The following is a 72,089-nucleotide window of genomic DNA, read 5'->3' as shown; positions in this document are numbered from 1 at the left end:
TTTTTTTTTTTTTGCATTTTTCTGAAGCTGGAAACAGGGAGAGACAGTCAGACAGACTCCCGCATGCGCCCAACCGGGATCCACCCGGCACGCCCACCATGGGGCGACGCTCTGTCCACCAGGGGGCGATGCTCTGCCCATCCTGGGTGTCGCCATGTTGCGACCCTCCTGGGTGTCGCCATGTTGCGACCAGAGCCACTCTAGCGCCTGGGGCAGAGGCCACAGAGCCATCCCCAGCGCCCGGGCCATCTTTGCTCCAATGGAGCCTTGGCTGCGGGAGGGGAAGAGAGAGACAGAGAGGAAGGCGCGGCGGAGGGGTGGAGAAGCAAATGGGCGCTTCTCCTATGTGCCCTGGCCGGGAATCGAACCCGGGTCCTCCGCACGCTAGGCCGACGCTCTACCGCTGAGCCAACCGGCCAGGGCAACAACTCAAAATTTATGGGACACAGCGAAAGCAGTACTGAGAGGAAAGTTCATAGCACTACAGGCACACGTTCAGAAGCTAGAAAAAGCTCAAATAAATAACTTAACCCTACATCTAAAAGAACTAGAAAAAGAACAGCAAGTAAAGCCTAAATGTAGTAGAAGGAAGGAAATAATAAAGATCAGAGAAGAAATAAATGACATAGAGACTAACGAAACAATACAGAGGATCAATGAAACTAGGGGCTGGTTCTTTGAAAAGGTAAACAAGATTGATGAACCTTTAACTAGACTCACCAAGAAAAAAAGAGAGAGGACTCAAATAAATAAAATTAGAAATGAGCAGGGAGAAATAACAACTGACACAACAGAAATACAAAATATTGTAAGAAAATACTATGAAGAACTGTATGCCAAAAACTAGATAACCTAGATGAAATGGACAAATTCCTTGAAACATACAATCTTCCAAAAATCAATCTGGAAGAATCAGAAAACCTAAACAGACCGATTACACCAAATGAGATAGAAAAAGTTATCAAAAACTCCCAACAAAGAAAAGTCCTGGGCCCAATGGCTTCACAATGGAATTCTACCAAATATTCAAAGAAGAACTAACTCCTATCCTTTTCAAGCTATTTCAAAAAATTCAAGAGGAAGGAAGACTTCCAAGCTCCTTTTATGAGGCGAGCATAATTCTGATTCCAAAACCAGGCAAAGACAACACAAAGAAAAAAAATTATAGGCCAATATCTCTGATGAATATAGATGCTAAAATCCTCAACAAAATACTAGCAAACTGGATCCAACAATATATGGAAAAAAATCATACACCATGATCAAGTGGGATTTATTCTGGGGAGGCAAGGCTGGTACAATATTTGCAAATCAATCAATGTGATTCATCACATAAACAAAAAGAAGGAGAAAAACCACATGATAATTTCTTTTTTTTTGTCTATATTTTTATTAGTCAGGACTCTTTCAGCTGAAAGAGATAACTTCAATCGAACTTAGGCAAAGCAAACAAACAAACAAAAAATGACATTATGACTTGATGGCTCGGAAGAGACGAATGGGCAGGATTTCTGGTACGGCTGGATCCAGGGCCTCAAACAATGTAATTGCAACTGAATCTCTCTTTCAGGAGGCAATAGGAGCAGGGAGGACTGGCTTACCTGGACCAAATAGCTTGTGATTGGGAGCATGGTGGTGTTTATAAAAACAAAGAAACAAACAAACGGAATAAATGCTTGGCAGAAGAGATCAGATGTCTCTTACATATTTGGAAACCATATTTATTTCAGTTTTTGTATTTTTGTCTGATTTTCCTTATGAGATTTCAAGTTCTTTGCATTGTCAGAAGAGATCAGATGTCTCTTACATATTTGGAAACCATATTTATTTCAGTTTTTGTATTTTTGTCTGATTTTCCTCATGAGATTTCAAGTTCTTTGCATTGTCACCCGTTAGATGAACCACATTTCACATAATGATGCTCAGGAAGTCCTGAATCAAATGTAATCGACTCAAATAGAGATTCAGTCTCTTAGAAACCATCCTCTGGCAACAAATCTCTCTCCCCCTTTGAGTTACAGTGGAAGTGACTGTTCTCAAGCTGGTAGCATAAATAATATCACCAACCTGACGTTGGATGCCTTTGTTTTTCTCACTGCTGCCCCTCAATTCAAAGTCATTTGTCCCTTTGCAGGTGCCAAGCAGCTAGGAAAGTGGGCCCAGCATGAGGCAATTTCAAACTGTGAGGCATCTTATTATGCAAAGGTAACAGGGTTTTTTTCACTGTGATTCCCTCCCCAGCCCCCCACCCCTGCCATTGGTTGCTGTCTGTGATTATTGCCTTAGCCATGGAGGAAAACAAAAGCTTTCAAAAGTATGTGTCAATCAAGGGGAGCTACTCACTCCCTAGTTTGTTAGGGGACAAATTCTTTAGAGACACAAAACTATAATTGCCAGAAGTTAATAGTGAGTCTTCAAGAAACAAAAACAAAAAAACCCCACTGAAAACAAAAAAAACCCCAAACCCTAAAACGAAACAAAACAAATCCTAACATCAAACAAACAAACAAAACAACCAAACCAAAACAACAAAAATTAGAATACAGAGAAATCTGGAAAGATCTACAGAAGTCCGTTGTAGGTAGAATGTCTAGAACTGGGTTTCTGTTCTTTTCATTCAACCTGAATGGGAGAGAGAGGAGTATAAACACAGTCTGAGAGGAGCTAAAAAATATGTATCTTCTATAAATCCCATCATTAGGAATTTTGATAGGTTCAGTAAGCTCTTATTTAAAAAAATAAAAAAGCAAACATATCAGCCACTCACATTTTAGTCAGAACTAGACACTTCTTGACAGCCAGGAGTTGCAAACTCAATTGCTTACAGCATCCAGACATGAAATATCAACAAGTAAAGCAGACTGAGCCAGGACAACAGAAGAATTGTGGGGACAAGGTGAGCTGGAAAACACATGCTCCTTCAAGGAGCAGCTGCAACCCTGCTCTAGACAGTCATTATTACAAGAAATTATAGGCTCAGTGTTACTGTGTTTTGGGGGGCCAAAGTTGAAAATCTTTTTTTTAACACAAAATCTTCCAATTAAAGATTTTTAAAAAATGTTTACTGGTTCCTAACCTTTCTTCACAGCTTCCTTTGATAATTTGACAAAATCCATAGAGCCTGGAAAATTCACACATACTAAACTTTGTGTAGAGGGCTTCCTTGAAGACCACTGTGTATCTCAAGATGAGAACTGACTCCTGCACTCATAGTTATATTGAACAAGAGAGGGTCTGACTGGCTGGATTTGCCATCATGAAATATATAGCACTCCTATTGGGCAGTTTCATTCATAGTCTTTCCCTCATGTTGTGATTGGCTACCTTTAGTTTGGTACTGATTCTGGGTCCAATCAGGTGTCGCTGTGGCTGCAGGGGTGGGTGCACCCAACCTACAGGTTCAAGCCACCATACTTTCAAAACAAAGTATCTCAGGGGTTACTTTTCTCGGAATTAGACTGTGAACACCCAGATCCTTTGAAGTTTATGGATTGCCCCCCACGATGTCTTCTCACTGACATTTCCCCTTGATTTTTTTCCATTTGGAAAACTCCTTCTCTCTCTCCCTTTCATTTATCTTCTTATATTAAAAAAATCTGGCAAAGTAGTTACTTTTAATTTTTACAATCTAATTGTATTGAAGTAATACAAGCACATAGTTTAAAAGTCAGATGATTAACATATTTATAATAAAGTATTATTTTTTGCTTCTCTCCTTCTCCATCCCAACAGATGACTTTCAACTCCCTTAGCTATTTCTTAAGGCATTTCCTTATCTTGAATTTCTAATCTTGATTCTGACATATACTTTTTAGTTATTTTATTTGCCCTCTCACTCATTAATTCATTGATGAATTAAACACATATACAATAAAAACACCTACTATGGTCCAGGGGCTCCCCAAGGTGCCATGAATGCAGTGATGAGCAAAAACAAAGCAGTCTCTCTCCTTATGAAACTCTTCAGTCGATAATTTCAATAGATGCAGAAAAAGCATTTGATAAAATCCAGTACCCATTCATGATCAAAACTCTCAGCAAAGCGGGAATACAGGGAACATACCTCAACATGATAAAGGTCATCTATGACAAACCCACAGCCAACATCATACTCAATGGGCAAAAATTAAAAGAAATCCCCCTAAGATCAGGAACAAGGCAGGGTTGCCCCCTTTCACCACTCTTATTCAACATAGTCCTGAAAGTCCTAGCCACAGCAATCAGACAAGAAGAAGAAATAAAAGCCATTCAAGTTGGAAAAGAAGAAGTAAAACTATCATTATTTGCTGATGATATGATATTATATATAGAAAACCCTAAAGTCTCAGTCAAAAAACTACTGGACCTGATAAATGAATTCAAAGTGGCAGGATATAAAATTAATATTCAGAAATTATAGGCATTTTTATACACCAACAGTGAACAGTCAGAAAGAGAAATTAAGGAAAAAATTCCCTTCACTATTTTTTTTTTTAAACAGGGACAGAGAGAGGTATAGACAGGGACAGACAGACAGGAACGGAGAGAGATGAGAAGCATCAATCATTAGTTTTTCATTGCGCATTGTGACACCTTAGTTCATTGATTGCTTTCTCATATATGCCTTGACCCCAGGCCTTCAGCAGACCGAGTAACCCTTTGCTCGAGCCAGCGACCTTGGGTTCAAGCTGGTGAGCTTTTTGTTCAAACCAGATGAGCCCGCGCTCAAGCTGGCAACCTCGGGGTCTCGAACCTGGGTCCTCTGCATCCCAGTCCGACGCTCTATCCACTGCGCCACCACCTGGTCAGGCTCCTTCACTATTATAGCCAAAAAAATAAAGTACCTAGGAGTACATTTAACCAAGGAGACTAAAGACTTGTACTCAGAAAATAATAAAACATTGATAAAAGAAATCAAGGAAGATACAAACAAGTGGAAGCATATACCGTGCTCATGGTTAGGAAGAATAAACATCATTAAAATGTCTATATTACCCAAAGCAATCTATAAATACAACGCAATACCAATTAAAATACCAATGACATACTTTAAAGATATAGATCACATATTCCAAAAATTTATACAGAACCAAAAGAGAACACGAATAGCCTCAGCAATCTTAAAAAAGAAGAATAAAGTGGGAGGTATCACACTTCCTGATATCAAGTTATACTACAAGGCTATTGTACTTAAAACAACCTGGTACTGGCATAAGAACAGGCATATAGATCAATGGAACAGAATGGAGAACCCAGAAATAAACCCACAGCTCTATGGACAACTGATATTTGACAAAGGAGGTAAGGGCATACAATGGAGTAAAGACAGCCTCTTCAACAAATGGTGTTGGGAAAATTGGACAGCAACCTGCAAAAAAATGAAACTAGATCACCAACTTATACCATTCACAAAAATAAACTCAAAATGGATAAAAGACTTAAATGTAAGACGTGAAACCATAAGCATCTTAGAAGAAAACAGGCAGTAAGCTCTCCGACATCTCTTGCAGCGATATATTTGCTGATTTACCTCTACAGGCAAGTGAAATAAAAGAAAGGATAAACAAATGGGACTATATCAAACTAAAAAGCTTTTGCACAGCCAAAGACAATAAGAACAGAATAAAAGACAAATTACACAATGGGAGAACATATTTGACAGTACGTCTGATAAGGGGTTAATAACCAAAATTTATAAAGAACTTGTAAATCTTAACACCAGAAAGACAAACAATCCAATAAAAAAAATGGGCAAAAGAGCCTGACCTGTGGTGGCGTAGTGGATAAAGCGTCAACCTGGAATGCTGAGGTTGCTGGTTCAAAACCCTGGGCTTGCCTAGTCTAGGCACATATGGGAATTGATTCTTCCTGCTCCTCCCCCTGTTCTCTCTATCTCTTTCCTCTCTCTCTCTCTCTGTCTCCCCCTCCAATAAAAATGGATAAATAAAATCTTAAAAAAAAAGGGCAAAAGAAATGAATAGACCCTTCTCCAAAGAGGACATACAGATGGCCAATAGACATATGAAAAATGCTCAACATCACTAATCATTAGAGAATTGCAGATTAAAACCACAATGAGATATCACCTCACACCGGCCAGAATGGTGCTCATCAACAAAACAACACAGAATAAGTGCTGGTGAGGATGTGGAGAAAAGGGAACCCTCCCACACTGCTGGTGGGAATGTAGTCTGGTGCAGCCTCTGTGGAAAACTGTATGGAGATTCCTCAAAAAATTGAAAATCGAACTGCCTTTTGACCCAGCTATCCCACTTTTAAGAATATACTCCAATAGCTTAGAGAGATTATGTCAGAGTAATGGCAGGGTAGGAAGCGATACCGATAAATCTCCCCCAAAACTCAACAAGATCTTCAACCAGAAACAGAAAAACCTATCCTTGGAGCCTCCAGATGTTTCGCAATACACCCGAAGGTATGGTCGAGTGAAAAATTGGCTAAATACATAATCAAACCCCAAAGGAAATAGGGAGTAAGAAATGCTCCACCTTCCTCACTAACCTAAACAGGGCGGCTTTCACTTGGGAACTGAGAATATAGAAACTAAGGTGGGCAAAGGGGGTGAATAGATCCAGGCCGCGGCACAAACGGCCGAACCAGGCTGTAGCACGGAGATCCAAGCTGAGGAAAAACTGTTCCTGTGACAACCCGGGCAATACAGCTAACACTCATGCCAAACCCAGACAAAGAAAGACAAGTGGGGCAGCCATTTTACCCGATCTCCTGGTCGGCGCGCGCAGATAGTGGGCGAAAGATTCCTTCCAAAGCCCTAGGAGTGTGCGCCCGTGTTGTCCCACAGAGAGGCAGAGTCAGAGGCCTTTGTGTGGGCTGAAAGTGGAATCTCTGGACCACCCCAGCGCCCTGGGAAAGCCGCGCACGGGGAGGGAGTGAGAACTAATTCCAATGCTGGAACTTTTCCGTGCGGGAGGGGGTTTCACTCAGAGGGTGAGGCCGCTGGTCTGATATCCTGGTCTGGGCACACAGATAGTGAGTGAGAGTTTCCTCCAAGCGCCCCGGGAGTGGGTGCCTGCCCGTGTTACTGGGCAGAGTGGCAGAGCCAGAGGTCTTTGAGTGGGCGGAAGACCCGGCTGATTATGCTAGCAGCTCTGACTGACTGAGCCTTACCCAGAGCCCTGTGCTGAGTGGGAATAGAGTGGGGAGTTGCCAGCTCTTTGAGCCTCTTACTATCCAGGCAGAGGCAGCAGCAACCCCATAGCTGGATTATCAGGCTACCAATTGAGGAAGGAAAGACTAGGAGAGAGGCTCCAGGAACACAGACTCTCTCACTGTCGGAACCTATAAATGCTAATGAGCCTCGACTGCCAACGTGACTAAACACAATACATAACATTGCCATAAAGACTTATCAACTGCAAACCTCTACCTGAGCATGCCAAAGGGGCAGAACCTGGGGTACAGAGTCACCGACCAGGAAGAGGGAGAGAAAAGAAAAAGCAAGAAGATAACCTCTCAAAATCAAGAATAATCCGCAGACTTTATAACCTATCCCATTTTATTATATTTGTTTGTTTGTTTCTCTTATCTTCATCCTTGATTTTTTTTTCCCCCTCCTCCAATTTGGTCATTTAACTCTCTGCTGGTCTTACTGTCTCCTCTCCTTGAACCACACTACCCATAAGTGTTACATCTCCCATTATCTTTTCTTTCCTCTTCCTTTCTCTCTATGAGGGTTGCACTCCAAAACCCTTAACTCTCTCTCTCTCTCCTCTTTTTTCTTTTTTCTTCTTTTAGTGGTTCCCTCTTTTTTTCTCTCTCTCTCTCTTTCTTTTCTCCTTCTATATTAGTTTCTTCCTTTTTCCTTTACGTCTCCTCTCATTCAAACCTCAATAACGAACAAATTATCTTATCTGGGACTCAAACTTATGTTTGTGGCATTTTGGGGGTTTTTTACTTCACCCTTTTAACTCACTAGCAGTGCTCCCATCCCTGGCTCTCCATTTTTATCTAGCTCTTGTTCCACTAAATACAATAGTAATTTTTTAATTTGTTCCCCCATTTTCCTGTTTCCCTCTTATTCCTCTCATCATAACTCTTAGTCAACCAATACCTAAACGCAAATCATTTTATTCTTGATCCAAATTTTTTCCTTATTTGCTTTTTTTGGGTCCATACCCCCCCTTTTTTTTGCCCCTTTATTACTTTTCCCCAATTCAGGCCCTCCATTACAGGCATTGTTTGTTCTATTTAATACAATATAATTCACAGTTCACCACAAGATTTTCTCAAGAAAGAGGGGAGAGGAGAGGAGAGGAAAAAAGGAGGGGGGGAATAATTTCTTTTTTTAAAATTTTTATTTTATTTTATTTTTCTTTATTTCATTATTAATTTTTAAAAAAAACACAACTTTTTTTTATTTTTTATTTTTTTAACTTTTAATTTTTATTAAATCTCATTAATACTATCAACAAAACCATCCTCAGATGCCATTAAGGAAGAGAAAATCGAATATCATGGATACAAAAGAAAGAGAGGTAACACAGATAGATGAGGAAAAATCTATGGAGAAAAAAATTTAATATATTGGAAACCTTGGAGCTAAATGACAGAGAATTCAAGATAGAATTTCTAAAAATACTCAGAGATATACAAGAAAACACAGAAAGGCAATTTAGGGAGCTCAGAAAACAACTCAACGAACACAAAGAATATATTTCCAAGGAAATTGAAACTATAAAAACAAATCAAACAAAAATGAAAAACTCAATTCATGAGCTGAAAAATGAGGTAACAAGCTTAGCTAATAGAACAGGCCAGATAGAAGAGAGGATTAGTGAAATAGAAGACAAGCAACTTGAGGCACAACAGAGAGAAGAAGAAAGAGACTCAAAAATGAAAAAAAATGAGATAGCCCTACAGGAATTATCTGACTCCATCAGAAAAAATAACATAAGAATAATAGGTATATCAGAGGGAGAAGAGAGAGAAAATGGAATGGAGAACATACTCAAACAAATAATAGATGAGAACTTCCCAAGCCTGTGGAAAGAACTAAAGCCTCAAATTCAAGAAGCAAACAGAACACCGAGTTTTCTTAACCCTAACAAACCTACTCCAAGGCACATCATAATGAAATTGGCACAAATCAACGGCAAAGAAAAAATTCTCAAGGCAGCCAGGGAAAAGAAGAATACAACATATAAAGGAAGGCCCATTTGATTATCATCAGATTTCTCAGCAGAAACTCTACAAGCTAGAAGAGAGTGGACCCCAATATTTAAAGTCCTGAAAGAGAGGAACTTTCAGCCACGAATACTATACCCATCAAAGCTATCCTTCAAATATGAAGGAGAAATAAAAACATTCACAGATACAGAAAAGATGAGGGATTTTATCATCAGAAAACCCCCACTCCAGGAATTACTAAAGGGGGTTCTCCAATCAGATACAAAGAACAAAAAAAAAAAAAAGCCACAAGTAAAAGCTCCAAGAACACAATAAAACCAAATTTAAACTGTGACAACAACAAAAAGAAAGGGGGGGAGAGGATGGAGATTAACAGTAGCAAAGGACGATGGAGTGCAAAAGTACTCACAAAATAGTGTACTACAATGAACAGGGTAGGAACCCTTTTCATTACTTAAAGGTAACCACCATTGAAAAAACCACCACAGAAGCACATGAGATAAAAAAGATAGCAAAAGAGGAAAGATGTATGGAATACAACCAAATAAAAACAAAAGATAGAAAAACGAAAGAGAAGGATCAAACAAGACACAAAACTAATAGAAAGCAATCTATAAAATGGCAATAGGGAACTCACAAGTGTCAATAATTACACTAAATGTAAACAGATTAAATGTAGCAGAATGGATTAAAAAAGAAAATCCAACTGTATGCTGCCTACAGGAAACTCATCTAAGTAACAAGGATAAAAACAAATTCAAAGTGAAAGGCTGGAAAACAATGCTCCAAGCAAATAACATCCAAAAAAAAGCAGGCGTAGCAATACTTATATCTGATAATGCTGACTACAAGACAACAAAAGTACTCAGAGACAAAAATGGTCATTTTATAATAGCTAAGGGGACACTGAATCAAGAAGACATAACAATTCTCAATATATATGCATCAAACCAAGGAACACAAAAATATATAAGACAGCTACTTATTGACCTTAAAACAAAAACTGACAAAAATACAATCATACTTGGAGACCTCAATATACCGCTGACGGCTCTAGATCGGTCATCCAAACAGAGAATCAACAAAGATATAGTGGCCTTAAACAAAACACTAGAGCACCTGGATATGATAGACATCTACAGGCCATTTCATCCCAAAGTGACTGAGTATACATTTTTCTCCAGTGTACATGGATCATTCTCGAGAATTGACCATATGTTGGGCCACAAAAACAACATCAGCAAATTCAGAAAAATTGAAGTTGTACCAAGCATATTTTCTTATCATAAAGCCTTGAAACTAGAATTCAACTGCAAAAAAGAGGAAAAAAATCCCACAAAAATGTGGAAACTAAACAACATACTTTTAAAAAATGAATGGGTCAAAGAAGAAATAAGTGCAGAGATCAAAAGATATATACAGACAAATGAAAATGACAATACGACATATCAGAATCTATGGGATGCAGCAAAAGCAGTGATAAGAGGGAAGTTCATATCACTTCAGGCATATATGAACAAACAAGAGAGAGCCCAAGTGAACCACTTAACTTCACACCTTAAGGAACTAGAAAAAGAAGAACAAAGACAACCCACAACCAGCCGAAAAAGGAGATAATAAAAATCAGAGCAGAAATAAATGAAATAGAGAACAGTAAAACTATAGAAAAAATTAATAGAACGAAGAGCTGGTTCTTTGAAAAGATCAACAAAATTGACAAACCCTTGGCAAGACTTACCAAGGAAAAAAGAGAAAGAACTCATATAAACAAAATCCAAAATGAAAGAGGAGAAATCACCACAGACACCGTAGATATACAAATAATTATTGTAGAATACTATGAAAAACTTTATGCCACTAAATTCAACAACCTAGAAGAAATGGATAAATTCCTAGAACAATACAACCTTCCTAGACTGAGTCAAGAAGAAGCAGAAAGCCTAAACAGACCTATTAGTAGAGAAGAAATAGAAAAAAACCATTAAAAACCTCCCCAAAAATAAAAGTCCAGGCCCTGACGGCTATACCAGCAAATTTTATCAAACATTCAAAGAAGACTTGGTTCCTATTCTACTCAAAGTCTTCCAAAAAATTGAAGAAGAAGCAATACTTCCAAACACATTTTATGAGGCCAACAAAACCCTCATAGCAAAACCAGGCAAGGATGGCACAAAAAAAGAAAACTACAGACCAATATCTCTAATGAATACAGATGCTAAAATACTTAACAAAATACTAGCAAATCGAATACAACAACATATTAAAAAAATAATACATCATGATCAAGTGGGATTCATCCCAGAATCTCAAGGATGGTTCAACATACGTAAAATGGTTAACGTAATACACCATATCAACAAAACAAAGAACAAAAACCACATGATCTTATCAATAGACGCAGAAAAGGCTTTTGATAAAATACAACACAATTTTATGTTTAAGACTCTCAACAAAATGTGTATAGAAGGAAAATATCTCAACATGATAAAGGCCATGTATGATAAACCATCAGCTAACATCATATTAAATGGCACTAAACTGAAGGCTTTCCCCCTTAAATCAGGAACAAGACAGGGTTGTCCACTCTCTCCACTCTTATTTAATGTGGTACTAGAGGTTCTAGCCAGAGCAATCAGACAAGACAAAGAAATAAAAGGCATCCATATCGGAAAAGAAGAAGTAAAGATATCACTTTTTGCAGATGATATGATCCTATACATCGAAAACCCCAAAGAATCCACAAAAAGACTACTAGAAACAATAAGCCAATACAGTAAGGTCGCAGGATACAAAATTAACATACGGAAGTCAATAGCCTTTCTATATGACAACAATGAAACAACTGAGAATGAACTCAAAAGAATAATCCCCTTCAAAATTGCAACAACAAAAAAATAAAATACTTAGGAATAAACATAACAAAGAATTTAAAGGACTTATATAATGAAAACTATAAACCATTGTTAAGAGAAATCGAAAAAGATATAATGAGATGGAAGAATATTCCTTGTTCTTGGTTAGGAAAATAAATATAATCAAGATGGCCATATTACCCAAAGCAATATACAAATTTAATGCAATTCCCATCAAAATTCCAATGACATTTTTTAAAGAAATAGAGCAAAAAATCATCAGATTTATATGGAAATATAAAAAACCCCGAATAGCCAAAGCAATCCTAAAGAAAAAGAATGAAGCTGGGGGCATTACAATACCTGACTTCAAACTATATTATAGGGCCACGACAATCAAAACAGCATGGTATTGGCAGAAAAGTAGACACTCAGACCAATGGAACAGAATAGAAAGTCCAGAAATAAAACCACATATATATAGTCAAATAATTTTTGATAAAGGGACCAAGATCACACAATGGAGAAAAGAAAGCCTCTTCAATAAATGGTACTGGGAAAACTGGAAAGCCACATGCAAAAGAATGAAACTAGACTACAGTTTGTCCCCCTGTACTAAAATTAACTCAAAATGGATCAAAGATCTAAACATAAGACCTGAAACAATAAAGTACATAGAAGAAGACATAGATACTAAACTCATGGACCTGGGTTTAAAGAGCATTTTATGAATTTGACTCCAATGGCAAGAGAAATGAAGGCAAAAATTAATGAATGGGACTACATCAGACTAAGAAGTTTTTGCTGCCTGACCTGTGGTGGCACAGTGGATAAAGCATCGACCTGGAAATGCTGAGGTTGCTGGTTCGAAACCCTGGGCTTGCCTGGTCAAGGCACATATGGGAGTTGATGTTTCCAGCTCCTCCCTCCCCTTTTGTCTCTCTGTCTCTCTCTCTCCTCTCTCTAAAAAAAAAAAAAAAAAAAAAAAAAAAAAGAAGAAGAAGAAGAAGTTTTTGCTCAGCAAGAGAAACTGATAACAAAATAAACAGAAAGCCAACTAAATGGGAAATGATATTTTCAAACAACAGCTGAGATAAGGGCCTAATATCCAAAATATACAAAGAACTCATAAAACTCAACAACAAACGAACAAACAATCCAATAAAAAAATGGGAAGAGGACATGAACAGACACTTCTCCCAGGAGGAAGTACAAATGGCCAACAGATATATGAAAAGATGCTCATCTTCTTTAGTTATTAGAGAAATGCAAATCAAAACTGCAATGAGATACCACCTCACACCTGTTAGATTAGCTATTATTAACAATTCAGGTAATAGCAAATGTTGGAGAGGCTGTGGAGAAAAAGGAACCCTCATCCACTCTTGGTGGGAATGTAAAGTAGTACAACCATTATGGAAGAAAGTATGGTGATTCCTGAAAAAACTGAAAATAGAACTACCTTATGACCCAGCAATCCCTCTACTGGGTATATACCCCCAAAACTCAGAAACATTGATATGTAAAGACACATGCAGCCCCATGTTTATTGCAGCATTGTTCACAGTGGCCAGGACATGGAAACAACCAAAAAGCCCGTCAATAGATGAATGGATAAAGAAGATGTGGCACATATACACTATGGGATACTATTCAGCCATAAGAAATGATGACATCGGATCATTTACAGCAAAATGGTGAGATCTTGATAACATTATATGAAGTGAAATAAGTAAATCAGAAAAAACCAGGAACTGCATTATTCCATATGTAGGTGGGACATAAAAGTGAAACTAAGAGATATTGATAAGAGTGTGGTGGTTACGGGGGGAGGGGGGAAAGGGAGAGGAAAAGGTGGAGGGGGAGGGGCACAAAGAAAACTAGATAGAAGATGACAGAGGACAATCTGACTTTGGGTGACGGGTATGCAACATAATTGAAAGACAAGATAACCTGGACTTGTTATCTTTGAATATATGTATCCTGATTTATTGATGTCGCCCCATTAAAAAAATAAAATTATAAAAAAAAAAGAATATACCCCAAGAACACCATAGAACTGCTCCAAAAGGAGAAATGCACCCCCATGTTTATGGCATCATTGTTCACAATAGTGAAGATCTGGAAACAGCCCAAGTGTCCGTCAGAGGACGAGTGGATTAAAAAGCTTTGGTACATATATACTCAGCCATAAGAAATGATGACATCGGATCATTTACAATAACGTGGATGGACCTTGATAACATTATACTGAGCGAAATAAGTAAATCAGAAAAAACTAAGAACTATATGAACTCATACATAGATGGGACATAAAAATGAGACTCAGAGACATGGATAAGAATGTGATAGTAACAGGGAGTGGGGTGGAGGGGTGGGGGGGGCGAGGAAGGAGAGGGAGGGGGTAGGGGAAGGGGAGGGGCACAAAGAAAACCAGATAGAAGGTGACAGGAGACAATTTGACTTTGGATGAGGGGTATGCAGCATAATCAAATGTTAAAATAATTTGGAGATGTTTTCTCGGAACGTATGTACCCTGATTTATCAATGTCACTGCATTAAAATTAATAAAAATAAGATTAAAAAAACCCCAATGCACCCTAGATCCCTGGTCAGCAGCAAACCACGGCTCGTGAGCCACATGCGGCTCTCTGGCCCCTTGAGTGTGGCTCTTCCACAAAATACCACATGCGGGCGCTACCTCGATAAGAAATATACCTACCTATATAGTTTAAGTTTAAAAAATTTGGCTCTCAAAAGAAATTTCCATCATTGTACTGTTGATATTTGGCTCTCTTGACTAATAAGTTTGTCGACCACTACCCTAGAGCAAACTCTCAACTCCAGGTACCAATTATCATTTTTCCTTTCTCTGCAAATTGTGCATTTGTCAGTAGCTCTGCAAGAAGTCAGATACAATATATGTTGTGGAATTGTTTGTGACAACTTTCTGATCCCTGGATCGTACCTATGGTGCTATGTTCTCAAAGTCAGTATCCCATAGGCTGGAGCTCCCTTGGTGGATTAGTATGGTAGTGTTCTAGGAGTCATTTTTTTCCCAACAGTTTTTAATTTAATTTAATTTTTTTAGTGAGAGAGGGAGAGAGAGAGAGAAAGCATGAGAAAGGGACAGACAGGGACAGACGGACAGGATGGGAGAGAGATAAGAAGCATCAACTCATAGTGGTGGGCATCTTAGTTGTTCATTGCTTGCTTTCTCATATGTGCCTTGACTGGGGGGATCCAACAGAGCCAGTGACCCCTTGTCCAAGCCTTGGGCTTCAAGCCAGAAAGCTTTGAGCTCAAGCCAGTGACCATGGAGGTCACGTTTATGATTCCACAGTCAAGCTGGCAACCCCTTGCTCAAGCTAGTGAGCCCATGCTCAAGCCAGATGAGCCCACACTCAAGCTGGTGACCTCGGGGTTTTGAACCTGGGTCCTCAGTGTTCCAGGTCAATGCTCTATCCACTATGCCACCTCTTGGTCAGGCATTAGTTTAAAATATTTTTTTTGTATTTTTCTGAAGTTGGAAACGGGGAGGCAGTCAGACTCCCGCATGCGCCCAACTGGGATCCACCCGGCATGCCCACCAGGGGGTGATGCTCTGCCCATCTGGGGCATTGCTATGCCACAATCAGAGCCATTCTAGCACCTGAGGCAGAGGCCACAGAGCCATCCTCAGCGCCCTGGCCAACTTTGCTCCAATGGAGCCTTGGCTGTGGGAAGGGAAGAGAGAGACAGAGAGGAAGTAGAGGGGGAGGGGTGGAGAAGCAGATGGGCGCTTCTCCTGTGTGCCTTGGCTGGGAATTGAACCTGGGACTCCCGCATGCCAGGCCGATGCTCTACCACTGAGCCAACCTGCCACGGCTAAAAATTTTTTTAAAGATTTTATTTATTGATTTTTTTAGAGAGAGGAAAGAGAGAAAGAGAGAGAGAGAGAGAGAGAAAAGAGCAGAAAAGCAGGAAGCATCAACTTATAGTAGTTTGTTCTCATATGAGCCATGACCAGGCAAGCCTGGGGCTTTGAACCAGTAACCTCAGCATTCCAGGTTAACACCTTATCCACTGTGCCACCACATGTCAGGCAGGAGTCATTCTTATATAGTCTGCTTCTCCAAGTATTCAAATGATATTGTAAGCACTTAATAATTGTCTTAAATTTCCTTTCTGCTGAAAAATATTGAGAGTAGTTTTCCTTCCTTCCTTCCTTCCTCCCTTCCTTTCTTTTATTAAGTGAGAGGCAGGGAGGCAAACAGACAGACTCCCCATACTCCCAGATAGGGATCCACCTGACAAGCCCCATACCAGGCAATGCTCTGCCCATCTGGGGCTGCTTCTCCATTGCTCATCAATTGAGCTATTTTAGCACCTGAGGCGAGGCCATGGAACTATCCTCAGTACCCGGGGTCAACTTGCTCGAACCAATCCAAGCCATGGCTATGGGGGGTGGAGAGAGAGAAGGGGAGGGGGAGGTGTGGAGATGTAGATGGTCACTTCTCCTGTGTGCCTTGACCGGGAATCGAACCTAAGACTTCCACATGCCGGGCTGATGTTCTGCCACTAAGCCAACCAGCCAGGACCTAGTTTCTGTTTCCTACTCTAAGACGTGCTGCAGGCATTTAGAAAATAATTACAATACAACTCATAAACAGTTCTGGTCAAGATGGTGGAGGTGGGTGCTGCACTTACATCCTCCCATGACTACATCAAAATTATAACTAAATTATGGAACACTCGCCTGACCAGGCAGTGGCACAGTGGATAGAGCGTCGGACTGGAATGTGGAAGACCCAGGTTCGAGACCCCAAGGTCACCAGCTTGAGCGCGGGCTCATCTGGTTTGAGCAAAAAAAGCTCACCAGCTTGGACCCAAAGTCGCTGGCTTGAGCAAGGCATTACTTGGTCTGCTGAAGGCCCGCGGTCAAGGCACATATGAGAAAGTAATCAATGAACAACTAAGGTGTCACAAAGTACAACGAAAAACTAATGATTGATGCTTCTCATTTCTCTCCATTCCTGTATGTCTGTCCCGGTCTATCCCTCTCTCTGACTCTCTCTCTGTCTCTGTTAAAAAACAAAACAAACAAACAAACAAACAAAAAACCAAAGGCTATAATAAGAGACAAAAGAGAACATTACATAATGGTAAAGGAATTAATCCAACAAGAGGATATAACCCTTGTAAACATTTATACACCCAACATAGGAGAATCTAAACGTATAAAGGAAATACTGATGGACATAAAAGGAGCCATCAAGGGTAATACAGTCATAGTAGGGAATTTAACACCCTTTGACAACAATGGAGAGATCTTTCAGACAGAAAAATCAACAAGGAAACAGCAGTCTTAAATGACACATTAGAATAATTGATATTTTCAGAATATTTTACCCCAAAGCAGCAGCATACATATTCTTCTCAAGTGCACATGGAACGTTTTCCAGGATAGATGACATGGTAGGCCACACAACAAATCTCGATAAGTTTAAGAAGACTGAAATCATATCAAGCATCTTCTCTGACCACAGTGGTATTAAACTAGAAATCAATTATAAGGAAAAAAATCAAAATACACACAAATACATGGAAGCTAAATAACATGTTACTAAACAATGAATAGGTTAACAATAAGATCAAGGAAGAAATAAAAAGCTACCTTGAGCCTGACCAGGCAGTGGCACAGTGATAGAGTGTCAGCCTGGGATGCTGAGAATCCAGGTTTGCAACCCTGAGGTCACTGGCTTGAGCATGGGCTCATCCGGTTTGAGTGTGGACTCACCAGCTTGAATGCAGGGTTGCTGGCTTGAGTGTGGGATCATAGACATAATCCCATGGTCACTGGCTTGAGTCCAAGGTGTCTGGCTTGAGCCCAAGGTCACTGGCTTGAGCAAGGGGTCTCTGGCTCACCTGTAGCTCCTGGTCACAGCACATATGAGAAAGCAATCAATGAACAACTAAAGTTCCACAACAAAGAATTGATGTTTCTCATCTCTTTCCCTTCTTGTCTTTCTGTCCCTGTCTGCTCCACCCCCATTGTTAAAAAAAAGTTATCTTGAGACAAATGAAAATGAAAACACAAAAACTTAGAATCTATGGACACTGAAAACAGTTCGAAGAGAGAAATTCACAGCAGCATAAACATACCTCAAGAAACAAGAAAAATTTCAAAGAAAAAAAATCTAAATTTACACCTAAAGGAACTAGAAAAGGAACAATAAACAAAGTCTAAAATGAGTTGAAGGAAAGAAGTAGTAAAGATCAGGGAGGAAATAAACAAAATAGAGTCTAAAAAAAAACAGTACAAGAACTGCATGGGAAATACAGTCAATGATATTGTGGTGACTATGTATGGTGCCAGGTGGGTGCTTGAGATAACAGAGGGAAGCATTTTGTAAGGTATATGATTGTCTAACCACTAAGCTATACACCTGAAACTCATACAGAATAGTATTGAATATAAACTGTACTTAAAAAAAATTAAAAGAAAAAATTAATACAAACGATCAATATACCAAGAGCTGGTTCTTTTTTTTTTTTTTTTTCTTGTATTTTTCTGAAGTTGGAAACAGGGAGGCAGTCAGACAGACTCCCGCATGTGCCCAACCGGGATCCACCCGGCATGCCCACCAGGGGGCGATGCTCTGCCCATCTGGGGCATCGCTCTGTTGCAACCAGAGCCATTCTAGCACCTGAGGCAGAGGCCACAGAGCCATCCTCAGCGCTCAGGCCAACTTTGATCTGATGGAGCCTTGGCTGAGGGAGAGGGGGAGTGGTGGAGAAGCAAATGGGCACTTCTCCTGTGTGCCCTGGCCGGGAATTGAACCCGGGACTCTTGCATGCCAGGCCAACACTCTACCACTGAGCCAACCGGCCAGGGCAAGAGCTGGTTCTTTAAAGAGATAAACAATGTTTATAAACTGTTAACAAGAAAAAAAGAGAATGGACCCAAATAAGTAAAATCAGAAATGAAAGAGAAGTGACAACTGACAGCATAGAAATACAAAGGATTATAAGAAAATAATATGAATAATTACATGCTAATAAATTGGACAATCTGGAAGAAATGGTTAGATTCTTAGGAACATACAATCATCCAAGACTAAATCAACAAGAAACAGAAAATTTTAACAGACAGATTACTACCAATGAAATCAAATCAGTACTCAAAAAACTCTCAAAAAACAGAAGTCCTGGACCAGATGGCTTCACAGGTGAATTTTACCAAACATTCAAAGAACAATTAACACCTACCCTTCTCAAGCTATTCTAAAAAATTCAAGAGGTGGGAAGGCTGCCAACTTTATTTTACACAGCCAGCATTATACTGATTTCAAAACCAGGCAAAAATAATTCAAAAAGAAAAAAGAAAATTACAGGTCAATATCTCTGATGAACATAAATGCAAAAATCCTCAGATATAAGCAAACCAAATTCAGTAATACATTTAAAAGATCATACAACATGATCAAGTTGGATTTATTCCTGGTGTGCAAAGTTAGTATAATATTTGCAAATTAATAAACATGATATATCACATAAAAAATGATGGATAGAAATAACATAATCATGTCAAAAGATGCAGGAAAAGAATTTTATAGAATCCAGCATCCATTTATGATAAAAATTCAGCAAAGTGGAAATAAAAAGATTATACCTTAACATATTAAAGGCCATATATGACAAACCCACAGCTAACACTGAACTCAAAAGAAAAGCTAAAACTATTTTCCTTAAGGAACAATTACTTTTGCAACAGGTTTGTCATGAAAACCACCACTAAATCTAAGCCAAAATGGAAATGAAAAGACTGATACCAACCTCTCAAAAAAGAAGAACAAAGTTGGAGGTATCATTCTACCTGATATCAAACTATACTACAAAGCTATCATTATCAAAACAGCATGGTTCTGGCATAAAACAGACACATAGAATGAATGCAATAGAATAAAGAGCTCAGAAATAAACGCACAAAGGAGACAAGAACATACAATGAGGCAAAGACAATCTATTTGATAAATGATGTTGGAAAAATTAGACAGATACATGCAAACCTCCCACCCCAAAATAATGAAACTAGACCATCTTCTTACACCAAATACAAGGATAAACTAAAACTGGATGAAAGACTTAAATGTAAGACTTGAAATCATAAAAGTTGTAGAAGAAAACATAGGTACTAAACTCTGACATTTCTTTTAGTAATATTTTTTTCTGATATATCTCCTTAGTCAAGGGAAACAAAATAAAAATAAACAAATAAGACTAGATCAAACTGAAAAGTTTTTGCATAACAAAGGAAACCATTAAAAAAATGAAAAGACTACCTATTGAATGGGAGAAGATATTTGCCAATGATATACTCAATAAGGGGTTAATATCCAAAATTTATAAAGAATTTATATAACTAAACACTAAAAACTCCCCAAACAATCCAATTAAAAAATGGGCAGAGGACCCGAATAGACACTTCTGCAAAGAGGCCAATATACATACAAAAAGATGCTCAATGTCACAAATCATCAGAGAAATGCAAATTAAAATTGCAATGAGATATGACCTCACACCTGTCAGAATGGTTATTATCAATATCAACAGAAAATGAGAATTGTTGAGGATATGGATAAAAGGGAACCTTTGTGCACTATTGGTGGAAAGGCAAATTAGTTCAGTCACAATGAAAAACATTATGGAAGTTCCTCAAAAACTTAAAAATAGAACTATCTTATGATCCAGCAATTCTACTTCTAGGTATATATCTGAAGAAATCCAAAACACTAATTTGAAAAGATATATACACCTTTACATTCACTGCAGTATTATTTACACAGCTAAGATAATAAAAGCAATCCAACTGCCCATCAACAGACAATTGGATAAAGGAGAGGGGGTACAAAAATAAAGTGAAATATTACTCTGCCATAGAAAAGAATAAAAATCTTACCATTTGTGACAATGTGGATGGACCTAGAGGATACTGGGCTAAGTGAAATAAGTTAGATAGAAGAAGACAAATACAATATGATTTCACTTATATGTGGAATCTAATGAACAAAATAAACAAACAAACAAACAGAAACCAATTCATAGATACAGAGAATAAACTGATAGTTGCCAGATTGGATGGGTTGGAGGACTGGACAACAAAAAGGAAAGGATTAAGAAGTACAAATTGGTAGCTACAAAATAGTCATGGGGAGGTAAAGTACAGCCTAGAAAATATTAGCAATAATATTGTAATAACTATGTATGGTGCTAAATGGGTACTAGAATTATCTGGGGGATTACTTGTAAATTATAAAAGTATCTAAGCACTATGCTGTACCCCTGAAACTAATATAAAACAACATTGAATGTCAACTATAATTGAAAATAAAGCCCTGGCTGGGTAGTTCAATTGGTTAGAGCATCATCCCAATATGCCAAGGTTACAAGTTTGATCCCTGTCAGGGCACATACAAGAATCAACCAATGAATGCATAAATAGGTGGAACAATAAACTGATGTTTCTCTCTCTAAAATCAATAAACATTAAAAAATAATACTCTAAAAAATAGTGTAACAGAGAACAGTATGAGCCTAGACCAGGGAGCTTGATAAAGTTACCCAATGAGGTAACATTTGATTTGGAACTTGAAGGGGGAATACACTAAGCAGAGAAGCATTGGGAAGGAAGGAACACATACATTTTGGGAAAAAAGATGTGCCATGATGAGATCATTAAAGAGTACAATGTGTTAGAGAGACGGTGAGATCACTGAGGTTAGACAAAGGCTAGACTATGAACAAGGTGGGTAGAGATGAAGTTGGAGCAATTATAAAATGTAGGGAGAATAATAACACTGTGTCTGGGGCAGATGACCTGACTGCAATTTTGGTTTCTTCACATAGTAACTAAGTAACTCTCATCAAACCTTGTAGAGTCTATAAACCTCAGTTTCCTTATCTACCAAATGGAGACCTAATAATATCTACTTCATGGAGTGAAGTGGCCGCCACCGTGGTGGCCATGCAGGCTATCATTGGATTCGGGCAGACAATAAAGGAAGTGTGGAACCAAAGAATGGTGAGCCATTCTGTTTGTTAAAGTCTCTTACCAGCAGATGAGCAAACAGGCAGGGAAGACCGCTGACGCACTCTCTGGTTCCACAACCCAGAAAATCTTCTCCGGTTCGTCCTGGAATCAAAGGCCCCCATCAGCCTCAGTGGAGCTCCCAAAGCCCCTCAGCTCTGGTTCCACATCTGCACTTCTCTCTCCCAGCAAAACCCAGGCTGGGGAAAAAAATCCCTTCTCCAGCAAACATTAGCAATACAATGTCCCTCCCAAGCAGGAAGGTAATCAGCAGTTTGATCTGCAGCCTTGAAGACAAGCACTTCTGCAGCCTTTCACAGACTACATACACATAACGTTGCCCAGGCCAATGCAAAATATAAACTAGCAAACCTAAAAAACACATTTTACAAACTTATTTGCCCAACATGAGTTACGTGGAGTTAGATTGACAATGCATATAAAGTACTTTGGACAGTGTATGGCAAGTGGTCACGCTGTCGTGGCCATGCAGATGCAGGTTCACTTTGGATTCGAGCAGATGGTAAAGAAACAGTGGAGCCAAAAAATGATGGGTCATTCCTTTATTAAAATCTCGCACCGGTTGGTGAGCAAACACACAGGGCTCCTGTAAGGTCGGTGGATAATGGGGAAAGCTCAGGCCCGGGAACTTTGGCTAGGACCGCCCACAACCAAGCGCCCCAAAAGAAACTTCCCAAGAGCCCTTTGTAAAAAAGCGACTGTCTGCCAGCCAGTGAGATTTCACCATGTCATATTAGCTTGACCACCCTAGGGACCCTTTAAGTATCTCCCACACGGGTCACCCCTTGCGACTTCCCTGGCCTCCATCTTTCCTTGGGGCCAGGGAACCTCGTTGGGCGGGATGCCTCTGTACTCAATAAAGCCTTTTGTTATTCCACACTTTGTGGCTCTGGCCCCTTCCTTCCTTCTTGGCGGGGAAAAATACCTTACAGCTCCCAAAGCCACTGACACGTTTTCCAGTTCCACAACCAGGAGAATCTTCTCCGGTTTCTCCTAGAATCAAAGGTCCCACTCAGTGGAGCTCGCAAAGCCCCTCAGCTCTGGTTCCCCATCTGCACACCTTCTCTCTCTCTGCACAAACTGGCTTCTTCTTCAGCACTCTGCATTCACTCTGCTCTCCTACTCTGCAAACATGGCTTCTTTCTCCTCTAGGAAACATTAGCAAGACAACAGCCCTTCCCAAGCAGGAAGCTAATTTGCAGTTTCACAGACCACATACCTGGCACTGCCCAGCAGCCATTTTTTTTAAACACTAAAAGTGAGCAAACTAAAAAAAAATACTAATTTTACAAACTCATTTGCCCAACATACAGTTTTTGGCACATACCAAGTGCTCAAAAAGCCTTTGCTATTATTATGATGTAAACTGGGAACAGATTACTAACGTCTGAATGCTATACTAAGGCATGTGGAGGATAAACTGAAATGGGGAAAACCGAATGGCTCTTTAAGAGGCTGTTTTAACAATTCAGGCAGTGATGATCTGAAATAAGGTAGGGACAATGGAGACACAAAGAACTAGTTGATTTCAGAAGTCACCTCTGATATTAAAATGCCAAGATTTGGTGGCTGACTGAGGGGTGAACAGTAACATTATGACAAAGAGCAGTTCTAGGTGGTAGCTGAAGCTAAAGGCTTAATTTAAGTGCCTCCAACTCCAAGGCCTATTTGAGGAAAGTGGCCTTAAGTAATCTTTTGTGCATAACATTGATATGGCTCCTCCCACAAGCATTATAAGAAACACCCTGCTGCTTTTTGAATGCTTCAGGGAGTAGGACTAAAATAGACCACTGGTCTTGCAGATTAGGAAGTTGAGTGGAGACAGTGAAAACAGAGTAGGCAGATTGCAATGGATTGAAGAGTAAGCAGGAACTGGAAATCAAGTACAGTCAATTCTTTCAGGAAATGCCAGCACTGAAGGGAAGAAGCAAGCAAGCAATAGCTCAGGAGGAAGTGTAGAGGGTTCTGTGTATTGTTGACTGAACACGAGCTCTTCTAGTATACAGAAGCTGGAAAGCTAATGACTACATTTCTCACATTTCGTTGTAGCTGAGGTTCAGATGTGATTTAAGCTTTACCAATCAGATGCAGTCACTTGGATTCTGAAGTCAGCAGGGGTTAAGACAGAGTGCAGGGCACCCATACAGGGCAGTTGACAGCAGCAGAGAGGTCGTGCTTCTTGAACTGGCAGCTGCAGTGGCAGCTTCCTAATGTAGAAGAAGTAACGGCTCCTTGAGAAGTCTTTGGGGGTTATTTTTGGAAATTCAGTCTAGAATTTGTTTCTTCAAGACTTCCCAACAATTCTGTGACCCAATTTAATGCCCTGTAACACTTTCCTTCCTGTTGAGACAAGCTCAAATGGACTGTTTTCTGCAACTAAACCCTGATTGATACAGGGGACAGGGTATATGTTTCTTTAAAGAATGAATGTAGGCCTGACCTGTGGTGGCGCGGTGGATAAAGCGTCAACCTGGAAATGCTGAGGTCGCCGGTTCGAAACCCTGCGCTTGCCTGGTCAAGGCACATATGGGAGTTGATGCTTCCAGCTCCTCCCCCCTGTCTCTCTCTCTCCTCTCTCTCTCTCTCTCTCCTCTCTAAAATGAATAAATAAAATTAAAAAAAAAAAAAAATAAAGAATGAATGTAACCATAGCATTTTTGTAGCTTAGTTAAACATTAGAGAAGATAACCTATTTATTAATGAAAAATATAACACACATAAAGAAAAAAGAGAAATAGAATAAGGTAAAGAGAAAAGAGGGAATAACTTATGAAAGATACTGGAGGGTAGGAGAGGTTGGGTGTAACCCACCATGATTTTTGCCTCCTGATAGTCACACTCCTGTAAAGTCTCCTCCCACAGTGAAAAGGCTCACCAGTGTAACAAAAAGCATATTGTGGAAATGATGGAGTGTGACTTCTGAAATTAGGTCATAGAATTTACATCTCCTATCTTGCTAACTTAATCCTTCTGGGGGGAAGGCAAGTTGACATGTTGTGAGGGACAGACAAGCTGTGGAGAGTCCCAGTAGGAATTGAAGCCAACAACCAACACTGACTTGCTAAACATGTAGGTGAGACACCTTCGAAGCAAGTCCTTCAGCCTCAGTCTTCAGAAAACTGCAGCCTGGGCTGACATCTTGACTGCAACCAGGTGAAAGACCCCAAGCCAGGACTACTCAGCCAGGCTGCTCCTAAATACTCCAAGAAACTATGAGGGTAACAGGTGTTTGCTTTTTAGTCCATTATGCTTTGGGAAATTTGTTATGTATCAATCGATAGCTAATATACTGGAATATAGTACAGGTAGAAGGTGAGTTATCTTTGGAGTAGTATTCCTCTGAGATAAAGGAAAAGATGAATGCTTGTTGGTCAAATAAGTTTGTAAAATGTGATTTTTAGGTTTGCTTGCTTATAGTTTGCATTAGAAGCTGGGCAGTGCCAGGTATATGTCTGTGAGATTGCAGATTACCTTCCTGCTGGGGAAGGGTCATTGTTTTGCTAATGTTTGCTGGAGGAGAGGTATTTGTGCCAGAAAGTTTTGCAGAGAGAGAAGAGGCAGAGAGAAGCCATGTTTGCAGAGTGAGAGCAGTGAGAGATGCAGAGTGCTGAAGGAGAAGTCAGTTTGTGCAGAGAAGGTGTGCAGATGGGGAACCAGAGCTGAGGGGCTTTGGGAGCCCTACTGAGGTTTGTAGGGGCCTTTGATTCTAGGAGAAACCAGAGAAGATTCTCCTGGTTGTGGAACTGGAGAATGTGTCAGGGCTTTGGAAGCTCTGAATGAATGAAAAGGAAAGTGTTTTCTCTGTGTTGCTTGTCAGCTGGTGAGAGTATTGAATAAAGGAATGGCCCACCTTTTTTTTTGGCTCCACTGTTTCTTTACCGTCTTCCCGAATCCAATGTGAACCTGTATGTGCATGGTCGCAATGGCTGTGACTACTGGCCTTACAGATATGATAGGTAAATATCAGCATTACATGCCTAGTGGGACCAATCCATGCTTCTTTTTCAAGGGTTTTGTAAAGTTATAACACCAACTCTTCCATTGAAATCTCCAATTCAACAAAAGTATATCTCAGTGGAGCTTCTAATCTCAAGATCAAGATTTCCCATCACTTTCAATTAGCAACTCTGTTATGAAGTTCTACTCTAACCAGCACCAGGCCCTAAATAATTCTGACCCTGTCCAATGAAAACCTGAACCCAAAGCCCGAGGAAATAAAACCAAAACAGACAAACTGGGAAAGCATACTTTATTCCATTAACAATTATTTTTAATAAAAATTAAGAAGCATAATTAGATTCACACACAGCTTTTCAAATAACCTGGCCTTATTTCCTAATATATATATCCATATATATATTAGGAAATAAGTACACTGTGTGTCCATAAAGTCATGGTGCACTTTTGACCAGTCACAGGAAAGCAACAAAAGACAATAGAAATGTGAAATCTGCACCAAATAAAAGGGAAACTCTCCCAGTTTCATACCTATTCAGTGCAGTTCGATGTGGGTTCACGCACAGATTTTTTAGGGCTCCTTAGGTAGCTATCCCGTAGAGCCTCTACAGACTTGTCACTGACTGATGGCCTACCAGAACGGGGTTTTCTCCACCAAACTGCCGGTTTCCTTCAACTGCTTATCCTACCGAGTAATGTTATTCCTATGTGGTGGCGCTTCGTTATAAATGCGCTGATATTCACGTTGCACTTTGGTCATGGATTCGAATTTAGTGAGCCACAGAACACACTGAACTTTCCTCTGTACCATCCAATCTCGACTGGCATGGCCATGGGCTGCTCCACTGTATACACGGTGTTATGTCATCATCTGCGCAGGTATCATCTGAAAAAGAGGGTCTCAAAGATAAGTTTCTCCTCCCAACCTGACAGTTTAAATAGTGACTTATTTGTTCTTGTTTTTGGGAATCTCTAAAAATCTCCAGCAAACAAAGTCCAGGCTAGCGAATCCCAGGCCCAGTAAAAATCTCAAGCAGTCTTTGAAAGCCCCTGGATCAGATAAATTGGTTGCTTTGATTTACCACCAAAGAAGCAGTATTGTCTATTTTGTGAGCTAACACAGGCAGCCACCCTCCTATGTAAATGTTACACTCCAAAAGGTCACATGTATTGTGATTAAGTTCTAGTTGTCATGAGCAAAGAGGTATCCTGCTAAAATAACAGGATCAGGGTTTTCATTTGTTTTTCATAAATGATAGATGTTAACTAATCTCACCTCTTTAGATATTTATTTATTCATTTTTTTAGAGGAGAGAGAGAGAGAGAGAAGGGGGAGGAGCTGGAAGCTTCAACTCCCGTATGTGCCTTGACCAAGCAAGCCCAGGGTTTTGAACTGGCGACCTCAGTGTTCCAGGTCAACGCTTTATCCACTGCGCCACCACAGGTCAGGCCACCTCTTTAGATATTTAAAAACACAAAGTATTTTCTGTTTAATTCCTTTGTTGAGTTGTAGTCAAGCAGCTAATTCTTGCAATAAAGACTCATACCCCTGTTTGATTTTCCTAAACTAGGCAGATGGTAGTTTTTGTTATCACCCAAACTAATGAAATCAAAAGGGTTTTGTATTTTCTAGTAATAAAACTCTATTTAAAGTATGTGTAAGGTGTTGATTGATACAGATATAAGTGACCAGATTTAGGAGCATAAAGGGTGTTTTTCTCCCTCTTCAATATATTCACAAACCTCTCCAGAAGAAATAGCCTATTCAATAAGATCACACAGCTAAGAAGCAGAAATACTATTACTGGACTGGGGCTTATCTTGAGCCTGTTTTTAGAGTTTGAAACAAAACAAACAGATAGCTCTGCTTTATCAAGGAAGAATCATCTTTTGTGTAAAACTTGTGGAAGGAGGCTGTGGACGAACAAGTGGCCACATGTTGAATCTGACAAGCTCAGGGAAAGCCTGCATGGTGGTTTACAGACTGGGGGACCTAAAGTAACCACAGGATGGTCTGAAATGGAAACTTTTTAACTAAAAGTGGCTTATGGTGGGTACTCATGTCCTAGGGAGTTATTCTCTATCTGAAGGAAGGTCAAGGTTTGCTTTGAAGCCTATTGCCTTTTACATCTGCAATAATGTACCTGATAACATGCCTTTGAAATGCAGGGGTGATCTTTTTCTGCCCCCTCAGGGCAGGCATCCCACCAGAGCAGGCACTAACAAACCCCTTCATTGTTGTTATAATTAACTTACCTATCTTATGCCTCCCTATGTAAAAAAAAAGTATATACACTTCATACACTTTTACTTTTTACCCAGTCTCAGAGATACCTCCCCTCTTTTGCTTTCTCCTGCCTTCCTAATCTATCACCAATTAATTTTTTTTTTAAGTTAGAGGTGGGGAGGCAGAGAGTCAGACTCTTGCATGCACCAGGACCTGGGATCTGCTTGGCAAGCCCCCTACTGGGGGATGCTCTGCTGCTTGGCAAATATTTTAGCCCCTGAGGTGAAGCTATGAGCCATCCTCAGCATCCAGGGCCACCTTGATCAAATGAGCCATGGCTACAGAAGGGGGAGGGGAAGGGATGGAGAAGCCAGTGATTGCTTCTCCTGTGTACCCTGACTGGGAACTGAACCCGGGACTTCCACATGCTGGGCTGATGCTCTACCACTGAGTCAACCAGCCAGGGCCTATCACCAATCAATTTCATGTAATCTCCTTACACTTCCCCTTTGATTCTGAAGTATAAAATAAGTGGTAAAACCCATTTTCTGGAGCACTTTTTCAATCTGTTGAGATTCCACTTCCTGGCAATTGTCGACAGTTTGGCCCCCCAAAACACACAAAAATCCTTACAGGTTTGGAAGTTTTTATTTTACGTTGACAAAGCGTTCCACAAGAACCTACTTCCCCATCTGTCACTGCTAGAGAAATCCTTTTTGGAATTGTCAGTATGTTTCATCCAAGTTCCTATCTAAAACAGATCACAAATCCTTCCTCATGCCAGACAGTTTTAAAACCCAACCCAACCAAAATTGCGAACCATCACACAAAAACTATCCAAACAATTTCTGGGGAGATTATGAAGTCTCTTTGCAAGGGCCAACAAGATGATAGCCAGAACTTTGGATGTGTCAAAATCTAACTTATTATAGATACATCACAGTGTAGTCAGCACGGCCCTCACACATTGAAACTCTGGGGCTTAATGAAATATTAGACACAGGTAAAAAGCCTATCTCTTACCTCCATGTACACTTATCCCCCCTCCAAGCCAGTCTTCACTCCTACATGACCCATACCTAGTTGACAGCTAGAACAATGTCAAGTGTGGGAGAGAAAGTAAATAAAAGACACCTATCCTTGGTTGGAAATATTTAGAGAGAAAGATATCATAAAAATTCTAAACAAGAATAGGGTATTTTGCTCTATAAGTGTTATACCCCTGGAGACTCAGTCTAGATCAACCGATGCACTGATCAAATGGGTCCATTCTTACTAATGCTAAAAAGAATTTGGTTGCTGTGTTTCAGAGAACACAAATACGCAATTACTTTTTCCAACCCAAGTTTCCTGCCTGTTTTCACTGGATTCCTTTTTTTTTTTTTTTTTTTTTTTTGTATTTTTCTGAAGCTGGAAACGGGGAGAGACAGTCAGACAGACTCCCGCATGCGCCCGACCGGGATCTACCCGGCACGCCCACCAGGGGCGATGCTCTGCCCACCAGGGGGCGATGCTCTGCCCTTCCGAGGCGTTGCTCTGCCGCAACCAGAGCCACTCTAGAGCCTGGGGCAGAGGCCAAGGAGCCATCCCCAGCACCCAGGCCATCCCTGCTCCAATGGAGCCTTGGCTGCGGGAGGGGAAGAGAGAGACAGAGAGGAAGGGGGGGTGGAGAAGCAAATGGGCACCTCTCCCATGTGCCCTGGCCGGGAATCGAACCCAGGTCCCCCGCACGCCAGGCCGACGCTCTACCGCTGAGCCAACCGTCCAGGGCCTTCACTGAATTCTTTAAGATTACTTTAATTATGTTTCATTAATGTGGAATGGGATGTGATTTCTGATCTTGGGACTGCAGGTACTTAACCCAACTATCAAGCTATCTACATCAACGGCTTATTTGAAACAGGTGTGCTAAGTATGAGGGTTCTTTCTTGCTTCTAATGAGTGAGAGCTCAGAAGGCGGGGGAGAAATAAAGGCACGTGTCAGTTTGAAAGTCACAGATAGTTTATCTTTCTATAATAAGATTAGGAGAAAAAAGAAGCAAGAGTCTTCTAAGTTCAGCCATCTGTAAGAAAATGAAAAAAACAATTTAGTTCTTTTCAATGACAAAGGCACCAACTATATATGACAATGGGGCACACAACTACAACACAATTAAAATCTTTGGTCGCTGGAGGAATCTGCTGTTGTTAATCACAGAATACCAAGTACCTTTTGACCCTGAACTTTTTAGTACCACTAAGCACACAGAAACTTGTTAATTGAATTAAAAAAATTCGACGTAGAGATCAATGTGCACTCCTTGTGTCAACAGTTTCATGACTGAGGAGAAAATCAGAACTGACTATCCCCTCAACTGACTCCTGCAGAGTTCTGGCTTAGTTCCAATTAACTTATATTGATCTTTTTTGTTTCACTCTACTACTTTTAAATATATATATATATATATATATATATATATATATATATATATATATATATTTGTGTGTGTGTGTGTGTGTGTGTGTGTGTTTTTCTGAAGCTGGAAACGGGGAGAGACAGTCAGACAGACTCCCGCATGCGCCCGACCGGGATCCACCCGGCACGCCCACCAGGGGCGATGCTCTGCCCCTCCGAGGCATTGCTCTGCCGCAACCAGAGCCACTCTAGCGCCTGGGGCAGAGGCCAAGGAGCCATCCCCAGCACCCGGGCCATCTTTGCTCCAATGGAGCCTTGGCTGCGGGAGGGGAAGAGAGAGACAGAGAGGAAGGAGGGGGGTGTGTGGAGAAGCAAATGGGAGCTTCTCCTATGTGCCCTGGCCGGGAATCAAACCCGGGTCCCCCGCATGCCAGGCCGATGCTCTACCGCTGAGCCAACCGGCCAGGGCCAACAATATTTTTTTGAGCTATTACAATGTACATTAGGAGAACACAAATTAACATTACCTGATTTTGAGGCACTATCTAGTAAAAAGTGGAACTGTTGATAAAACACAAATGGCTTAAAGCATACTGAGTATAAGGTGAACAAACCCTTTTTATATATGAGCATTCAAAAAACATTCCCCCCTAAGTTCCTTAAAGGAGTAAAAAGTCATGTCTTTTTTCTGTATCCTTCCAAATAAGCTAGAGAATTCTGCAACAACATGCATTAAAAAAAAATGGTGCTTTACTTTTATTAAGAGGATAGAAGGTCTGTTGCTGTTTAAGGATTCTGACCTAATCTAGGATAATTTTCTTTTTCTGATTCCTTAGGGGTTACACAGAAAAATAAATTTCAGCATCTAAGGAGTTAAAGGCAAAGAGCTAAGTTCCAAAGAAGAAGTGTATCTTTTCTTAAGTGATAGAAGTTTCTTCTAGGCTTTCACCTTAAGAGCAGCCATTTTTACTAGGTAACTATCCATGCTGTAAAAGCACCAAGCATTTTGCACAGTATGTTAAGAGGATTCGAAATTCATGATTTTTCCAGATCTGTGTGCTTTCCTGACACACCCTAGTGCTATTGTGTCTCCTTCCCTTCTGGGGCCAAATGTAATTTTATGCCTTCCTGATGTATTTAACAATTTGACATCAGAAGCTACTAAGAAAAATGGCTGGTACTTGGAAGCAACTAATAGTTATCACTGTCCACAGTTGAGAGGTGTTTGCTTTTAGAATCTCTTTCTACTTCTCACCAGAAGAAACATCAGTTTTGGTACAAAATGAACCCTAACTCATAGAAGATCCATCTGATTCACTGTCCAGAGGAAGTGAATAAATGTAAAGGCAACATTCCAATTACTCATTTATTCACTAAATACTCACTTAGGGGCTTACTATCTACAAGACTGTGGGGGATATAATCTCATCCGTAGCCTTTATGACACTCCTACTGCCAGGAGCAATGTGTCTGGGCAACCTCTGCCAAGACAGCATTTGAAGCATCAAACTTGGCTCTGTTTATGGGTACAGAGGGTAACCTCGAGGAAAGGCTTTGTCTGTGAAAAGTAAAAGATTTTTGCTCTCTCCATATAGATTTTGTAAGGTTCTGTTCAATCAAATATTCAGATAAAATCAACAATGCAGGACCTTTAGAGACCCCAAACTTGTAAGTGCTCATTAAAAAGAGTATCCATTTATTTATTTGTTTGTTTTTACAGAAACAGAGAGAGAGTCAGAGAGAGGGATAGACAGGGACAAACAGGAACAGAGAGATGAGAAGCATCAATCATTAGTTTTTCATTGCATGTTGCAACACCTTAATTGTTCATTGATTGCTTTCTCATATGTGCCTTGACTGCAGGCCTTCAGCAGACCGAGTAACCCCTTGCTCGAGCCAGCGACCTTGGGCTCAAGTTGGTGAGCTTTTGCTCAAACCAGATGAGCCCGTGCTCAAGCTGGTGACCTTGGGGTCTCGAACCTGGGTCTTCCACATCCCAGTCCGATGCTCTATCCACTGCGCCACCACCCGGTCAGGCCATTTTTTAATGTATTAAACTATACTGCACAGGCAAAGAACTGCACAGCACAAAGCACAGCTGTCTGGTTAATCTCAGTCCATTAAAGAGACATGATAGATCTAGAATGCAACTTTGATGAAAGGATGGAAGGAAGGAAGGGAGGACAAGGAAAAAAGCAATGTGAACTAACTATAGGGAAAGTAACTTGAATGTCAACTGAATTCTAATTTTTTTTTTTTTTTTTGGTATTTTTCTGAAGCTGGAAATGGGGAAGCAGTCAGACAGACTCCCGCATGCGCCCGACTGGGATCCACCCGGCATGCCCACCAGGGGGCGATGCTCTGCCCATCCAGGGCGTTGCTCTGTGGCGACCAGAGCCACTCTAGCGCCTGGGGCAGAGGCCAAGGAGCCATCCCCAGTGCCTGGACCATCTTTTGCTCCAATAGAGCCTCGGCTGCAGGACGGGAAGAGAGAGATAGAGAGGAAGGAGGGGGGGAAGGGTGGAGAAGCAGATGGGCACCTCTCCTGTGTGCCCTAGCTAGGAATTGAACCCGGGACTTCTGCACGCCAGGCCGACGCTCTACCACTGAGCCAACCAGCCAGGGCTGAATTCTAATTTAACCAGTAAATGCCTATTCATTAGCGTGTAAAGCCATAACAGAAGGTATACACTTAAAAAACATACACACAAAGTTTTGGTACCATAATCTAAAAGAAAATTAAACCCAAACTACTTTATGTTCAATTAAATCTTGCTACCATCTGAAGAGAGTGAAATAAAACTGAAACACTTACTTGATGAGATATTCAGTTACTGTGCATTTCCATCTACAGAATAGAAATATTTCAAAATAAATACACCATATCAACTGAAATGCACTCCATCTTCTATTCTTACTAAACAAAAATGACTTATTCTGAGGTATAATGAATTACAATATAAATAAGTAGAAGAATTTAAAAAGTAATTGGAATCTACTTAAAAGCATGAAAAAAGAAAATAGTCCTTTACCTATCAAGATTTTCAGCAAATGATTTGGTGATTTCATTTTTTGGATAAGTATCCAAAGGGAGAAATTTTTAAAGAAAATCCTCTAGCTACCTGGAAATTAACTCAAACAGTAGCAAAGACTGAAACCAAAAGAATCTGAGTTTGAGGACAACATTCGGAAAAGAAAGTCCATATTAAATATGACAGTATCGCCTGAGCAGGCGGTGGTGCAGTGGATAGAGCGTTGGTCTGGGATGCGGAGGACTCAGGTTCGAGACCCCGAGGTCGCCAGCTTAAGCGTGGGTTCATCTGGTTTGAGCAAAAAGCTCACTAGCTTGGACCCAAGGTCGCTGGCTCGACCAAGGGGTCACTCGGTCTGCTGAAGGCCCGCGGTCAAAGCACACATGAGAAAGCAATCAATGAACAGCTAAGGTGTCGCAATGAAAAATTAATGATTGATGCTTCTCATCTCTCTCTGTTCCTGTCTGTCTATCCCTCTCTCTGACTCTCCGTCTCTGTAAAAAAAAAAGTAAATATGATGGTATCTTGGATGTTCCCTATATGGGTGGTATGACACAAATTTATTATCTGTTTGCTCAGTATGGCCTCTGACATATAGGGAAGACATTTAAATACTATTTTGATGCCAGTTCTTCAATTTTTTAAAAGATTTTCATTTATTTATTTAAATTTTTTTTAATTTTTAAAAAATATTTTATTTATTGCCTGACCAGGCGGTGGCGCTGTGGATAGACTGGGATGTGGAAGACCCAGGTTCGAGACCCTGAGGTCACCAGCTTGAGTGGGGGCTCATCTGGTTTGAGCAAAAAGCTCACAAGCTTGAGCCCAAGGTCGCTGGCTCAAGCAAGGGGTTACTCGGTCTGCTGAACGCTCACAGTCAGGGCATGTATGAGAAAGCAATCAATGAACAATTAAGGTGTTGCAACGTGCAACGAAAAACTAATGGTTGATGCTTCTCGTCTCTCTCTGTTCCTGTCTATCCTTCTTTCTGACTCTCTGTCTCTGTAAAAAAAAAAAGAAAAGAAAAAAAATATATTTTATTTATTGATTTTTAGAGAGAGGGGGGAGATAGAGAGAAGGGGGAGGAGCATGAAGCATCAACTCCCATATGTGCCTTGACCAGGCAAGCCCAAGGTTTCGAACCGGCAACCTCAGTATTGCAGGTCAACGCTTTATCCCACTGTGCCACCACAGGTCAGGCCAGATTTTTATTTATTGATTAATTTTTAGAGAGAGAGAGAGAGAGAGAGGGAGAGAAAGAGAGAGAAAAGGGGGGAGAAGTTATGTGCCTTGAGTGGGCAAGTCTGGAGTTTTGAACTAGCAACCTCAGCATTCCAGGTCGATGCTTTCTTCACTGTCCCACCACAGGCCAGGTTTAAGTTGGTTCATATGACTCATAACTTTCATGTTCTTTCTATATATTTCCTTTTAGGCTCCTGAAATCCATTTTTTTATCCCAATTCCCTATTGTTCTTATGCCTTAAAACTCAGGAATGACTCCCTCTTAGCCAAAGTCTATAGTTTTTTTATTGGTCCTCAAATTTACTCATGGTATTTGATGTGAGTGGTCATCCCATCTTGAAAATATTCTTTTGGTTCCTGTACTTTCCTGTTCAGAATTTCCTGTTACTAATGAGGGCCAGAACCAGTGTGAAGTGAGAGGTGCTTAGGGCGTAAAATTTGAGGAAATACTCATTTTCAGGCTTATGGGAGCCTAAGGTATTCAGATTAAACATGTCTCTGAATATCAAGACTAACTGTATTTATTAGCACAAAGAAAAGGAGAAAAGCATTTTGCCTCCTTGCACTTACTCTTTTTCCATGGCAGAACATACGGCAGAGACTTGGGAACGCGAATACCTGAAGCTAGGTTATTCTTATGTTCCGTAACTATGTTGCTTGCAGGGCTGCAAAAGAAGAAAGATAAATTTGACTATACCAGCATATCTGTATACCTCAGGTGGGCACACATCAAAATGTGTTCTGTAATTTGGGGGACAACCACCTATATTATAAAATATAAACACATTGCCATCAAAACACTTGCAATTAGAATGATTATCATTTCTCTGGAAAGCTCACTGTTCTGTACAAATATTAACATGAGGCTAAGCATTCTCATTTTCCAGAAATTGAGATATACAGCAATGCCATCTACTGTTCAGTTGTATGACAGGCTCATCAACTCACTCAATAAACATGAAATAATATAAAATGCCAAGACAATTAAAACCCAAGGCAACAAATCTCACAGAACTGAGACAAAATTAAAATTGTACAAATGAAATTCATATTTAAGTTTTTCTATCTTAGTACACACACAAAATAAGTACACTCACAATTACTAACTGACCTCATCAGGAGCTAAGAAATAAAAATTGATTAAGTATTTTATTTAGGGGAAAAAATCCAGAAAGATTCTCATTTAGATCTGAAATTTGATCTTCTAAGGTTTATAACAATGAGAAATCTTATAGATGTAAAAATTATATGCAAAAATTAGTGGGAAGAAGAGATGCATTTTTTTGCTATTCAATAGGTACTCTGGATTCCCCAATCTCAAATAAAAAACTTTTAAAGATTATTTTTTCCTTAGACAGTTAACCAGGAGTAAAAATGATCCATGTGGGATACCTGGAGAATGTTCTGAAAGCATTAAAATAATAAAAACCTAGCAAAAACCCAAGTAAGAAATTAGACTGTCTGGCATCACCGTCTCCTTTGCTAGACTATAAGCTAGTATTTCTGTGTTCCCACAGCAATTAACACAAAGCATGTTTATTTTTTATGAATCAAGGAAGAAATAAGGAAGAAATCCACCAAAACAATTATTTAGACTAAGTTATTACCAAGTAACATCATCAAGGAAAGAGGTCAATTCATGCATTGGTGGCTTTTTTTTTTTTGTAAAAAAGGACTCTGCTTTTGGGAGGCAGTGCTGGGAGTGAGAACATCTCATTTACCTGTTCTTTCCAGAGAAGTTGCCTGTGCCCCAGACAAATGGGGTGCTGGTCTGTTCCAACAAATCTGCCAAAGGAAGAAAACATGCTAGTTTGTGGTATAACATACCAGTTCATGCTAGTTGAATTTGTAAGGTCAGAAATAATATACTTAAGTTTAGAGAAGGAAGTAAAAATTGATCAAGTACCCTGCATAAGTGACACAGCAGCAGAATTTAAATGAAGGATATAAATACAAACAACATAAATAATAATAAACGTGCCTACTAACAGCCAAACACAGATGGCATAATACAATTTATGGAAAAAAACAGATGTAAAGAAGTGCTTTTTCCAATTAAGGCAGGCTATTCTACATGTCTGTACAGCGATATAAATGTGCTCACTTTGGGGCCCAATAAAAATAATAAAGCATTCTGAACAACATGGTATGTTCATAAAAAGGAAAATCTTCCTCTTGTCTAAAGCAAGTGACTTGAGATTTAGATATTGTAAAGAAAAAGACGCAGGAGCACTTACCCTTTTCCCAGTCTTCATCACAAGGAGGGCACTGCCATGTGCTCTCAGCCAGAGTCTCTTGTCCAAGGTTCCTGGTTTGGCTAACTGCAAGACAACAGAGATTCTGCCATAAGAACAGGACATTGCTAAGTTATGTTTAAAGGGGTTAGTGCAGGGGTCAGGAACCTTTTTGGCTGAGAGAGCCATGAATGCCACATATTTTAAAATGTAATTCCATGAGAGCCATACAACAACCTGTGTACATTACGTATTATCCAATAAAAATTTGGTGTTGTCCCGGAGGACAGCTGTGATTGGCTCCAGCCACCTGCAACCATGAACATGAGCGGTAGGAAATGAATGGATTGTAATACATGAGAATGTTTTATATTTTAATGTTATTATTTTTTTAATTAAAGATTTGTCTGCGAGCCAGATGCAGCCATCAGAAGAGCTACATCTGGCTCGCGAGCCATAGGTTCCCGACCCCTGAGTTAGTGGCTAAAGAGTTTGTAGGGTAGCCTAATGGGTCATTGTTCCTGAAAAGTGAGTGGCATTAAAGATAAACACAGCGGTCTTATCGCCTTGCTGACAGAGGACATGAAAGAGAAGCAGAAACAAAGATGTTTACCATATTTACAGCAATAAAAGGATTTTTTAGTTAGATGAATTATTAGTAAAATGAATCAGGTTGTTTAGAAGAGAAAGCATTCTGATAATCTTTTCCTGCTAAAAGTATTATTCTTAAATGATGAAAGCCAAAAATCAAGGTGACAATGTAGCATAATACAAATTTAAAGGGGCTGCTCAGATAGCTTGGTTGGTAGAGCATCATCCCGAAGCACGGAGGTGGCCAGTTCAATCCCTGGTCAGGGAACATAGAGGAATAGGTCAATGTTCTTGTCTCTCTCTCTCTCTCCCTCTCCCTCCCTTCCTTTCTTGCTAAAATCAAGAAATTAAAAAAAAAAAAAGTTAAAGGGGCTAACCTCTAGCATCGAAACATTTTAGCTAGTCACCTTACCAATGTCTTGCTCTATACAACATTTGTCATCACAACTTGAGATATGATGACGCATTTCAGTTCGAGGAACTAGATGGCGAGCATTGAAGGGACAAGATGCCAGTTTGTTTGCGACATCAGGATGATTCTGTGGAACAAAAATGAAGACTTATCTTTTGTAGACTTATCTATAAACTGTTTTATCAATTCTATCGATCTCTTAAAAGTCCAAGGGGACCTGACCAGGTGGTGGTACAGTGGATAAGAGTGTTGGCCTGGGATGTACAGGACCCAGGTTCAAAACCCCAAGGTTGCCAGTTTGAGTGTGGGGTCACTAGCTTGAGCATGGAATCATAGACAAGTCCCCATGGTTGCTGGCTTAAAGCCCAAAGGTCGCTGGCTTTAAGCAAGGGGTCACTGGCTTGGCTGCAGGCCCCCCAGTCAAGGCACATATGAGAAAGCAATCAATGAACAACTAAGGTGTTGCAATGAAAAACTGATAATTGATGCTTCTCATCTCTCTCCCTTCCTGTCTGTCTGTCTCTATCTGTTCTATCTGTACCTCTCTCTGTTTCTCTTGTTAAAAGAAAACAACAACAACAAAAGTCCAAGAGGGAAAGGCCCTGACCAAGTAGTTCAGGTGTTAGATACATCAACGTTGCCAGTTCAATCCCTGGTCAGGCACACACCAGAATCAACTAATGAATGCATAAATAAGTGGAACAACAAACTGGTGTTTCTCTTCCTTTCTCTCTTTAAAATCAATAAATAGCCTGACCAGGCGGTGGTGCAGTGGATAAAACGTCAGACTGGGATGTGGAGGACCCAGGTTCAAGACCTCGAGGTTGTCAGCTTGAGTGCAGGCTCATCTGGTTTGAGCAAGGCTCACCAGCTTGAGTCCAAGGTCACTGGCTCGAGTGAGGGGTCACTCGCTCTGCTGTAGTCCCCTTGTCAAGGCACATATGAGAAATCAATCAATGAACAACTAAGGTGTCACAACGAAGAATTGATGTTTCTCATCTCCCTTCCTTCCTGTCTGTCTGTCCCTATCTGTCCCTCTCTCTGACTCTGCCACAAAAAAAATAATAAATAAAAGTTTTAAAAAATCAATAAATAAAAATTAAAAATAATTTCAAGGGGAAAAAAGTAAGAGAGAAAAACTTAAATGGTTCCCCTAAAATCTTTCAATAAACTTGTGGCTTAGCTATGCTAGTTAAACTCAAAGTAGAAAATCAGGTGAACATTATCACTTATATAGACCATATAGTACCTCAAACCCACCCAAATGTTAGCCTCTTTGTTATGAGTACAGAGACTGATAACACAGATATTGGTGTTAAAGTGGCTTATATGGAGGTAAACAGAAAATTCAGAATTTGGTATCTGAACCCATCTTCTCCCTCTGTTCTTCAGAGTCACAAGATTCAAATGGCACAGCATGTAATGGTAGAGCTCTCCGGATATCTCTGCAAGCTGATAATCAGGATGAATAGTAATACTAAAACATATTCTTAGTCTGCACTGCAGTAGTGCCCCCACTATTGCAATAAAATAGGGCCGGAAAATATTTGGAAGGGAGCTGCAGAAGCAGCAAAATCAATGATTTTTCAGATTAACATGGGAACATTTAAAGTAATGATGCCTGAAATGAGGCTCTAAACAATTTGACCTTTATTTCAGTTATTTTATTAAGGAAACACCAAATGATAGAGTCTACTCTGCTGATCAACTTCTGTATTTTAAAACAAAACAAAGTGTTTAATGTCACGGAAATCTTATGCTAAATATATCAGTAATTAGGAAATTTATTTAATAGGAGAAGCAAAGGATATATCACAAACAATATGCAAAATAGTAAAAATAATGTGAAGAGGGGAGAAGGCTAGAAAAAAATAGAGGATGGAGAAAAGTGTGAGGGTATTTATCCCCATGATTTTCATAAGGGATATCATGCATTCCAATGCAAAAGTTTTATGGCCAAAGACTAAGAGCATTAGAACAGGGAAATTATGCCAATGTCTTTACACTGCTTGGCTCCCCTTCCCAACCTTTATCCTTGACACGTTTGAGAGCCTAGGGGCAGAAACTGTGGTGGTTTCAACTTTAAGACATCTTTGGTCAAAAGATTAAAAGGAGCTGGAGAAATAATAAAGAATGGCATTATAATTCTATATCTAGGACTGCAAGATGAACACCCTTTAAAGGATGTTAATGCATATATAAATTGTATGCAGTTTGGATTAAATACCAAAATTGTTTTCCAAGCATAAATTCTGGCAGAATTTTGGCATCTGCATTTGATATCTGCACTCTAACAGCCTTTTAAAAGTGCCTCAGTTAATATACCAGTATTAAAACAGTTTATAGATAAGTCTACAAAAGAATGACAGGAGAAGACACTTTAATAAGTTGTTTTTTCCCCCTCAAAGATATTTACTGTAGAAATTTGGAAAAACAGTTATTTTTAAAGGAATAATCTTTTCTTGGGCTAATGCTCTGTTTCAACCTCTTTAAAATTGATAACCAAAAATATCAGAAATCAATGTAAAATAGACTCAATCTTTTTTTTTTATTTTTTTTATTTTTAAATAGTGACTTGTGCCTTCTTTTATTTATTTATTTATTTATTACAGAGCCAGAGAGTGAGTCAGAGACAGGGACAGACAGACAGGAATGGAGAGAGATTAGAAGCATCAATCATTAGGTTTTTTTTTTCATTGTGCGTTGCAACACCTTAGTTGTTCATTGATTGCTTTCTCATACGTGCCTTGACCGTGGGCCTTCAGTAGACCGAGTAACCCCTTGCTGGAGCCAGGGACCTTGGGTTCAAGCTGATGGGCTTTTGCTCAAGCCAGATGAGCCCACGCTCAAGCTGGCGACCTCAGGGTCTCGAACCTGGGTCCTCTGCATCCCAGTCCGATGCTCTATCCACTGTGCCACCGCCTGGTCAGGCTAGACTCAATCTTTATCAGGACAATGAACACCTCAAATTCACAAGGCAAGGGGGATTTTCTCACTGCTAGAAAAAATTAGTGTTTCCTTTGTTTTACAAAGGGTGAAAAGACTCCAGAGAAGTTGTCTATAAATGCTTGTCACTATTTGAGGGGAAATAAAGCAAAACAGGAAAGAGCTTATGTACCCAAGACAAACTCCTTTCTATAAATATTGGTATTTAATATAAAGGTAGATTTCTAAAACAATACTGGCATTCAATTGAAACATTTATGCTAAAATTATTTGCCATTTACAAAATTCAGCTTTTAAAAATATCTCAAAAGGGTATTACAGGGCAAATTATGAAAATAATACTTTACCTTTCTGCATTTAATAAGATGATAAGGAAACCTGCAGGCCCTGATCTGGTGTTTTTTATCATAGGGACACTGTAACAGCTTTTCACGGTCCAGGGGATCAACTGAAAGAGAGAGAAATAGGTAAGGATAAAGCTTAATAGGTCTCTGGAAAACTATGGCATTCCAGGCACACTGTATTTTCCAACAAAATCAGTAACAATGGAATAAGACAGTGTGACAAAAACTTGGAATTTTAAAAAAAGGGTGACTTAAACATTTGAAAATGAAAATGTAACCCTGCAAAGATAAAATTGTATTATCAGCCTGACCAAGTGGTGGCGCAGTGGATAGAGTGTTGATCTGGGATGCTGAGGACCCAGGTTCAAAACCCCAAAGTCACTGGCTTGAGCACGGGCTCACTAGCTTGAGTGTGCAACCATAGACATGATCCATGGTTGCTTAGTTGACCCCAAAAATGTTGCTGGCTTGAAGCCCAAAGTCACTGGCTTGGCTGGAGACCCTCCCCCAAGCCCCCTCCCCGTCACGGCACATATGAGAAGCAATGAACAACTAAAGTGCTGCACCATGACTTGATGCTTCTCACCCCTCTCCTTTCCTGTCTCTATTTCTCTCTTGCACACACACACACACACACACAAAATAAAGTAAAATAAAAATTTGTGTTATCACCAAATCTTAGTAAGTCTAGCAAAACCAGTAATCATGGGATGAGGTCTATAGTTCATATTTGGTTATACTTAAATACTGCTGTTTTTTTTTTAAGGGATGTTTGTTTATTTATTTAATTTTTTTCAGGGACAGAGAGACAGAGAGAGGGATAGATAGGGAGAGACAGGAACGGAGAGAGATGAGAAGCATCAATCATCAGTTTTTTTGTTGCGACACCTTAGTTGTTCACTGATTGCTTTCTCATATGTGCCTTGACCACAGGCCTTCAGCAGACTGAGTAACCCCTTGCTCGAGCCAGCGACCTGGGGTCCAAGCTGGTGAGCTTTTTGCTCAAGTTGGCAACCTTGGGGTCTCGAACCTGGGTCCTCGGCATCCCAGTCCGACACTCTATTTATTTTTACTGAACTTATTAGGATGACACTGGTTAACAAAATTATACAGGTAAATCAGGTGCACAATTTCCTAAGACATCACCTGTACACTGTGTTGTGTGTTCACCACTCCAAGTCAAATCTCCTTCCGTCAACATTTATCCCCCTCCACCTTTCACTCCCACCCCCACCAGCAATCACCACATATATCGTATTTCCATAGCCTGGAACAAGGGAAATTTTTCTGAACGTTTCTTTCAGAGAAGTTTCTCTGAATGTGTAAAACTACCCTTAGGCTTTACAAGATGCTCAGGGCCAAGGCCCAAATCTTAACAAACCTGGTAAAGGAAGGGAAATTAAATGGTTGAGTACATTCCCAGTATATTATGAGGACAAGAGCAACCTAATAAAATGCTTCTGCTCCCACTGAATGTAATGATAAAAATGAAATAAGATAAACAACTCACATTTGATAAGAAGATTATAAACCAGGAGACTGCTATGAAAATCAGAAGCCAGTGGGGAACTGAAACAGACAGTTTCACTGAAGTGTGGTAAACATGGAATAAATTGCTAACCATGGTTGGGATGCAAATAAGCCAGAAAAGTGACTTGAAGGACAGAATGAATAGGGAGGAAAAAAATCTTAGAGGACAGGCAAGCTTATTACGCCAACCAGGCACATGCTGACCAGCAATCTTTTCCTATTTCTGAAGCGTTAGGCCACCCACGGCGAGTTTACAGATGAAATTCTTATGAGTTTCCTCTCATTTAATCCACTCCTTCACTAGCAAACGTTAGGCCATGTCAGCAGCTGACAGACTGGACGTACCTTATGATTCATACACTCTGTACTGCCCATACAGTGGCATATGTCAGAGTGGATAATGAGTTTCCTGCCACAATGCTTTACATTTTAGTGTCTAGTTATTTAGGTCAATTCTAACCTGTCTTTTCAGATTAAATTTTTTTATTTTCTTTTTAATTAAGAATTTTTTTATTTTTTATTTTTGTAAAGACTGCTTTATTGATGGCAGTTAGTACATGTCAATAAATATTGATCCCCAAAGAAGAACTCAGTTATTTATCAGCTTACTGGTTCATAGAGAGTTGAATGAAATTGAACCAACTGATTACTGGGAGAATAAACTGAAGTCAGTCCTGCTTCTTAGGAAATGAAGCCATGGCCAGCTGATATATGGCATATGCTGTTCCACCCACTGTAAGAATCATGGTAGCTCTATACAGAAGGGCATCAGCTACTCCACCCTTTAGATGCACTGGAATTCCATTATCCTCCTGAAATAGCTTTTGCTTCTTTGGAACTTTATTTTCAATCTGCCTGCGTGAAGCAGTACTTATGGTCCTCTGGGCAATCTGACGAAGAGCCAGCACGTTATGCAGCATGTTGGCTCAGTTAATGCCCACCAACCAACTAGGACAACAGGGAGAAGAAAAAATCTTAATTAAGAAAATTTTAATGGTGGTATATATATATATACAACAAAAAATTTATCATCCATGTCTGACTGGTAGTGGCACAGTGGATAGAGTGTTGACCTGGTACGCTGAGGTCCCAGGTTCAAAACCCCAGGTTGTTGGCTTGAGCGTGGGCTCACCTGGCTTGAGCATAGGCTCACCAGCTTGAGCACAGGGTTGCTGGCTTGAGCCCAAAGGTTGCTGGCTTGAAGCCCAAGATCTCTGGCTTGAGCAAGCGGTCAATGGCTTGGCTGGAGCCCCCCAGTCAAGGTCTGTATGAGAAGCAATCAATGAACAAGTAAAAGTGCCACAATTACAAGTTGATGCTTCTCGTCTCTCTCTCTCTCTCAAAAAAATTCCAACTTAACCGTTTTTTAAAAATGTTTATTTTGATTTTAGATAGAGGAAAGGAGGGAGAGAGACAGACAGAGACGACAGGAACATTGATCTGTTCCTGTATGTGCCCTGATCAGGGATTGAACTGACAACCTCTATGCTTCAGCATGATGCTAGCCAACCGAGGTATCTGGTCAGGGCCTATCTTAACCATTTTTTTTTATAAATAAATTTTTATTTTAATGGGGTGACATCAATAAATCAGGGTACATATATTCAAAGAAAACATTTCCAGGTTATCTTGTCATTTAGTTCTGTTGCATACCCATCACCCAAAGAGAGATCGTCCTCTGTCACCCTCTATCCAGCTTTGTACCCCTCCCCCTCCCCCTTCCCCTCTCCCTCCTTCCCTCCCCCCCATAACCACCCCACTCCTGTCCATGTCTCTTAGTTTCGTTTTTATGTCCCACCAATGTATGGAATCCTGCAGTTCTTGTTTTTTTCTGATTCACTTATTTCACTCCGCATAATGTTATCAAGATTCCACCATTCTGCTGTAAGTGATCCGATGTCATCATTTCTTCTAGCTGAATAGTATACCATGGTGTATATGTGCCCCATCTTCTTTATCCAGTCTTCTATTTTTTTTTTTTTTTCATTTTTCTGAAGCTGGAAACGGGGAGAGACAGTCAAGACAGACTCCCGCATGTGCCCGACCGGGATTCACCCGGCACGCCCATCAGGGGGCGATGCTCTGCCCATCCTGGGCGTCACCATGTTGCGACCAGAGCCACTCTAGCGCCTGAGGTAGAGGCCACAGAGCCATCCCCAGCGCCCGGGCCATCTTTGCTCCAATGGAGCCTTGGCTGCGGGAGGGGAAGAGAGAGACAGAGAGGAAAGCGCGGCGGAGGGGTGGAGAAGCAAATGGGCGCTTCTCCTGTGTGCCCTGGCCGGGAATCGAACCCGGGTCCTCCGCACGCTAGGCCGACGCTCTACCGCTGAGCCAACCGGCCAGGGCTTCTATTTTTTTTTTTTTTTTTTTACAGTGATTAAAAGCCTTTAAGCAAACTCTTGGCCAATACAGCAAGAATCCATAAAAGAGTAGTGTCCTTAACATGTTCACCAAGTCCAAGTTGGCCCCATCACCATGCCAAATTCCTGAAAAATGCAACCCAACCACAGTTCAGTCTGTTAGGAGCTGTCACAGGGAGCAGGAGTCCAGGAAAAGTCCACATCCAGGAAAAGTCCTCATGGCACTGGAATTGTTGTCACCACTCTATACTTTACAGCTCATGTCCAAGTCCCAATGACCGCTGCTTCTAGCTGGTAATGATTCAGGTACATATCTTAACCATTTTTAAGTGTACAGTTTAGTAGTGTTAAGTATATTCACACTGCTTGTGAGAATTCTCACACTGCATCAATCCCCAGAATTTTTTTCATCTTGCAAAACTGAAACTCTTTATCTATTAAACAACTCCCCATTCCCTTTTCCACCCAACCATGGCAACCACTATTTTGTTTGAGTTTGACTGACTACTAGTATAGATACTTCACCATACAGTGAAATCATACAGTATCTTTTTGTAACTTATTTCACTTAGCATAATGTCTTTAAGTTTCCTCTATACTGTAGCATGTGATGGAATTTCCTATACCTATTTTTATATTTGCTTTAAAAAAATTTCATTTACTTAATATCTTGGTGCTCTTTCTATTAGAGCTAGTACTTATAAGGAGTATTTCATTGCTGCAAATGGAGGTGCCATACATTTCTAACCCATTTATGCCTCATGTTCCACCACTGGAATGGTAGTGACGTGGGAGTTACTTATATCCTACCTCTCAAGGTCATTGCAAGGTCTGAGTGTGGGCTCATCTGGCTTGGGCAAAAACTCACCAGCTTGGACCCAGGGTCGCTGGCTCCAGCAAGGGGTTACTCAGTCTGCTGAAGGCCCGCAGTCAAGGCACATATGAGAAAGCAATCAATGAACAACTAAAAAGTCGCAACACACAACGAAAAGCTAATGATTGATGCTTCTCATCTCTCTGTTCCTGTCTGTCTGTCCCTGTCTATCCCTCTCTCCGACTCTGTCTCTGTAAAAAAAACAAAAACAAAAAACAAACAAAAAACCCCCGCTTCATTTAATAAAAATATATTTTAACATAGGTTTCCCAATTGTAGCTTTTTAAAAGCTTGATGACTTCTCATACTTCTTTATTTATTTTTGTGACATAGATAGGGACAGGCAGAAAGAGGGAGAGATGAGAAACATCAATTCTTCGCTGCAGCTCCTTAGTTGTACATTGACTGCTTTTTCATATGTGCCTTGACGGGGGGGGGGGGGGTGAGACCTAGAGTAAGTGACCCCTTGCTCAAGCCAGTGACCTCTGGGCTCAAGCCAGAGACCATGAGATCACATCTATGATCCCAGGCTCAAGCCAATGACCCCACGCTCAATTTGGTTAGCCTGTGCTCAAGCAGATGAGCCCATGCTTAAGCTGACAACCTCAAGGTTTCAAACCTGGGTCCTCTGCATCCCAGTGCGATACTCTATCCATGGCTCCACCACCTGGTCAGGCCCTCTTTAACTATATATTTAAATTTTAAATCTCTTATTTCAAATTTGGCACTTTTCTACACAATTATCATACAGGCCGTTTCTCTTCAGCAGTTTAGGAGAAATGTGAATCTTTGCCATACATGAAAAGTCCAGTCAGACATAAAGTTGTACATAAGTTAACTTATTTTCTAAAAGCAATAAGTAATACGTACTGTAATTTTCTTCCATGTTGGAAATGAAGGAGCTGATTGCAAATGCTGGGGGATAAAAAGCAGAGGTTCAGTGAATCAGAAATGAAATGTATGTGAAGCTTGCCCTAAATCTGACCGTGGTCGGCAAACTCTTTAGTCAACAGAGCCAAATATCAACAGTACAATGATTGAAATTTCTTTCGAGAGCCAAAATTTTTACACTTAAACTATATAGGCTCAGCGGTAGAGCGTTGGCCTGGCGTGCGGGGGACCCAGGTTTGATTCCGGCCAGGGCACATAGGAGAAGCGCCCATTTGCTTCTCCACCCCCCCCCCTCCTTCCTCTCTGTCTCTCTCTTCCCCTCCCGCAGCCAAGGCTCCATTGGAGCAAAGATGGCCCGGGCCCTGGGGATGGCTCCTTGGCCTATGCCCCAGGCGCTAGAGTGGCTCTGGTCGCGGCAGAGCGACGCCCCGGAGGGGCAGAGCATCGCCCCCTGGTGGGCAGAGCGTCGCCCCCTGGTGGGCATGCCGGGTGGATCCCGGTCGGGCGCATGTGGGAGTCTGTCTGACTGTCTCTCCCCGTTTCCAGCTTCAGAAAAATACAAAAAAACCCCACAAAAAACTATATAGGTAGGTACATTGTTATTAACTTAATTAGGGTCCTCCTAAGCTGGCCTTTGCTAAAAACGTCGCATGCTATTAGGTTGCATGTGGCTCATGGGCTGCAGTTTGCCGACCACTCCCCTAAGAGGCAGAGTCAAACTGGAATTGAAGCTACTCAAATTCAATATAAGAAACCCTTAGTGACCTCCTCCCTCAAATATTTTTTCTCCTTTAAAGTTTTTACTGCTTTAAAACATTTCAACATCACTGCTTAATAAACTCTCTTGGAATAAATTCTAGGGCTCCCAGTTAAGTTAAACCACATATGACTACTAATTTAAACTGTACCTAGGTGATGTGGTGATGTCAATCTACTCTATTTATTTATTTATTTATTTATTTATTTATTTACAGAGACAGATAGTCAGAGAGAGGAACAGACAGACAGGAACAGAGAGATGAGAAGCATCAATCATTAGTTTTTCGTTGCGACACCTTAGTTGTTCATTGACTGCATTCTCATATGTGCCTTGACCGCAGGCCTTCAGCAGACTGAGTAACCCCTTGCTCAAGCCAGCGACCTTGGATCCAAGCTGGTGAGCTTTTGCTCAAACTAGACGAGCCAGTGCTGAAGCTGGCAACCTTGGGGTCTGGAACCTGGGTCCTCTGCATCCCAGTCCGATGCTCTATCCACTGCGCCACCGCCTGGTTAGGCGATGTTGGTCTACTTTAAATGCCATTACAATGGCCAGTCACTGTTCACCATATATTAGGGTTTGATGCTATTTAACATTAGAGAGGGCAAATCAAGACCACAAGAATACTGTTATTTAAACTTCAGGATAGACATGGAAATAAGGCACAATTTAAAGCTCTCTTCTCAAGTTCTTTATTTTTTTAAGATTTTATTCTTATTCACTTTATAGAGGAGAGAGAGAGAGAGAGAGAGAGAGAAGTGGGGAGGAGCAGGAAGCATCAAGTCTCATATGTGCCCTGACCAGGGAAGCAGGGCTTTGAACTGGTGACCTCAGTATTCCAGGCTGACGCTTTATCCACTGAGCCACCTCAGGTCAGGTTATTTATTATTATTTTTTTTTTCAGCAAAAGAGACAGAGAGAGGGACAGATAAGGACAGACAGGAAGGGAGAGAGAGATGAGAAGCATCAATTCTTCATTGTGGCACCTTAGTTGTTCATTGATTGCTTTCTCATATGTGCCCTGACTGGGAGGCTCCAGCAGAGATAGTGACCCCTTGCTTAAGCCAGCGACCTTGGGCTCAAGCCAGCGACCATGGGGTCATGTCTATGATCCCACACTCAAGCCAGCAACCCCACGCTCAAGCTTGTGAGCCTGTGCTCAAGCCAATGAGCACTCATGCCAGTGACCTTGGGGTTTCAAACCTGGGTCCTCCATGTCCCAGTCCAATCCTGTATCCACTGCAGCACTGCCTAGTCGGGCAGGCTATTTATTATTTAAAAATAAAAATACTTTATTTAGTGATTTTACAGAGAGAGGAGTTGGGAGAGTGAGAAGTATCAACTCATAGTTGCTTCACTTTAGCTTTTCATTAATTGCTTCTTGTCTGTGCCTTGATTGGGCAAGGCCAGGGTTTTGAACCAGCAACCTCAGCATTCCAGGTCAATGCTGTATCCACTGTGCCATAAACTTCTTAAAAACACAAGATGGAGGCCCTGGCCTGTTTGCTCAGTGGATAGAGTATTGGCTCCGCATGTGATGTCCTGGGTTCGATCCCTGGTCAGGGCACACAATAGAAGTGACCATCTGCTTCTCTTCCCCTCTCACTCCCCCTTCTCTCTCTCTTCTCCTTTTACAGCCACAGGCTCAATTGGTCCAAGTGTCTGCCTCAGGCACTGATTTGAGCATTGACCCCAGATGGAGGCTGCCAGGTGGATCCCAGTGGGGCGTATGCAGGAGTCTATCTACCCTCCTCTTACTTAATAATTTATTTAAAAAGAAAAAATAGGATGGAAAAATTGCCAGTCTTGCTTCCCCCTGGCACCTGGGAATGCTGGAAGCCTGTATCAGAATCCATCCAATATGCCCAGAGACATTCTTACTATGTCTATGACGTTAAAAAAACATTGATTTTTAGCAGGACAAGAAGCGAGGGAGAGACAGGAACATTGATCTGCTCCTGTATGTGTGCTGACCTGGGATGGAACCAGCAACCTCTTCAGACGATGCTTTAACCAACTGAGCTATGCAGCCAGGGCTCTATGATTTTTTTTAAACATGATCAAGAGGTGCCAAACTTTTTCCAGTGATGCTTCACTTTCCCTCTGCAACCCCAATCTCCTATGCTAAAATGAATTGTCCTGGTTATTTAATCTCTCCTGTTAATAATTATTCCCTCTATGCACTGAGGTCAAACTTCTGAACGTTAGGACTCAAGAACTGCCCATTTAATGGATAACACAATCATAAAAGAACAGGTCTGTAACAGAAATGTGGAAGATTAAAGACAAGAAATGTTTTTGTAGTCTGACTTCTCTACTACCAGAGGTAACTCCTTACTGATTACTGTGATTAAATAAACTTATCATTATGGGAAAAAATTAAATTTATATAAAACCATTTCAGTAAGAAACTTCTGAAAATTGGCTAGATTCATAGTTACTGTGTGTACAGGAAGCTCTCCTTTGGCCTCTCATACAATTACACACCCCTTCCCCCCATTCTATGACATAAGCAGCCTTGGAATCTATGATAGGAAACACAAGTGATCAGCTAGAACTCTAGTTCAGTAATATGCTGCAGGGCCCATTTAATCATAATCATTAGTGAAACTGTCAAAATATATTTATGTCTGGATTAGGAAATTCTGACCTTCTTTTTGACATGATTGTACTTATACATAGTCATTTTATATTTTCTTGATAAAAATAAAAGAGGTTTTTAGAAGGAAGAACCAAGTACTATGCTCCTTGATTTTAAGGCATTTAAAAAAGCATGATAAGCATTAGATTCAGCAACTTGTAGGATGCCACCCTATCCTTTGGGGGCAAAAAAGACGAATTACTATGGACAAAGGGCACTGGGATCCATAGCCTTATCAGTCAGTTGTTCTTTGAAGTATCTTCCACTCAGACTGTTAACAGATGATCTTTATCCTTTCCCCAGGACTAGACTCGGTGAAACGGACAATTTACACACACCAGTCGGGGATGAACGTCGTCGTCTGAAGCAACTGGTTAAACTCAACAGAGCGCGGGGGGTGGGGAACGCTCTGTAAAATAGTTTTTCCTCACTTTGTAGGTAGACAAAGGAGCTGGGGAAGCCCTCGAGAGAGGAAGAGGGGAGCTGGGGAAGCCCTGGAGGAGAGGAAGAGAGGAGCCCCAGGTGGCCGAAACAGCTGCGTGTAGAGGCGTCAGGCCGGAGGCTCTGGGCTCGAAAGGGAAGATAAGAGCTGAAGAAGGTATTCCAGAAAACTAAACATCAGTTGTTTGGACGCTCCAAGCCAGGTCTGGGACGTCTTTCCTACCTGAGTCAAGACACGACCTCCACACACGCACCTCTACCCTACAACCGCGCCGTTGCAACGCTCACTTCCGGTTCCTGTTGTCCTGATGTTGGGGGTGGGGCTCCCACTTCCTGTGACGGAGGCTTGGTTCCGGCACGAGGGTTGAGGCGCAGCGGGCGTCTTCTGGGCGCTAGCTTCTTGATTTTCAGGCTACCCACCTTCTCTCTTCTAGGCCCCTCTTCCTTTAGCCCATCCTCCTCGGGCCCCCTGAATGATGGCGGCCTTGTGTGGTGGACGCTGAGCCTTCCCTGTGCTGTGGGGAGGCCATCTTAGAAAAGAGAAGGAGGGCTTACAAATGGAGGCAACGGGAGTAGTAGGAAGCGGGATGCTGGTGGGCATGAAGCCTTGTTTGTGGAAATGGTCGAGATAGACAGGTATTGAGATTTGGAGGGGGGAGGAAACAGGAAAATTGTCAAGGAGATAAGCCGGCAGACCAGACAACAAAAACCAGTCACCAAGGACAGGAATCTAGTTGCTTATGTTTAACATTATCTTGTAGAATCTCAAAATTAAAAAGTCAGTAGTAGTATCTGAGAATGTTTGGTAGGACGGATGCCCTAGTTGTATTAAAGGGAGTTTTAGAGTTGAGGAGAGAGCTCAACAAAAAGAGTTGGAAAGGTAAAAAGGGTCAGAAATTTATAACGATAGTGGGTACCCAAATAATTATTATTGTGAGCTTTTGTTCTGGAAATTTCTTTTCTTTTTTGTATTTTTCTGAAGCTGGAAACGGGGAGAGACAGTCAGACAGACTCGCGCATGCTCCCGACCCGGATCCACCCAGCACGCCCACCAGGGGGCGATGCTCTGCCCCTCCCGGGAGTCGCTCTGTGGCAACCAGAGCCACTCTAGCACCTGGGGCAGAGGCCAAGGAGCCATTCCCAGTGCCCGGGCCATCTTTGCTCCAATGGAGCCTTGGCTGCGGGAGGGGAAGAGAGAGACAGAGAGGAAGGAGACGGGGAGGGGTAGAGAAGCAGATGGGCGCTTCTCCTGTGTGCCCTGGCCGGAATTGAATCCAGGACCTCTGCACGCCAGGGCGACGCTCTACCACTGAGCCAACCGGACAGGGCCTGAAATTTTTTTTTTTTATATTTTTCCGAAGCTGGAAACGGGGAGAGACAGTCTGATAGACTCCCGCATGCGCCCGACCAGGATCCATCCGGCACGCCCACCAGGGGTGACGCTCTGCCCACCAGGGGGCGATGCTCTGCCCCTCCGGGGTATCGCTCTGTCGCGACCAGAGCCACTCTAGCGCCTGGGGCAGAGGCCAAGGAGCCATCCCCAGCGCCCGGGCCATCTTTGCTCCAATGGAGCCTCGGCTGCAGGAGGGGAAGAGAGAGACAGAGAGGAAGGAGAGGGGGAGGGGGGCGGAGAAGCAAATGGGCGCTTCTCCTATGTGCCCTTGCCAGGAATCGAACCCGGGTCCCCCGCACGCCAGGCTGACGCTCTACCGCTGAGCCAACCTGTCAGGGCCTGGAAATTTAAAAAAAAAAAGACTTTATTTACTGATTTTAGAGGGGTAAAGAGAGAAGGGGTGGAAGAGCAGGAAGCATCAACTGGTAGTAGTTGCTTCTGGTATGTACCTGACTGGGCAGCCTGGGGTTTCCAACCAGTGACCTCAGCATTACAAGTTGACACCTTATCTGCTGTGCAACCACAGGTCAAGCTGTTCTGAAAACTTTCATACACACAAAAAAGTGTTGGTAGTAGTTCTTGTCCTTAAATTGGTTAGGCAAACAGGCCACAAAGTGGCTGAAAGGTTAAAGAAATGGAAGTATAACAAATGTCAAAAAAGTGTTTGAGGGCCCTGGCTGGTTGGCTCAGCGGTAGAGCATCGGCCTAGCGTGCGGAGGACCCGGGTTCGATTCCCGGCCAGGGCACATAGGAGAAGCGCCCATTTGCTTCTCCACCCCTCCGCCGCGCCTTCCTCTCTGTCTCTCTCTTCCCCTCCCGCAGCCAAGGTTCCATTGGAGCAAAGATGGCCCGGGCGCTGGGGATGGCTCTGTGGCCTCTGCCCCAGGCGCTAGAGTGGCTCTGGTCGCAACATGGCGACACCCAGGAGGGTCCCAACATGGCGACGCCCAGGATGGGCAGAGCATCGCCCCCTGGTGGGCAGAGCGTCGCCCCTGGTGGGCGTGCCGGGTGGATCCCGGTCGGCCGCATGCGGGAGTCTGTCTGACTGTCTCTCCCTGTTTCCAGCTTCAGGAAAAAAAAAAAAAAAGTGTTTGAGACTATAAATTCATATTTAGAAGAAATTCGTGGGGCCCAAAGTGACCAGGGAAGGCTTTATGGAGAAAGGGACTTGTGGCTTTTGAAGATTAGACAGAAAAAAATAGGAAGGTGTTGACTATAGGTAGATCTGGTGATGTTAATTTTTTAAATTTATTTTTATTTATTGATTTTAGTGAGAAAGGAAGGCAGAGAGAGAGAGAGATTGATTGATTGACGGGAACATTGATCTGCTCCTCTGTGTGTCCTGACTGGGGATAAAACTGGCAACCTCTGTGCTTCAAGATGATCAACCGAGCTATTGGGCCCAGGTGGTGATGCTATTTTTCAAAACCAAGAAGTAGAAATGTGCCTGACAAAGCAGTGGCGCAGAGGATAGAGTGTTGGACGGGATGCAGAGGACCCAGGTTTGAAACCCTGAGGTTGCCGGCTTGTGCACGGGCTCACCAGCTTGAGCATGGGGCTACTGGCTTGAGTGTGGGATCATAGACATGACCCCATGGCCAGGGGCTTGAACCCAAGGTTGCTGGCTCAAGCAAGGGGTCACTTGCTCTGCTGTAGTCCCCTTGTCAAGGCACATATGGGAAAGCAATCAGTAAACAACTACGGTGCTGCAATGAAGAATTGATGCTTCTCATCTCTCCTTTCCTGTCTGTCCCTATCTGTCGATCTCTCTCTCTGTCACACACACACACACAGACACACAGACACACAAAATAGATATGTGATATGACAAAAACTTGTATTGTTTCAGGTGTAAGTGGCAGTTTGGGAGATCAGTCTGGGTGTTGAAATAGTGGATTTTGGGGAACATTTCCATGGTTATAGAGCCTAAGTGTGACTTAGAAGAATCTATCCTAACAGCAAGAACTGAATGTGACTTTAGTGAAAAGGATCGTGGGAGGGAGACATTTCATTTTTACATAAATTGTAAACAATAAGGTTTTTTTTTTTTTTTTTTTTTTTGAAGAGAAGGAGAGGCAGAAACAGAGACAGGAAGGGAGAGAGATGAGAAGCATGACCTTGTAATTGCATCACTTTAGTTGTTCATTGATTGCTTTCTCATATGTGCCTTGACTGGGGGGCTCAAGCTGAACCAGTGACCCCTTGCTCAAGCCAGCAACCTTAGAGCTCAAGCTAGTGATCATATGATCATGTCAATCCCATGCTCAAGCTGGTGACCTCGGGTTTTTGAATCTGGGACTTCCAGTGTCCCAGGTCGACATTCTATTCACTGTACAACCACCAGTCAGGCAGTTTTTTTTTCTCCTTAATTATCAGCTCTTGGGCCGAAGAGAGTGTGCTCCACAGTCTTTGATTCATATTAAGATCCTAAGAAGAAACATGTGAATAAAAGCTGGGCCCAAGCCATTCTCATCAGACTGATGGTTCTTAATTTTGTCTATGCATTAGAGCCATCTGGGAAACTTTTAAGACATACCATACTGATTTTCCATCCTAGTCCAGCTAATCAGAAAAGGCTAAGCTTAGCTATACTATTTAACAAGCTGATGAGTCTGCCTGACCAGGCTGTGGTGCAGTAGATAAGGTATTGGCCTGGGATGCAGAGGACCCAGGTTTGAAACCCCAAGGTCACCAGCTTGATCCTGGGGCCACTGGCTTGAGTGTGGGTTCATGGACATGACCACATGGTTGCTGGCTTGAGCAAGGGGTTACTCGGTCTGCTGTGGTCCCTCCGCCACCAGTCAAGGCACATATGAAAAAATAATCAATGAGCAACTAAGGAGCCACAACAAAGAATTGATGCTTCTCATCTCTCTCCCTTCCTGTCTGTCCCTATCTGTCCGTGTCTCAGAAAAATAAAAATAAAAAGCTGATGATTCTCAGTGACTGAGAACCACTGACCTAAATACTGTTTTAAATTTACAAAAGCTATTCTTTCACTTGGGTGCCCAGGATGATACCTGTGAAGGAGGAGCAAGCTGTTAAAAGTGCTTCTTGAAAGATAATCGTTAAGAATAAAAGCTTTATTTCAGGCTTTTCGCAAAACATTTTAGAAAAAGCTGCTGTTTTGGCAAATCAGTTTTAGATTGTTAAGAATAAAAGTAATCTTTATGAAATCCTTAACCTCTGAATTTATGACATCATTCATGCAAATTGGTGGAGCCAGTGTGATTTTAAGAGAAATGTGATTGGGGAGGGGGGAGGGTGCCGCGGACCAGCACAGCTCCAAATAACGGTGCAGAATTAAGGAAACACACTTTGTCAGAACAAAACCGATGGGACCGGGAGGATTCCTCAAACTGCCTGGCAGCATCTGAGTGCCTCACAGCCCCAGTTCGCTTTATTATATAGACCTATGCAAATCAAGGACCCTGATACAAAGTTGCACATCAAAGGCTAAGACAGGAACTCTCCCATGGCAAAAACAGGATACATTAGTGAAATTTATAAACATCTGAAACAAACAAAGAGTCAGAGGAAGGGCATGTATATTGCTTCCTGCAACCCAAGGAAGGAAGTGGAGTGGGTGCACTCAGCATCAAAGCCAAATATGGATATGGAGGGGGGAGAACTTAGCCCCCTGCCAAGCCTCGAATCTATAATGGCTTTTTGCCATTAACGGTCCACAACGGGGGGGGGGGGGGGGGGGGGGGGGGGCTTTAATTTTTTTTTTTTTTTTTTTTTTTTTTTTTTTTTTACTGAGACAGAGAGAGTCAGAGAGAGGGATAGATAGGGACACACAGGAACAAAGAGAGATGAGAAGCATCAATCATTAGTTTTTTGTTGTGGCACCTTAGTTGTTCATTGATTGCTTTCTCATGTGTGCCTTGACTGTGGGGCTACAGCAGACTGAGTAACCCCTTGCTCAAGCCAGTGACCTTGGGTTCAAGCTGGTGAGCTTTGCTCAAACCAGATGAGCCCTCGCTCAAACTGGCGACCTCAGGATCTCAAACCTGGGTCCTTTGCACCCCAGTTCGACGCTGTATCCACTGCGCCACTGCCTGGTCAGGCTTGGGGGGGCTTTAAATTGCAGTAATCTGGTGAACAGTTGACACTGCCTCTATGACCCATAAGTACTTTTCATTCAGACATCTGCAGATGGGAATTTCTGAGGAAGAAACAGCTAAGGGCTTGAGAGGATGGAGAATGGGTACCACATTAGAATCTAAGGTCAGGCTTCATTCACTGCATTCAGTAATGCCTTGGCAGAATGACAGGATCTTCAACTGATAAAGCTATTCTCTTTAGCACCAGTGAACAAGCCCACCAGCTTTATTTTTATTTATTTATTATTATTGTTTTTTTTATTTTTCCGAAGCTGGAAACAGGGAGGCAGTCAGACAGACTCCCGCATGCGCCTGACTGGGATCCACCCGGCATGCCCACCAGGGGGCGACGCTCTGCTCCTCTGGGGCATCACTCTGTTGCATCCAGAGCCATTCCAGCACCTGAGGCAGAGGCCACAGAGCCATCCTCAGCACTCGGGCCATCTTTGCTCCAATGGAGCCTCGGCTGCGGGAGGGGAAGAGAGAGAGAGGAAGGAGAGGGGGAGGGGTAGAGAAACAGATGGGTGCTTCTCCTGTGTGCCCTGGCCAGGAATCGAACCCGGGACTCCTGCACGCCAGGCCGATGCTCTACCACTGAGCCAACCAGCCAGGGCAAGCCCACCAGCTTTAAAATTATTTATATATATATGTATATATATATATTATACTGTATATATAATATATAAAAATAAAAAACACAAACTGTCTTTCAGTGGAGAGTTTAAAATTAAATGCATGACACATTTATTTATTTTATTCTTTTTTAAAAAAATTTATTTTATTTATTTATTTTATTTATTTTTTACAGAGACAGAGAGTCAGAGAGAGGGATAGATATGGACAGACAGAAACATAGAGAGATGAGAAGCATCAATCATTTGCTTTTCATTGTGACACCTTAGTTGTTCATTGATTGCTTTCTCATATGTGCCTTGACTGTGGGCCTTCAGCAGACCGAGTAGCCCCTTGCTTGAACCAGCGACCTTGGGTCCAAGCTGGTGAGCTTTGCTCAAACCAGATGAACCCGCACTCAAGCTGGTGACCTTGGGGTCTCAAACCTGGGTCCTCCGCATTCCAGTCCGATGCTCCATTCACTGTGCCACCACCTGGTCAGGCTATTTATTCTATTAAATGCTCTGTTTCTTTCCATGCCAGAAAGTTTCTGCTTTATCTGAGACCCTTTGCTGAGCTTTCTTTCAGAATGTTGTTTCTTTTTTTAATAGGTTGACTATATTTGAAAAGGAAAAAGCAATGAGAGACCAAGGAGTTTACACAGGAAGGGCCATTCTAGGAGCTAGCTGGGAATAATACCCTGAACTGAAACTCATCTGTGCTGGTGATGCCTAGCATTATATTTTGGAATTAATTTTTTTTAAAGAAATGAAGTGGAAAGCATGAACTTATAGCAGTTGCTTCTCCTAGGTGCCTTGACCAGGCAAGCCCGGGGTTTTGAACTGGCAACTCAGCATTCCAGTTACACGCTTTATCCACTGTGCCACCAGGTGAAACTAATAATTATTAGTTAAAAACAAAGACTTTAGACTAGTGAGTAAAATGACAGATCTCTATTCTAGTGATTGAAAAAACAACAACAACAAAAACCTTATTAGAAATAATTTTTCCCAAATGCTACAGAGATGTTTACCTAAAACCTATGTATGCTTATTGATTAATGTCACCTCATAACATTTAATTTCCAAATTAAAAAAAAAATCAGTCTTCTCAGGTTTAAGAATTGAAGGAATTTCAGTAGTCCTTGAGAGTCTTTAGAGACTTTCAGTCAGCCCAATAAAATTTAAACTTTAACACATCAGAAGACTAAAATATTAAATTTTTTTGTTTTTGGTTTAAATATTGTCAACTAAGTTCTGGTTCATCTAATTATGATTTTTTTTAATTTTATTTATTAAATTTAATGCAGTGACATTGATAAATCAGGGTACATATGTTGAGAGAAAACATCTCTAGATTATTTTGACATTTGATTGTGCTGTATACCCCTCCCCCAAAGTTAAATTGTCTTCTGTCACCTTCTATCTGGTTTTCTTTGTGCTCCTCCCCTCCCCCAACCCCTCTCTCCTTCTTCGCCCCATCCCCCCTCCTCCCACCCCCCGCCCCTGTTGCCATCACATTCTTGTTCATGTCTCTGAGTCTCATTTTTATGTCCCTTCTATGTATGGATTCATATAGTTCTTAGTTTTTTTTCTGATTTACTTATTTCACTCCGTATAATGTTATCAAGGTCCATCCATGTTATTGTAAATGATCCGATGTCATCATTTCTTATGGCTGAGCAGTATTCCATAGTATATATGTACCAAAGCTTTTTAATCCACTCGTCCTCTGACAGACACTTGGGCTGTTTCCAGATCTTCGCTATTGTGAACAATGCTGCCACAAACATGGGGGTGCATTTCTCCTTTTGGAGCAGTTCTATGGTGTCCTTGGGGTATATTCTTAAAAGTGGGATAGCTGGGTCAAAAGGCAGTTCGATTTTCAGTTTTTTGAGGAATCTCCATACTGTTTTCCACAGTGGCTGCACCAGTCTGCATTCCCACCAGCAGTGCAGGAGGGTTCCCTTTTCTCCACATCCTCGCCAGCACTTATTCTGTGTTGTTTTGTTGATGAGCGCCATTCTGGCTGGTATGAGGTGATATCTCATTGTGGTTTTAATTTGCATTTCTCTAATGATTAGTGATGTTGAGCATTTTTGCATACGCCTATTGGCCATCTGTATGTCCTCTTTGGAGAAGTGTCTATTCATCTCTTTTGCCCATTTTTGGATTGGATTGTTTGTCTTCCAGGTGTTGAGATTTACAAGTTCTTTATAAATTTTGGTTATTAACCCCTTATCAGACGTATTGTCAAATATGTTCTCCCATTGTGTAGTTTGTCTTTTTATTCTGTTCTTGTTGTCTTTAGCTGTGCAAAAGTTAGTTTGATATAGTCCAATTTGTTTATCCTGTCTTTTATTTCACTTCCCCGTGGAGATAAATCAGCAAATATATTGCTCCGAGAGATGTTGGAGAGCTTACTGCCTATGTTTTCTTCTAAGATGCTTATGGTTTCACGGCCTACATTTAAGTCTTTTATCCATTTTGAGTTTATTTTTGTGAGTAGTGTAAGCTGGTGATCTAGTTTCATTTTTTTGCAGGTAGCTGTCCAATTTTCCCAACACCATTTGTTAAAGAGGCTGTCTTTACTCCATTGTACTTCCTTACCTCCTTTGTCAAATATCAGTTGTCCATAGAACTGTGGGTTTATTTCTGGGTTCTCTGTTCTGTTCCATTGATCTATATGCCTGTTCTTATGCCAGTACCAGGCTGTTTTGAGTACAATGGCCTTGTAGTATAACTTGATATCAGGAAGTGTGATACCTCCCACTTTATTCTTCTTTTTTAAGATTGCTGAGGCTATTCGTGTTCTTTTTTGGTTCCATATAAATTTTTGGAATATGTGGTCTATATCTTTGAAGTATGTCATTGGTATTTTAATTGGTATTGCATTGAATTTATAGATTGCTTTGGGTAATATAGACATTTTAATGATGTTTATTCTTCCTAACCATGAGCACGGTATATGCTTCCACTTGTTTGTATCTTCCTTGATTTCTTTTATCAATGCTTTGTAATTTTCCGAGTACAAGTCTTTAGTCTCCTTGGTTAAGTTTACTCCTAGGTACTTTATTTTTTTGGTTGTAATTGTGAAGGGGATTGTTTCCTTGATTTCTCTTTCTGACTGTTCATTGTTGGTGTATAAAAATGCCTCTGATTTCTGAGTATTGATTTTATATCCTGCCACTTTGCTGAATTCATTTATCAGGTCCAGTAGCTTTTGACTGAGACTCTAGGGTTTTTTATATACAATATCATATCATCTGCAAATAGTGATAGCTTTACTTCTTCTTTTCCAACTTGAATGCCTTTTATTTCTTCTTCTTGTCTGATTGCTGTGGCTAGGACTTCCAGGACTATGTTAAATAAGAGTGGTGAAAGGGGGCACCCCTGCCTTGTTCCTGATCTTAAGGGGATTGCTTTTAATTTTTGCCCATTGAGTATGATGTTGGCTGTGGGTTTGTCATAGATGGCTTTTATCATGTTCAGGTATGTTCCCTGTATTTCCACTTTGCTGAGACTTTTGATCATGAATGGGTGCTGGATTTTATCAAATGCTTTTTCTGCATCTATTGAAATTATCACATGGTTTTCCTCCTTCTTTTTGTTTATGTGATGAATCACATTGATTGATTTATGAATATTGTACCAGCCTTGCCTCCCCAGAATAAATCCCACTTGATCATGGTGTATGATTTTTTCCATATATTGTTGGATCCGGTTTGCTAATATTTTGTTGAGGATTTTAGCATCTATATTCATCAGGGATATTGGCCTATAATTTTCTTTCTTTGTGCTGTCTTTGCCTGGTTTTGGAATCAGAATTATGCTCGCCTCATAAAAGGAGCTTGGAAGTCTTCCTTCCTCTTGAATTTTTTGAAATAGCTTGAGAAGGATAGGAGTTAGTTTTTCTTTAAATATTTGGTAGAATTCCATTGTGAAGCCATTGGGCCCAGGACTTTTCTTTGTTGGGAGTTTTTTGATAACTTTTTCTATCTCATTTGGTGTAATCGGTCTGTTTAGGTTTTCTGATTCTTCCAGATTGATTTTTGGAAGATTGTATGTTTTAAGGAATTTGTCCATTTCATCTAGGTTGTCTAGTTTTTTGGCATACAGTTCTTCATAGTATTTTCTTACAATATTTTGTATTTCTGTTGTCAGTTGTTATTTCTCCTCTTTCATTTCTAATTTTATTTATTTGAGTCCTCTCTCTCTTTTTCTTGGTGAGTCTAGTTAAAGGTTCATCAATCTTGTTTACCTTTTCAAAGAACCAGCTCCTAGTTTCATTAATCCTCTGTTTTGTTTCTTTAGCCTCTATCTATGTCATTTATTTCTGCTCTGACCTTTATTATTTCCTTCCTTCTACTACATTTGGGCTTTACTTGCTGTTCTTTTTCTAATTCTTTTAGATGCAGGGTTAAGTTGTTTATTTGAGCTTTTTCTAGCTTCTGAACGTGTGCCTGTAGTGCTATGAACTTCCCTCTCAGTACTGCTTTCGCTGTGTCCCATAAATTTTGAGTTGTTGTATGCTCATTGTCATTCATTTCTAGGAATTTTTTTATTTCTTTTTTGATCTCATTATTAACCCATTCATTATTTAACAACCTGCTATTTAGTTTCCATGTGTTTGAGAATTTTTGAGCTTTTCTGTTGTGGTTCATTTCTAGTTTCATGCTGTTGTGATCGGAGAAAGTGCTTGATATGATTTCAGTCTTCTTAAATTTGTTGAGAGCACTTTTGTGCCCTAACATGTGGTCTATCCTAGAGAATGTACCATGAGCACTTGAAAAGAATGTATATTCTGCTGCTTTAGGGTGAAAGGTTCTGAAGATATGTATTAAATAGAGTTGATCTAGTGTTTCCAATAAGTCTGCTGTTTCTTTGTTAATTTTCTTTCTTGAGGATCTATCTAGTGATGTTAGTGGGATATTGAAATCCCCTACTATTATAGTATTGCTGTTGATCTAACCCTTTAAATCCATCAAAGTCTGCTTTATATATTTGGGTACTCCTATATTAGGTGCATAGATATTTATAATAGTTATATCTTCCTGTTGGATTACTCCCTTTATCATTATGTAGTGGCCTTCTTTATCTCTTACTATATCCTTTGTTTTAAAGTCCAATTTGTCTGATATAAGTATTGCTACCCCAGCTTTTGTTTCATTTCCATTTGCATGAAATGTTTTTTTCCATCCTTTACCTTCAATCTATGTGTATCTTTTGTTCTAAGGTGTGTCTCTTGTAGACAGCATATGTATAGGTCCTGTTTTCTTATCCATGCAGCTACCCTATATCTTTTGAATGGATCATTTAATCCATTTACATTTAAGGTTATTATTGATAAGTAGTTGTTTATTGCCATTTTCTTCTTTAAAGGTGTATTCCTTTTTTGCTATATTCTTTTCCCACTTTGATCTGTTTACAACAGGCCCCTTAACATATCCTGCAGCATTGGTTTGGTTGTAATGAATTCCTTGACTTGTTTTTTGTCTGGGAAGCTTTTTATTTCTCCTTAGATTTTAAACGATAGCCTTGCTGGATAAAGTAGTCTTGGTTGTAGGTTCTTGTTCTGCATTACTTTGAATATTTCTTGCCATTCCCTTCTGACCTCAAGTGTTTCTGTTGAGAAGTCGGATGTCATCCTTATGGGGGCTCCTTTGTAGGTGATAACTTTTTTTTCTCTTGCAGCTTTTAATATTTTCTCTTTATTGCTTAGCTTTGGTATTTTAATTATGATGTATCTTGGTGTAGGTTTCTTTGGGTTTCTCTTTAATGGAGTCCTCTGTGCTTCTTGGACTTGTGAGAGTTTGTCTTGCATTAATTTAGGGAAGTTTTCAGCTATGATATGATTGAACAAAATCTCTATCCCTTGTTTTTTCTCTTCTTCTTCAGGAACCCCTATGATGCAGATGTTATTTCTCTTCATGTTGTCACAGAGCTCTCTAAGAGTTTCCTCTGACTTTTTGAGTCTCTTTTCTCTTTTCTTCTCTGCTTTCATGCCTTTATTCCAGTTGTCCTCTAACTCGCTGATTCGATCCTCAGCTCTATCTATCCTGTTTTTAATTCCTTCCATTGTGGTCTTTATTTATGATATTGTATTTGTCATCTCCAACTGATTCTTCTTTATACTTGCTATTTCTTTATTTAGGTGTTCATAATGACCATCCATTGTTGTTCTAAGATTCCCTAAGCATTCTTACAATCATTATTTTGAACTCCGCATCTGGAAGTTTGATTATTTCCATATCACTCAGTTCATCTCCTGAAGGTGTCTCTTGTGCTTTCATTTGGATTGCACTTCTTTGTCTTCTCATTGTCTGTTTTTGGGTGTTTTATTTGTAGAGTTGGTTGAGTCTAGGCTTGGTGTTGTCTGCCTCCATTTTTCAGTTGTGTTATTTCTAGGTCTTCTTGGGTTAGTATCAGCTATTATTTGTAATCCACTTTCAGATTTGGGCAGCTTTGAAGTCTTGATTTGTTTGTTTTCTTAACAGGTGATTGTCTTGTTTACTGATCTCAGCAGGGGGCTTCCTTGAAACTGTATCCAGGAATGCGATGGGTGTAACCTGAGACTCTGAAGGCCTCTTTAGCCAACTAATCTCTCTGGGGGCAGGGTGTTTTCTCAGCTTCAGTAGGGGGAGGTGTATCTCACATCTCCATGGAGACCTGAGTTACTGCCCCTCCTCCCCACTTCTTGTTTTCAGCTGTGTCTTGTTGCGCTGATTGGAGCTGGATAGATGTCCGGAGATCTCTGTTCCAGAAGCAATTCAGCTCTGTTTTGTGAAAGGTTCAGTCCCTCCCCCAGCTATGGCCACCTCCAGCATGGATGAGTCAGCATTTTTAGGTCGTCTCCTTCATTCCTTAGCCCCTCACAGTCTGTCCCTCTCTCTTTCCTTTCCACTTGGGGGATAAGCTGGTCTTTTCAACACACCTCGCTCCCTGGTCGCCAGGCAAGTGGCTGTGAACAGTAGTTTCTGCTCTTTTCCCTTGTGTGAGATCCCCTCTGGGCTCTCAGCCTCACCCCCCCTCCATTCCTGTAAGCAGGGGAGATTCAGGCGCTCCCTACCAGGTTTGTTGTGGCTTCTTCTTTGCTCCTTGGTTTTTGAGAGCTGTTCTTGTTTTCAGAGTTTATTTTTCATGCTGATTTTTCCTAAATTGATTTTGTATTCCAGTTTGGTGGTGAGAGCTGGGCATCTGTGTGTCCGCCTACTCCACTGCCATCTTTTCAGTCTAATTAAGGTTTCTTTTTTTTTTTTTTTTTCCATTTTTCTGAAGCTGGAAACAGGGAGAGATAGTCAGACAGACTCCCGCATGCGCCCGACCGGGATCCACCCAGCACGCCCACCAGGGGCGATGCTCTGCCCACCAGGGGGTGATGCTCTGCCCATCCTGGGTGTCGCCATGTTGAGACCAGAGCCACTCTAGCGCCTGAGGCAGAGGCCACAGAGCCATCCCCAGCGCCCGGGCCATCTTTGCTCCAATGGAGCCTTGGCTGCGGGAGGGGAAGAGAGAGACAGAGAGGAAAGCGCGGCGGAGGGGTGGAGAAGCAAATGGGCGCTTCTCCTGTGTGCCCTGGCCGGGAATCGAACCCGGGTCCTCCGCACGCTAGGCTGACGCTCTACCGCTGAGCCAACCGGCCAGGGCTAATTAAGGTTTCTTATTGGTAGTTAAGTATATTATTAAAAATAGGAAAATTAGTCAATAAATGCAGTTGCAAACTATTTCAAAATGAGAGATTGAAGGGGGGACAAAATAGATGTTTTTTTTTTAAGATTTTATTTATTGATTTTACAGAGAGAGAAGAGAGAGGCAGGGGGAGTAAGAAGTATCAACTCATAGTTGCTTCACTTTAGCTGTTCATTGGTTACTTATTGTATGTGCCTTGATCAAGCAAGCACAGGGTTTCTAACCAGTGACCTCAGGTAGGAGCTCTATCCACTGAGTCACCACAGGCCTGGCAAAATAGATGTTCTTATTTATGAGAATAGATTGGGAAGTATTGCTTTAGAGGAGGGTAAAAAGTTGGGACTGGTTCCAATTTTTTAGGCAGAGTAAGCAGGGAGGGTTTCTTCCTCTACGATATTTCCATTATGTTCCCAATGGAAATAAATTTATGTTTAAAAAAGAGTTAAGGGGATTGACCAGGTGATGGCACAGTGGACACAGCATCAGACGCAGAGAACCCAGGTTTGAAACCCCGAGGTCGCCAGCTTGAGCATGGGCTCATCCAGCTTGAGCGCGGGCTCACCAGCTTGAGTGCAGGGTTGCTGGCTTGAGTGTGGGATCATAGACATGACCCCATGGTCGCTGACTTGAGCCTAAAGGTCATTGGCTTGAAGCCCAAGGTTGCTGGCTTGAGCAAAGGGTTACTTGGTCTTCTGTAGTCCCCCAGTCAAGGCACATATGAGAAAGCAATCAATGAACAACTAAAGTGCTGCAACAAAGAATTGATGCTTCTCATCTCTCTCCCTTCCTGTCTGTCTGTCCCTATCTGTCCCTCTCTCTGACTCTCTCACTAAAAAAATAAAAAATAAAAATAATGGGAGTTTGCCAAGAATAGCCAAGAACCAGCTGTAGAAATACAAGATGAAACAGGATGAATTAAAAAACCAGTAGTGATTTATGTTTTGTCTGTAGTTTAAATTCATTCTGTGTTCTAATATGTAAATGTTATAGATCTGTTAATTCACATTGCCTATAATATTTATCATGGTACTTGAGAAATCAGTTTTCTATATTTTTCTTTGTCTTCTAGATAGTTGTTTTCCTTAGGCCTCAGCAACAAATAGCCCCTCACACCCTTTTTTGTGCTTGCTGTTACATAAATATAATTAAATTGCCTTGATAGGACTTTTTTTGTGTGTGTGAAGATGAGTGAATGGTGAACCAGGTTTCTGAAATGTTGATTTATTCAATATAAATATTTGCCCCAGACTACTAAGTCTCTTTTTATCCCACTATGTCTATAAAGTATAGTTTCTCCACATTCAGCAACTTTGATTTTTCTTGTGAGCACATAACTAGTACATAATCAAGATTATGTCTCTTGCCTGACCTGTGGTGGCATAGTGGATGCTGAGGTCTCCAGTTTGAGAACCCAGGCTTGCCTGGTCAAGGCACATACGACAAGTAATCAATGAACAACTATAGTAAAGCAAGTATGAATTGATACTTCTTATCCCCACCCCCTTTTCTTGTCTCTGTAAAATCAATGGGTAAAATCTTTAAAAAACAAGATCATGCCTCTTTTAAAGTATCTTATAGTTTAGTAATAAAAAATCAGAATGAAAGGAGGTTAAATAGAGATATTGATACAAGGCACCTGTTATGGGAGTATAAGGGAGTAGTTAGGACTTAGGAAATCTAAAAAGGCTGATACATTTTTTTGTGCGTGTGTGACAGAGACAGAGAGTCAGAGAAAGGGACACATAGGGACAGACAGGAAGGGAGAGAGATGAGAACCATCAATTCTTTGTTGCGGCACTTTAGTTGTTCATTGATTGCTTTCTCATATGTGCCTTGACCATGGGGCTCCAGCAGACTGAGTGACCCCTTGCTCGAGCCAGCGACCTTGGGGTCCAAGCTGGTGAGCTTTGCTCAAACCAGATGAGCCCTCGCTCAAGTTGGCGACCTTGGGGTCTCGAACCTTGGTCCTCTGAATCCCAGTCTGATGCTCTATCCACTGCGTCACTGCCTGGTCAGACCTGATACATTTTTAAACTTGTTTTTTATGTTTTATTTTTTAAAGATTTTATTGTCTGACCTGTGGTGGCTCAGTGGATAAAGCGTTGACCTGTAACACTGAGGTCACTGGTTCAAAACCCTGGGCTTGCCTAGTCAAGGTACATTAGAGAAGTAGCTACTACAAGTTGATGCTCCCCCCCATTTCTCTCTCTTTCTCTCTCTCTCTCTGTCCTCTCTCTAAAAAAATCAATCAATAAAAAAAACATCTTAGCCCTGTCTGGATAGCTTGGTTGATTAGAGTATCGTCCTAAAGTGCCTCATCAAACCATCAGAGATTGCTGGTTTGATCCCTGGCCAGGGCACATAGAGAAACAGCTTGATGTCTCTAGGTCTCTTTGTCCCTCTCTTCTTCTTTTCTCACTAAAATCAATAAAAAAAATTTAAATAAAGATTTTATTTATTTATTTTAGAGAGAAGAGACAGAGAGAGAAGGGGAGAGGAATGGGAAGTATCAACTCACAGTAGTTGCTTCTCATATGTGCCTTGACCAGGCAAGCCTGGGGCTTTGAACAGGCAACCTCAGCATTCCAAGTCGATGCTTTATCCACTGTGCCACCACAGGTCAAGCTAAACATTTCTCTTCTTTTTTTCTTCCTTCCTTCCTTCCTTCCTTCCTTCCTTCCTTCCTTCCTTCCTTCCTTCCTTCCTCCCTCCCTCCCTCCCTCCCTCCCTCCCTTCCTTCCTTCCTTCCTTTCTTTCTCTTTCTTTCTTTCTTTTCTTGCCAGAAAGACGGAGAGAAAGAGATGGACAGGAAGTGAGAGAGATGAGAAGCATCAACTCATAGTTGAATCACCTTAGTTCTTCACTGATTCTTCTCATATGCGCCTTGACTAAGGGGCTTCCCAGCTGAGCCAGTGACCCCTTGCTTAAGCCAGCGATCTTGGGCTCAAGCCAGCGACCATGGGATCATATCAATGATCCCACGCTTAAGCCAGTGACCCCACACTCAAGCTGCTTAGCCCACACTCAAGCCAGTGAGCTCAGGTCTTCAAACCTGGGTACTCAGTGTCCCAGGTCGATGCTCTATCCACTGTGTCACCATTGGTCAGGCAAAATTTTGCTTTTTTAAAAAAGTATTTTTTCCTAAGTTTGGTCTTTCTTGAAGCTTTGATAAAACATTATGTTAGGAACCAAAAAAGTGGTGTTTTAGTTTCTATTGTGCCTTTCTCAAAGGGTCTCAAACATTCTTTTTTTTTTTTGTATTTTTCTAAAGTGAGAAGCAGGGAGGCAGAGAGACAGACTCACGTATGTGCCTGACCGGGATCCACCCAGCAAGCCCACTATAGGGCGATGCTCTGCCCATCTGGGGCAATGCTCCATTACATCTGGAGCCATTCTAGTGCCTGAGGCAGAGGCCATGGAGCCATTCTCAGTGCCCGGGCCAACTTTGCTCCAATGGAGCCTTGGCTGCAGGAGGGGAAGAGAGAGACAGAGAGGAAGGAGAGGGGGAAGGGTGGAGAGGCAGATGAGTGCTTCTCCTGTGTGCTATTACCATTAATCGACCTGGGACTTCCACATGCCAGGCTGATGCTCTACCTCTGAGCCAATCAGCCAGGGCTCAAACATTCTTTTTTTTTTTTTTTTTTTTTAAATGTTTTATCATAGAATGGCAAAGCTGCTCAGTTTTTTTTTTTTCAATTTTTATTTATTTATTTTAGAGAGGAGAGAGACAGAGAGTGAGAGAGAGAGAGGAGAGACAGAGAGAGAGAAGGGGGGAGGAGCTGGAAGCATCAACTCCCATATGTGCCTTGACCAGGCAAGCCCAGGGTTTCAAACTGGCGACCTCAGCATTTCCAGGTCGACGCTTTATCCACTGCACCACCACAGGTCAGGCACTCAAACATTCTTAAAGTGAGATTTGAGTAGATCCAGCACCAGTATTTTGAATGACACACCTTCCTAATAAGTGATGTTTTATCCTTTAAAACTAGGGTGGCCGACCTGGTTTGTCTGGTTGTCTCAGGGAAATTACTGTTCTTTCTCTCATGCTCAGGAGTGCCCTGGTTTGGAGGAAAATTTAGGTAGTCCCCCAACTGAGATAGCCTGTCCTTCTAGGGATAGATGCCATATATCTAAAATATGATAAAGGAAGACACCTTGTATCTTTTTGGGCTATTATTTTTTACGTTCTTTTGTTTCTATACAGTCTGGTGTCAATATACTAAAGTGTAACTTAAATAATTAAAAATATATATAAGGCCTTAGTCAAGAGATAAAAGTAAGCCATGCATATATTATGTAAATTTAAGGGAGAAGTCAGTGGCCCTACTTTGTACAAAGTTACTAGGATGTGCTAGATACTAAAAGTGTCTGGTTTTTTCCCTATTTTCTGCTTTAACTGAAGTAAAAGATTATTTGAAAAGGAGCTTGAAAGTACTAGGTAAGGGTAAGACAGAAAATATTTATTTGACTACAACTTTTATTATTATTTTTTTAGATTTTATTTATTGATTTTAGAGAGAGTAGGGAGAGACCAAGGGGGGGGGGGAGCGGAAGCATCAACTCATAGCAGTTGCTTCTCTTATGTGTCTTGACCAGGCAAGCCCAGGGTTTCAAACCAGGAAACTCAGTATTCCAGGTAGACACTTTCTCCACCACACCACCACAGGTGAGGCCTGACTACAACTCTTAATTGTAAGTCTAAATATACCTGAATTAATTAGTAAACTAGCAACAACCATGCTATTTTAATATTGGGTAGCTGCAATAAAACATTAGAGATTAAGAGGAACTAATTTTTGGCCTGTTGCAAACTGATCTTCTTTCAGTTTAAGTGCCAAGAGAATATTCACAAGCGGCACAGCACCAGGCCAATAGTGTAGGGAGTACAAGGTGGCATGTGATTCTGACTTCCCTCATGAACGTTTGATGTAATTGACAGGGAAGGTTTAAATGAAGTGAAGATTAAGAACTAGACTTAAAAAAGTATAAAAGCTAGAACAGGTACTGTATTTGCATAGTTGAAAGGCAAAGGGGTGACATTATATAATGAACAGACTGACAAAGAATAGGCATATTTAAGTTGGGAGTAAATTGACTTCTACAGTGTGAGGAAGGTATATTTGGAGCTGTGCTCCAAACTCCCTTGTGATAAAAACTATATCCTTTAAGCATGGAAGATTTGTACAGAGAATTAATTGAACAAAGTTGATCTGATGGTCATATAGTAAATGATTTGGAGATAGGAGAAAAAAATTGGAGGATAAAGAACTTAATTAAGTAATACATTGACTGTATTTCCCCTATGAAGGCAAATAATAGGCAAATAAGCCCTCTATCCTTATGGTTGACAAATGAGGATGTGAAAAGAAAAAAACAAACAAAAGTGCACTATAGGAAAAACATTAAAATAAATAAAAGCATGTTAAGATGGCAACAATAGCAAGAATTGTTAACTAAGACATTGACAATTAAGATTTCTCCAAAGTTTTAAAAAAGATTTAATATATCGTCTGTCTGCTGTTTTTTTTTTTTTGTTTTGTTTTGTTTTTGTATTTTTCTGAAGCTGGAAACAGGGAGAGACAGTCAGACAGACTCCCGTGTGCGCCGGGATCCACCCGGCTCGCCCACCAGGGGCGACGCTCTGCCCCCCAGGGGGCGATACTCTGCCCCTCCGGGGTGTCGCTCTGCGGCGACCAGAGCCACTCTAGCGCCTGGGGCAGAGGCCAAGGAGCCATCCCCAGAGCCCAGGCCATCTTTGCTCCAATGGAGCCTTGGCTGCGGGAGGGGAAGAGAGAGACAGAGAGGAAGGGGGGGGGGTGGAGAAGCAAATGGGCGCTTCTCCTATGTGTCCTGGCAGGGAATCGAACCCGGGTCCCCCGCACGCCAGGCCGATGCTCTACCGCTGAGCCAACCAGCCAGGGCTGTCTGCTGTTTTTTTTAATCCACAACTCCTCCCTTCTCCATCATTTTTCTTTCCTTTTTTTTTTCAGTTTTTCTGACCTATGAGTAGAAACAGTACATCAAGGCAGCATAATTTTGTTGATTGGTTGATTGATTTGAGAAAAAGAAATATCAATTTGTTGTTTTACTTAATTATGCATTTATTGGTTGATTCTTGTATGTGCTCTGATCGGAAATTGAACCCACAACCTTGGGGTATCAGGGCAACACTCTAGTCTAACCAACTCAACTATCTGATCAGCGCAATAGCAAGTGTTTTTGTAGAAGACCTAAGCTTGATGTGTATTAATAGCATTTCAAATTGAGTTCTAGACGGCTCTTTTTCTAAATTCTGATTTAAAGCTATCAGGACTTTTCCTGCATTCTATTGTGGGGGGAGGAGGACTCCATGGAGACCTGAGTTACTTCCCCTCCTCCCCACTTTTTGTTTTCAGCTGTGTCTTGTTGGGCTGATTGGAGCTGGATAGATGTCCAGAGATCTCTGATCCGGAAGCAATTCAGCTCTGTTTTGTGAAAGGTTCAGTCCCTCCCCCAGCTATGGCCACCTCCAGCACAGATGAGTCAGCTTTTTTAGGTCGTCTCCTTCATTCCTTCAGCTAAAGAAGATGTGGCACATATACACTATGGTATACTACTCAGCCATAAGAAATGATGACATCGAATCATCTACAGCAAAATGGTGGGATCTTGATAACAATATACGGAGTGAAATAAGTAAATCAGAAAAAGCCAAGAACTGCATGATTTCATACATTGGTGAGACATAAAAATGAGACTAAGAGACATGGATAAGAGTGTGGTGGTTATGGGGGGGGGGAGGGAAGGAGGAAGAGGGGGAGGGGGAGGGGCACAAAGAAAACTAGATAGAAGGTGATGGAGGACAATCTGACTTTGGGTGATGGGTATGCAACATAATTGAATGACAAGATAACCTGGACATGTTTTCTTTGAATATATGTACCCTGATTTATTGATGTTACCCCATTAAAATTAATAAAAATTTATGTATAAAAAATGACCAGATTCCCTCTGTTATGTCCATCTAAGGACTCACTCTCGATGCTTGTCTCAGTCATGTGATACATTTATCTGTCCACCCTAAAGGCTGGTCCGTGAAAATATATCTGACATTAAACTGGTCCATGGCCCAAAAAAGGTTGGGGACCACTGATCTAGACTAATTCTCTAGTTCTGGTTTCCAGCTAACTTTTCTCTTTTGGTCATCTCTTACAATGACTCGAGAGACATTTAAAAAAAAAACACCTATGGATGATAAACACCCTAACAACTATGAGTCTTACAGAAAAGGTAGAGTAACTTTTTTAACTAACATCATAGTTTTAACATATATTAACATAGTATTTAACGTATG

At 41.1% G+C, this 72,089-nt stretch overlaps 1 protein-coding gene and 1 pseudogene across 1 annotated transcript; both read right to left on the bottom strand.

Moving 5' to 3' along the window:
• Window positions 1-35,307: 35,307 nt before the first annotated feature.
• Window positions 35,308-47,113, bottom strand: GTSF1 (gametocyte specific factor 1). Its single transcript, XM_066254415.1, has 7 exons — window positions 47,098-47,113; window positions 41,467-41,567; window positions 38,174-38,300; window positions 37,174-37,257; window positions 36,658-36,721; window positions 35,507-35,601; window positions 35,308-35,408 (listed from the first exon to the last, which is right to left on the bottom strand). Exons 1-7 carry the CDS (start codon window positions 47,111-47,113, stop codon window positions 35,308-35,310), a joined length of 588 nt encoding a protein of 195 aa, XP_066110512.1.
• On the bottom strand, window positions 43,499-43,954 carry LOC136323045 (cytochrome c oxidase subunit 7A2, mitochondrial pseudogene; annotated as a pseudogene).
• Window positions 47,114-72,089: the final 24,976 nt, after the last annotated feature.

This window comes from Saccopteryx bilineata, chromosome 2 (assembly GCF_036850765.1).
Source record: "Saccopteryx bilineata isolate mSacBil1 chromosome 2, mSacBil1_pri_phased_curated, whole genome shotgun sequence".
Lineage (NCBI taxonomy): Eukaryota > Metazoa > Chordata > Mammalia > Chiroptera > Emballonuridae > Saccopteryx > Saccopteryx bilineata.
The sequence above is the reverse complement of the archived record's forward strand: the minus strand, read 5'-3'. Positions and strand labels throughout refer to the sequence as shown.

Excerpts from the sequence above, each read along its gene's own strand:
- GTSF1 (XM_066254415.1), bottom strand. Across the intron at positions 38,301-41,466 it reads ATCTTATTAAATGCAGAAAG|AATCATCCTGATGTCGCAAA; the intron begins GTAAAGTATTAT and ends TTTGTTCCACAG. Across the intron at positions 36,722-37,173 it reads TGATGAAGACTGGGAAAAGG|ATTTGTTGGAACAGACCAGC; the intron begins GTAAGTGCTCCT and ends TTCCTTTGGCAG.